At 44.9% G+C, this 60,948-nt stretch overlaps 1 protein-coding gene and 3 pseudogenes across 1 annotated transcript; 2 read left to right on the top strand and 2 right to left on the bottom strand.

The window, feature by feature from the left end:
* Positions 1 to 1,532: 1,532 nt before the first annotated feature.
* Positions 1,533 to 3,239, bottom strand: LOC130888436 (sperm motility kinase X-like). The gene has a single exon (XM_057791323.1). The coding sequence runs from the start codon at positions 3,237 to 3,239 to the stop codon at positions 1,533 to 1,535; it is 1,707 nt and encodes a 568-aa protein (XP_057647306.1).
* Positions 3,240 to 17,368: 14,129 nt separating this feature from the next.
* LOC130888435 (ribonucleoprotein PTB-binding 1-like) lies at positions 17,369 to 34,815 on the top strand (annotated as a pseudogene).
* An 11,114-nt stretch (positions 34,816 to 45,929) lies between these two features.
* Positions 45,930 to 46,833, bottom strand: LOC130888434 (sperm motility kinase-like; annotated as a pseudogene).
* Positions 46,834 to 49,987: 3,154 nt separating this feature from the next.
* LOC130888433 (ribonucleoprotein PTB-binding 1-like) lies at positions 49,988 to 58,204 on the top strand (annotated as a pseudogene).
* The last annotated feature ends 2,744 nt before the right edge of the window (positions 58,205 to 60,948 follow it).

Below are 60,948 nucleotides of genomic sequence, written 5' to 3'. Positions count from 1 at the left end.
GAACAGAGTGGCACCACAGGCCGGGATACCCGCCGTCACCACCACCTGCGCCGAATGCTCGGGACACATTCTGGAATATAGAAGATACCCAGGATGGTTCTAATTAGGAAGACAGCTGGAGTGATGGACCACCACACCAGTCGCAGTCTTCTCTGGGTCTCTTGCTGTCATAGGTTGACAAAGTCTAGGCAGAAAAAACACCAGATGAGATTTTAACAATGTGACTGTGGCATGGATGAGGCAGCTTTCCAGAAGCACACCCCCCCCCAACCTCCAAAAGAAGTGGAAAAGCCTGCTAACCTTTACAAGGCTGAGAAAAACAGAAGCCTTCTTAAAGAATTTCACTGGCCAGTGCAGACTCAGGCAGACTCAGGCAGGCTGGAGGCAGGAGGCACAGCAGGCTGCTGACCCCTCATTAAGTTTTCGAGGTTCACTCTAAGCTGACACCTACCAGTCCCTCAGGGTGTGGCACATGGTGTAAATGCAGGAGCCAGTGGTCATTGGTGAGAATGGTGGCCTTGAAGGAGCAAGCAGGCAGAGGCAGGAGGTGAGTAGCTGGAAGGCAGAATTGGTGGAGAGGGGCACTCTGCTGCCCTGGGGTCACTCACTCCCCAGCTCAGATTTTCCCAAGCTTTGGGTCTGAGGACTCAAGCAATGGAACTTGCTGGGATGACTTGTGGGGATTCCCTCTAAAGGTTCTTGCAGGAGCCTTCCTTTAGAGGAGTCAGTCCTACTGGGCTGCTTGCAGGACACATTCTCAACGTGGCAACCCAACTTAGGGCAGGCTGACTAGGAATACTCTCCTTGGGGGAGAGAAGTCTCACCCCATGGAGAAGACTGTGTTCTCTGCCAAGAAACAGGGGGCAAAGGACAGTCACTACCCAGAGCACCACTTCTGATGTTTCCGCAGGCAGGGGGAGAGGGCAAGGCGCTATTGTTCCACAAGACAGCCTAGGGCACCTTTGCACCTCAGCCCTAGACACTTAGCTAGACCCTGTGGGAAGCCTACCCTTCCTGCCTGGGATTGTACCTGGAGAGATAGATGTTCTCTGGGGTGGACAGCTCTTCCTCTGCAGGTGGGGGCTCTGGCCAGATGGTGTCCTGGGCATCTAACATGGGTCCCCAAAGGGGCTGTCTGAATCTCATCCAGACCCATCCCCAACCCGTGGCTCAGAAGCCACGGAGCTGGGGCTTGACCTCTTCCGGGCTTCAAAGAGAAAGGCACAGGAAGGAGACTCTTAGTGACTTCAAAACACACAAGACTTAGTGCACTGCCCTCAGCGCCCAAGTGCCCGACTGGTCCTCCAAGGAATCTTTGCCTCCTTTGGCCTTGCCCCCACCTCTCCCTGCTTGGCTCAGCATCTCTTCTCTCCCCCTGTTGCTCAACAAGCCTGAGGTCACATTTCAGGGGACACCTGGTCTTTCTGAAGTGACAGGTTGTTAAGCTCACAGTGTGCTACGAGTGGACACAGGCATCATTTATCACAAAGGACAGGAGGAAAAGTACAAATCAGATGAAGTGAGAAAGGTGCTCACCTGGTTCTGTGGGTGCCTCTAGGATCTGCTGAGTGTGGAGCCTGGTTCTCATGGGAGGCATGATTTCTCTCTGCAGGAGGCAGGCAGCAACATAGGTGTCGGAAAGCATTGACAATGGTTTTCTTGAGCCTCTTCCAGCGGTGACGCCTCTGGTGTCGGGAGGAAGCTGTGCCGGCATCCTGGGGCTGATCATGGCTGATGGCCTCTTCCTGTAAGGTGGTCACTTCTTCTTGCAGTGTTTCCCCAAGGGAGGACTCTTTGGGGGTTACACGCAGAGCCGTCCCCAGCAAGCTCCAGAGTTTCTCTGTGTCGTTTGCAGCCTCATTGTGGTCTGTCCCAAGAGGGTGGTAAAGAGAACATGATGGCTGGGACCTTGCCCTCAGGCTCCCACACAACCCGATCTTTGACTGCAAGAAACTTTTGCTGCTGTCCAGGCTGCAGCTCATGAGGGAAGCAGCCACAGGACAGCGCAGGTGGGACAGGTGGGCAAGGTGGATCCTCCTAGGCTGGCAGCACAGGGCGGCAGGCACGCTATGCCTTCTGCCACCCTGCCTGGAATTCTCATCTTCTTTCTCCTGGGGCTCAGATGGCACGATGTAGGTTAAGGGAGTAGGCTCAGCAGCTCTCCCGAGAGTCCCAGAAAAGATGTGAAGATCAGCCAGGCTGAGGACAAGGCCTGGCTCCATGGGTTTTGTGGGTTTCACCCGGTGATGGCAGCAGTCTCCCCTGGGTGCCTGGTGTTGCAGACTCAGGTATGTGGCCATCACCTGATTAAATTTTTGGTCTTCTGGACACTCAATCATTTCTTCACGTTGGTACCCCATGCCTGCCATGGTGCCGACAATGCTAGGGCTCGGGGTGCCTGGGAGACTCTGGATGGATGCCCGTGCCTGGCTGTCCCTGATCATGGGGCGCGTCAGGATCTGACTGATGGTGGGCCTCCTGTTGGGGCTGATCATGAAGATTTCCACGATGACGTTGAAAATATCAAGTGGGACATGATGAGGAACGCTGAAGTTTGCAGCCAAAATTTGCTGCTTCAAGCCCCTAGAAGAGCTGGCTTGGAACGGAAGGTGCCTGGCCACCATGTAGTAGAGGAGCACGCCTAAGTTCCACACATCGCTGGCATAGCCATCGTATGGCTCCACTCCGAAGAGTTCCGGGGCACAGTAGGCCAGAGTGCCGCAGAAAGTCTTTAGTTTTGTCCCAGGGACAACTCTGACTGCCAGGCCAAAATCACAGAGCTTGGCATTCCCAGAGGCGTCGATCAAGATGTTATTTGGCTTAATGTCCCTGTGGACGATACAGTTGTCGTGGCAGTACTTCACTGCCTGTACTACCTGTGCAAACAGCCTTCGAGCCTCGCACTCCTGTAAGCCTCCCGGTTTGCGAATCTGACGCAACAGGTCCCCCTTTGAGGCGTAATCCATTATGAGATACGTCATCTCCCGTGTCTGCACCTCCTGAAAGAACTTGATTATGTGCGGATGAACGAGGGATCTCATTATATCAACCTCATTGTTGTTCCGGGCAGAGTTCCCCTTCCCATTTGCCAGAATCTTCACAGCCACGTAGCTGACAGTGGGCACGTGAAAGGCCAGTTTGACTGTGGCAAAGGCTCCTCGTCCCAGAGTTGTCATCATTTGATAGACATTGCCAAATGTGTCCTCGTCACAGTAGAAGGTCTCTCTGCCCTGCTCCATCGCCAGGTTCTCGTTGAAACAAACGGGAACTTTAAACAGTTTAAATCACACCAATGAGAATGTTTATCACTATGAATTCCTACATTCCAAAGAGGAAAAGAGTTACAGATACTTCAGGCAACCTAACCAGCTACCTCAGTGCTCAGGAAGGGAAGGAAGTACCCAGAAACTGAGAGAATAAAACAAAGGGTCGCAGAACCTACGAGCCACTGATTGGGAAGGAGAATCATCCTCTTACTTGAGCTGAATGCTCATTGAGAGAGAAGATACTAATAAAATCATATGCATGAGAATTTGATGAGACAACAGAAACCCCCAAAACCCAGAGTGTCTTGGTGGGGAGATGACTCGGGAGATCAGAAGGTTTGCTATTCCGGCAGAGGACCTGCGTTTGGTTCTCAGGACACAGGTCAGGTGGATCACTGACTCCAGTTCTAGGAGATCCCATACCTGTGACCACCGAGGGCATCCAAACACATGCGTGGATGATTGCAAGGGCAAACACAGACACACACAAACACGAGCACACACACACATACACACTTGAGGTCACCTACATGTACACGCACATGTACCATATATAATTTTAAATAGTGATATAAGTCTTTTTGATTAATTATATTTCTATGACCTGGAAGGAAATAAGAGGGCAACTATCCCTTAGGTGCGGCACTTGAGGAAGTTAAGATGTAATGGGATTGCTGCGAGACAGACCTAGGTCTTCTGCGCGAAGAGTACATGCTCCTAACTGCTGGGCCGTCTCTCCAGGCTAACCCAACCATCCCCAAAGAAATCTGTTTTTGAAAACCCTGAGAGTCCTTCTCATGGACTGGAAAATGTGGATGGAATTGAGAAACTTCTTGATATAAATTCAACAAAGAAGATATGATAAAGAACAAGATTGAAATATTTATGAGGAAAGAATCTGCATAGGCAAGCCCAGGAGCAGGCAAAACTACTGATGAATCCTTCCAATCTCTTGAAAACAAATGTCAGTGCTCCTCAATACTCCACAAAATAGAAAGGTATTTAGCAGTTCCAAACTCATTCATGCCCAAACCAGGAAAACACAATGAAGAAAAATAGAGGCTATTTCCATGATGAACACAGATGTAAAAGTGCTTAATAATACTACTTAATACTTTTCACCAAATTCACATAAGTCAGGCCATACTTCATGGTTAAAATATGCTCACACGGATCCTTGCAAGGATAGCTCTACATATTCAGCCTGACAACACAACACTGAAACAGAATTAAGGGCAAGAGTGCCACAGTCTTACAGAAGGACGGCCATAGAGAAGGATGAAACTGTGGGGCTCTCAAGAACATGGTTGTCACTGGAGAAGATCGCTCTACATGGGAAAAGCCAGTCCTTCAAATGTGTCACTTTTCTTCTCTCATATGTGGAACTTGGGAGCAGGAGGAGGTCCTCAACACAAGAGGGGGTCCTAGGAATGTGGAAGAGGTCGTGTGAGTAGAAAGCATAGCAGCATGGGTTAATCATATGATCCAGTGCTCAGAATGCATTAGAGATGTTCCTGCGATTGCCACGACTAAATTGTTCCTATGATATGGTACGCCATAACAAGGAAAGGCTTGAAATGAGAAAAGAGAGATGGACCAAGGAACACATAACAAAAGTAAATGAAGAAGTAAAACTAAAGACAGAGGTTCTGGAGAGAGGAGTTAGTGTTTCCCAGTACTTCCTGCTTTTTGAGAACCCTGGTTCGAGGCTCAACACACATGGTGCTCGCAATCACTTGTTACTCGAGTCCTAGCTAATCTGTCTTCTTCTTGTGACCTCCACAGGTGTGAGGCTCATGGTACACACAGAGACATGAAAACAAAATACTCATACACATAAAATAATAATATTAAAAATTATACCCCAAGAAGCACAACTTAAAAATAAAAACTACCGGGCTGTGGTGGCATTTGCCCTTAATCCCAACACTCAGAAGGTAAAACAGGTAATCTTTTAGTTTGAGGCCAGCAATATCTAAAGATGAGTTCAAGGAAAGCCAGAGCTACACAGAGAATTTCTGTCTTGAATTCTCCTCCCATACATCCAGAAAATAAACAGAGTAAAAACAAAACCAAAAAACAAAAAAACAAAAAAAAAACACGAAAAAGTAAGCTCATAAATCAAGCCAGAAAATGAATAAGTACACAGAAAACAACAACAATCAAAGGCAACGAAGCTGGAGGGACACTCACTATGTTGGAGTCCAGCAGCTCTTGAAAGTCCAAGCAGTCTCTTTCACCAGCACAGAGCTCCAACCATTTCCACCTCACGAACCCGCTTGTACTGTAAGGAGAGGAGGCAGCCTCAGCCAGAGCTGTGAGGGCACAGGGGTCTGTCATTGTGAGGTCAGAGCAAGAAAAGGACAAATGGTGGCTTTTCACAGCTCACTGGTTTTCTTCCCATTCTGTCACCAATACAGGAAGGCTGAGGGAAGAAATGAGAACACGAAGGGACTTGGAAGGGGTGGGCAGGAGGCAGGAGGTTAGGGGAATGTGGCTTTTTCCATCTCTCCTCCCGAAGAAGCAGCTTCTGCCTTGCTCCATTCTCCCCACTACTCCTCTTCCCCTTCTGTTTCTGTCTCTCTCTGCCTCTCTGCTCTTCTCCTCATTCCCCTTCCCTCCATAACCACTAAATAAATATCCAACCTCACTCTGCAAGGCGTGCCTATCCATCTGTCTCAACAAGCTGAAATAAGAAAAGAAAAGAAAAACAAAGAAACTCAGGGAGTGGAGTGAGCAACTAGTTGATAAGAATTAGCGAAGGGAGAACAAAGTAGCCAGCAATGTAGGTAGAGAGGGATGCAGGAAGGTGTAGGAAGGCACTTAGCAATTCGGGGTCTTTTTAGTTTGGGATGAGTGAAAAATGCTTCTCTTGCTGGGTCTCTGTCCAAATAGGAAAGTAGATTGGTTGCTTCTTGGCCTCGCTGAGCTAACAGGTTATCACCCCAACATCTGATTCCCAAGTCTTTATTGGTAAATAGAACTAAAGAGGCTTAGTTAAAACTTACGTTTGGTGACTGTGGCCAAGCTGGTACCAGCGGGACCAGAAATCCCACGAGGCCTCAGCCTGTGTGGTGAGGTGTTGACTGTCAGGCCCTGGGGAGAAGATAGTAATTAAAATACAGGTAGATTCAGGTTAGGCCATGAAACTGACAGAAAAACAAGAAAAGACTCATAAAGGTGAGCTCTTGGCTTCTTTTTTATTGGTTTGTCAGGACGGGATTCTCTGTTTAAACAATCATGACTGTCCTGGAACTTGCTCTGTAGACCAGGCTGGCCTCAAAGTCACAGAGGTTCAGCTGCCTCTGCCTACCGATTGCTGGGATTAAAGGCATGCACCACTGTGGCCCGGCACATGGCAATTGTTAAAGCTAGGAAAGTTGAGGCAGGAGGACCAGCAGTTCAGGTCATCTTTGGCTACACAGTGGTCTTGAGGCCAGCCTGTGCTACAGGAGACCCTCTCTCACCAAATCAAAAAGCAAAAGCAAACAGAAGAGCAAGGACTGCTTTTGTCTTGTACATGAATGAGGTTCCCAGTATTTCAAAAGTAACTTGGCTGTAGGGACATAGCCCCACCCATTGGGGGCGTGTTCGCCTCGGGCTAATGTTTACGGATAAATAAATCTGCCGGGCGGGAGCCCAGCAGCCCTTTTCTTTTGCTCCGCTTTTCCAGTGCTCCGCTGGAACCTGTGGTCCTGTAAGTCTATTTCCTTATTAAAGCTGTATATATCTATATAATCTGTCTGCATTCATTTGCGCCACCACATTTTGGTGTCCCAACGTCGGGCTATTTTGCCCCCGACCTGGCACAGGGGGGGCGCAAGCTCCACCTTTCCCAGCTAGTTGCCTGAGCTCAGGAAGGCGATTTACAGTGTGCTCCCTGCTCGCTTTCCCTTCCCCCACTCCAGGCCACTACAGTCGCAGAGCAGCGACCCCCCACAGAGCAGTTAATAGCTCCCTGCTTCTTCCAAACCCTCACTGCCTGATTTAAGGGAAGCACCTGCGGTTTTGAAGCAAAAGCCGCCAACCCCTTCCCTTAACAGGCAGTACAATAATTTTTGTTTTGAGTTCATTGTTTCAGACCGGCTCTGGCTTAGACCACGTGGACTCAGGTGCATTTCTTTAGCCACCACTGGCAGGAAAACTTCATTACAGGTACATAATTTTCTTTTATAAATAAGAAAAATGTCTGAAAACATTACCATTCAAGACTTTAACAGCCTTTTCAGTTGTACCATGTGGGAGATTTTACAAGAAGTGTCTGTCAGCCCACAGATATGGATCTTTCTGGGATTCGTAGTTTTCCTTGGTACTGTATGGTATGATAATAGAAAGATGATAAAGTCTTTACGAGATGAGGTTGAACGCTTAAAAACAATTGAGAATGACAACAATCTTCTCAAAAATCAGTTTGAAGTTCTCCAGGCAGAGAACAGATCTTTGTTTAACACAACTCGACAAACTGAAAAAAATTTAGAAGAGGTACAGGCTGATGTTAAGGAGAAATTCATTACTATGGAAGAAGGAACAGCTGATTTGAGTCATAAGCTTCAGTCCCTTTCGGTAGGAACTGAAACATTAACGGCTGATATTAAGGAGAAATTCATTACTATGGAAGAGGGAACAGCTGATTTGAGTCATAAGCTTCAGTCCCTTTCAGTAGGAACTGAAACATTAATGGCTGATATTAAGGAGAAATTCATTACTATGGAAGAAGGAACAGCTGATTTGGATCGTAAGCTTCAGTCCCTTTCAGTAGGAACTGAAACATTAACTGAGAGAATCAAAACTGCTGAATGTGACAATCGGATTTTGTCTAAAGCTTATGACAGATTGACAGAAAGATTATCTATACAAGAAGGCACGATATATGCTATAAAAATTATGTCCAAAGATGAGACGTTATCTCTAATGGACAAACTTCATACTTTAGAATCCTCAATGAAGGCTTTAGAACATAATTCTGGACAGGAGATTCAGACATTAAAGAAGGCAATGGTGAATAGAATTGAAAAGATTGAGGAATTTCTAAATTCTGAGGAAGAAGAGCAAGAGGTAGAAAGGCAAATTTTAACTAAATCTGTGGGTAAATCCCTCCGGGACAATTCCCACAAAGCTCTACCTACAGTTCTACCTGCCTTTCCAGTTGTAACAACAGAGAAAGTAGTTGGTTCCAGAAACCCTAGGGTCATCAAGGAAGATACATGGGAACCTGTCCGTATGAATGATCTCAAAGAAATTAAACAGGCTGTAATGACTTTTGGAATGAATGCCTCTTTTGTTAAAGAGATGCTAAGATCTTGGGCCACAACGAATAAGGTCACGCCCTCAGACTGGTTTCAACTGAGCTCTGCTGTCCTTGAGAGTGGAATGCAATTGAAATGGAAATGCTTATTCAGGCAAGAGGCTAGACTTTTAGAACAGCAGGAAAGAGCAAAGGGAATTGAGATTTCCATAGATCAAATTTTGGGAGAGGGGCTATTTTCTGAGCCTCAGGAACAAGCTAATTTGGATGAAAACATACTCTCCGTGTGTACTACAGCAGCCTTAAGGGCTTGGGACAGGGTGCAATACCCAGGACAGAGGATGGAATCATTTGTCAGAGTTAAACAGGGTCAGAGAGAACCCTTTACTGACTTTTTACAAAGAATAACTAAAGCTGTACAAATAGGGATATCTGACCCAGAAGCAAGACGTATAATGATCGAGACTTTGGCTTATGAAAATGCAAATGTGGAATGCAAAAGGATTTTGGGACCTTTAAAGCTCAGATCAGCGCCATTAGAAGAATGGGTCTTGCATACACTAGATGTTGATACATTTGACTATGGCACTGAAGCATGGGTAGAAGAAGCAATTTCCAATGGTAAAAGGAGACATCAGAATACCAAATGTTTTAATTGTGGCAAAATGGGTCATATGAAAAGGAATTGTAGACAACAGATTTTCAGAAATAATAATAATGCATCTTCTAGAAATAACAGAAATAGGAGGACTCAGCCTTCAGGTTTATGTAGAAGATGTGGAAAGGGCAGACACTGGACGAATGAGTGCAGTCTACAAGAGATAGACAAGGCAACCTGATACAGACAGGAAACGCGAGAGGGGGGGCCTCACAGGCCCCCATGGCAAACATGGTTAAGTCATTTCCAGTTACCTCAGAGAACGTGACTCGTCAGGACAATTAGAAAGCCCCATGCCTACTGTTACAAGCAATAATGATCAGAAAGATGAGTTCCGTGTGTTTTGGCAAACTTCTATAAATGACCAAAGACCAAAGCTGAGAGTGTGTGTAAATGGCATTTTTATTACTGGCCTGCTGGACACAGGTGCGGATGTAAGTATCATTACCCCAGAATCTTGGCATCCATATTGGCCTCTTCAGAATGTAAATGTTCAGCTCCTGGGAATTGGAACTCTATCTCGAGTAAGGCAGAGCACGAGATGGGTTGAATGTATAGGACCAGAGGGACAAATAGGAAAATTAAGGCCATATGTAGCCAATATTGCAATGAATTTATGGGGTCGTGACCTATTACAACAATGGAATACCCAAATTAACATTCCTGCTACTTCTAGAGCCTATATTTCTGGGGATAATATTAAAAGATATTACAAACGGAGAAAACCGGCCATTCGGGCTGTACAAGAACAAGCAATTGATGTCCCTTCAGAGATACCAACAGCCTTGCCTTTAAAATGGTTGACTGAGAAACCAATATGGACAAAGCAATGGCCTTTAGCTGAGGAAAAGTTACAGGCTTTAGAACAGTTGGTACAAGAGCAATTAGATGCTGGACATATAGAAGAATCTACCAGCCCTTGGAATTCTCCTGTATTTGTGGTTAAGAAAAAATCAGGTAAATGGAGAATGGTGACAGATCTCAGGGCTATCAACAAGGTTATTCAACCTATGGGCCCTCTGCAATCTGGAATTCCTTTGCCCTCTTTATTGTCAAAAGGATGGCCTCTCATAGTTATTGATTTAAAGGATTGTTTTTTCACTATACCTTTACAAAAAGAAGATAGAGAAAAATTTGCCTTCACAGTGCCTACTTATAATAATTCTCAACCTTCGAGGAGGTACCACTGGGCCGTCCTCCCCCAGGGTATGTTAAATAGCCCCTCCCTGTGCCAATATTTTGTGAATCAACCATTGCAAATAATACGCAAGAAATTTCCCAAATCGATAGTATATCATTACATGGACGACATTTTGTTATCCGATTCAAACATGGATACCTTGAGCAGACTGTTTGAAGAAATAAAAATACTTTTACCAAAATGGGGATTGTAAATTGCTCCTGAAAAGATTCAGAAGGGAGATTCTGTTAATTATTTAGGTTATAAAATAGGTTTACAAAAAATTAAGACACAAAAGGCACAAATTCGGAGAGATCACCTACGGACTCTTAATGACTTTCAAAGACTATTAGGGGACATTTCCAGTCTACGGCCAGCTATTGGGATAACACCTGATCTAATAATTCATTTGAACAAAACCTTGGATGGTGACAAAGATTTAAACAGTCCCAGAGAATTAACAGCTGAAGCAGAAAAGGAACTGACGATGATTGAGGAAAAATTACAACAGGCACATGTGGATAGGGTAAATCCAGAGCTCGACTGTATTCTCGTCATACTACCATCAAAAATTTCCCCTACAGGAATTTTAATGCAGAGAGATGATATTATCTTGGAATGGATCTTTTTACCACATAAACCAAGTAAGAAACTGAAAACTTATGTAGAAAAAGTCTCTGAGTTAATTATAAAAGGCAAGTTGAGACTTCGTCAACTAGCAGGCATAGACCCAGCAGAAATTATAGTGCCTTTCACTGCTGATGAACTAAAGAAATTATGGGAAGATAATGAACCATGGCAAAGAGCTTGTGCTAATTTCTTGGGAGACATTAATAACAACTATCCAAAAAGCAAGAGGCTTAACTTCATAAAGAGAACTTCTTGGATCCTTCCTCGAATCGTCCGTGATACTCCAATAACTGGAGCCCGTACGTTCTATACTGATGCCAATAAATCAGGGAAGGCAGGTTACAAATCAGAAGACTTGGGTAAGGTGGAACAAAGTCCTTATGATTCTGTCCAGAAGGCAGAATTATATGCCATTCTTATGGTGCTAAGGGATTTTAAAGAACCTATTAATATAGTTACTGATTCACAATATGCAGAAAGAGTTATTTTACATATTGAAACTGCTGAATTTATACCTGATGATACAGAACTAACCTCTTTGTTTATCCAGGTGCAAGATTTGATTAGGAACAGGCTTTGCCCTATGTACATAACACACATCCGATCCCATACGGGTCTGCCAGGTCCTCTAGCACAAGGTAATGCAGAAATTGATCAATTATTGATTGGTAGTGTGCTACAAGCCTCTGAATTTCATAAAAAACATCATGTTAATAGCAAAGGTTTGAAGAAAGAGTTTTCTATTACATGGCAACAAGCTAGGGAGATTGTAAAGAAATGCCCTACTTGCTCTTTCTATAACCAAACGCCACTGCCTGCAGGGGCTAATCCAAAGGGCACCCAAAGGAATGAAATCTGGCAGATGGATGTGTTCCACTTTGCAGAATTTGGCAAATTAAAATATGTTCATCACACCATTGACACGTATTCAGGCTTTCAGTGGGCAACGGCTTTAAGTTCAGAAAAAGCTGATTCAGTTATCACTCATTTATTAGAAGTCATGGCTATCATGGGTATACCTACACAAATAAAGACAGATAATGGTCCTGCTTATGTCTCTAGGAAAATGAAACGGTTTTTTGATTATTACAATATCAAGCATGTTACAAGTATACCATACAATCCTACAGGTCAAGCAGTCATAGAAAGATCAAATCGAACTATAAAGGATATGTTGAACAAACAGAAAGGGGTGGAAAACACCCCCAGAAATAGGTTACATAATGCTTTGTTAACCTTGAATTTCCTCAACGCTAATGAGAAGGGAACATCGGCTGCAGAAAGACATTGGATAATGGAAAAGTCTACTGAACTAAATCAACCAGTTTATTTCAAGGATGTGCTGACCTCACAATGGAAGCCAGGAGATGTGCTGCGTTGGGGAAGGGGATTTGCTCTTGTCTCCACAGGTGAGGAAAAATTGTGGATTCCATCAAAATTGATAAAGGTTCGTTTTGATGAAGAGAAGCCAGTTGGGAAAGATAAATAACAATTCAATCACATGGATGGCAATCATACTGATGGTAAGTAATACAGATAGGTTGGGGGCAGGGTTCTCTTCTTATCTCCACAGGAAAATACCCATCTTCAAAGAATTTAAGGTACCCCTAATATTTAATTACTGATGGAGGGACTTGTTCTGTAAGTATTAATTTATATATATATATATATATATATATATATATATATATCTTAAACTTTCTTTGCTTTTACTCATATCTGTGTCTTTCTTTATATGTCAGTATATGTCCTTGTTGTTAATGTTTAAATTTCCCATAACAAGCAACAAATTTTCCTACAGTAATCTTTGAAGTTTCCAGGATGAAGATGGGGCCCCACGACATCAACTCCATCTGGTTTTTATGACGTCATGAATTTTTTTTTAAAGCGCTAATATTAGACCTGTTTTTTGGTACCAACTACAAGAGACAATTTCGAATGGTGAACATTTTTGACAACACTCTGGTCGGACCTTCTCAAAACGCTCTGAGACTAGTTACAATTTTCTTAGGTCAAAGGTTAATTTGGGAATTTTACCATCATTTGCTTTCACAGGACCCCCTAAGAAGAACGTCGCCCCCATGTCAGCTAGAAGCAATCTTAGAGGACGACATCCCCTCTCCCAACAGAGTTTGCCCTCAGGGTTGGGGACATCTTTTAGTGGTTGGTTTAGGGTTGAGGGGATGGGGTGATATTTTTTTTGAAAAAAAAAAGAAGAAGAAGAGGAAGAAGAAGGGGGTAACTGGTTTTTTGGGATGATTGGTATTTGTGAATTACTGTTTATAGAAAATTGTACTGGTACTGTTTCTTGTATATTGATATGTTGAATATTGAATTTGAGTGTTCCTACCTCTATTTTTGTATGAGTATGCTTATAACTTTGTCTATATTGTATTGATACATCTACCATATTACATTGTACATTTCTACCTCTGATACTATGACATTGTTTACAGTTGAAGATCATTGTCTTCATATATTGCACAGTTGTTTATTCTTTTAGTATTCAAAGTTAGATAGGTATTGAGAATTATATGTTTGTCATATTCATTTTTAAGTTAATCAGGTCTTTTAGTTACATAGAGATTATATTTAGTATAGATAGTATGATCTTCAGCCTCTTCGAAGAGCTGTAGAAAATGGCCTTTAATCTAACCTAAAATTTCTGTGCCAAAGAGACACAATTACTCCTGGCAACACCACTCTACTCCCGAGAGAACGTTGAGCACCAAAGACACTCCACTGGGAGCTTGTCTTCTTGGCAGAACTGGCCTTTGGGTTAAGAAATGCCCATACCTCAACTTCTGACAAAGATACAGAATATCCTTAAGTGGATGAAACAGGATTGTCTTATCTTGCCAAGACAGGGTAGGATAGTCCTAAGAAAGTTCCTTGCCTTTAATAATGGTATGCCAGTTATGTTAGGCCTTAGCCAAAGTTGGTTGACTCAACATTGCAAACGAGACTTTGGGTGATTGCCCAGGTAGTCAGTTGTCTCTGTCAATTGTTGCACATTTTGGATATCTCTCGATTGTTAAGTAATATTTATTCCCTTCTCAGATCTTTGACGGAGTTGAAGATTATATAATTGTAGTTACTCTCTATGTTATTTAGACTCCTTGAGATAGAATGTTTAGCAAAAGTTTTGTTCTCAATATTGTTTGTTATATTTATTATTTGTTATTATTGTATATAGTTGTATTTGGTTTGGTTCTATCTTATTTAGACAAAAGGGGAAGATGTAGCAAAATAGCCCCACCCATTGGGGGCGTGTTCGCCTCGGGCTAATGTTTACGGATAAATCTGCCAGGCGTGAGCCCAGCAGCCCTTTTCTTTTGCTCTGCTTTTCCAGTGCTCCGCGGGAACCTGTGGTCCTGTAAGTCTATTTCCTTATTAAAGCTGTATATATCTATATAATCTGTCTGCATTCATTTGCGCCACCACACTTGCCTGTGAGACACAGAGCATGGACACAAGTGTGTCCATGAGTGTGACATCAACACCTGAGGCGGAAGGGCAGAGATCAGCCTTTTTGTGTTCTTGAAGCTATGCTGCCTTCACCTCGCCTAAGTAGTCAACAGATTTACCCTTTAAATGGACCTCACAGGACCCGCCAAGAACCAGCTATGGGGCATAAGCCAAAGAAACTGGATGGAAGATAACGAGATTTCAAGCAGGATGTTTGTTTTGTCAATAGACATTCACCCTCCTAAGGCATCGCATGTGCACACATTACACACTTAGTTACTGGCTAGCAGCTCTCTGTAAGGTCGAGGCCAGCCTGGTTTACAAACCAAATTCCATAACAGCCAGAGCCACACTGAGAGGATCCCTGTCTGGAAAAATAAAAGATGAGATGAAAGAATTTTCCTCTAGCCCAGGCTTGTGATAATCAGATAAAGACAGACCTTGTCAACAAAATGTCCCCTTGTTTCTTCCAAAAGGACAGGTATTTGGGGTGGGTCTCTGGAGTGCTGGGCAGAACATCCCAGCACTAGGTAGTTTTGTTCTAGAACGTGTTCCTTGAGGTCTCTGGCAAGCAGAAGTGATCCTTTGCTTCCAAATGATTATTGCCCCCACCCCTGTGCCTGATAACACACGAGCTTTAGTACTGCAATCGCCCTCCCACCTGATAGAAAATGAAAACGTCCCACAAAAGGCCATTTTCAGGCACACAAAGGACAGAAGATGATGGAGGGATCTGGTGTGCTATGTCCCACCAAGGAAACTTCCTCTCTTCTTCAAAGAACAGCTTCTTTTTAGACTTTCACTTTTTCTGTTCTTGAATCCTTTTCAGCTGCCCTGTTCCATCACTAGCATCACAAAATGGTATCTACCTCTTACCTCTGGCCCCCTCCATCCCTGACTTTGAACTGCCAGGAAGATCCTAAGATAACCACTTTGGAGGAGGCTTTAAGCTAGAGCACAGGCAGACATCCATTGGTGCCCTTCCTTAGGACACCATCCAGTGTGCCTGTCAGTCCTCTGGACAGGAGTCCACATGACTTGGCCTGGACTCAGAAAGTACCTAACTGAGTTAATAAGTGAGAACACCAAGGGACTTGGAAAGGGTGGGCGGGAGGCAGTGAGATCAGAAGAATGTGGTCAAAGCTTTCCATGTGCGTGTAGGTAAATGTCACTGTGAGAATACTCATGTTGTAGAGTCAATGTAAACAAATGTTTTAAAATGGTGAACGAAGGAATGACCCAGAGAAAATATTAAAACTAAAGGTTAAAATAGAGTAAACATCTAATTGATGCAGATAGTAAAAATTGCCCCAAATTATACCCCAGACTGAGGAAGAAAGAAAGGAAGAAAGGGTTATTTTCAATCCTGTAAACCCAAACCTCTAAACCCCAAATCTGTGACCTTAGAAGGAAACTCACTGTGTTCAGATTCAACAGTTCATGAATATCCACCAAGTGCGACCAGCTCACTACTATCTAAATCGCTGTTTCAACTGAAGATCAGCCTCTGAACTGTAAGGAGAGGAGGCAGCCTCAGCAAGAGCAGTTAGGCAACAGGGTTCTGTCATTGTGAGGTCAGAGCAAGAAATGGACCAATGACGGCTTGGCTTAGATCACTGGTTTTCTTCACATTCTGTCCCTAAGTACAGGAAGGCTGCCCTGGTCAGTTGGAACGTAGGGGCCTGAGGAGGCTGGTTACACCCAGTTAGCATTCACTATATCTACCTTTTTTGTTCATTGTGACTGTTCTTTTCATTCTTTTGTTCTTTGGGGGACCTGTCACCCAACTCCCAATTAAATTATACACAGTAGCTTCTTACTTACAAGGCCTAGCCTTAGGTTGGCTTGTTCCTTTCCGGTTTTTCTTATCTTTGAATTATCCTGTCCACCTTTGACTCTGGCTCTAGGCTTTTTACTTTTTTTTTAAATCTCTATGTATCTTACTTTGATTCTTTCTCAGTGGCTGGGTAACTGGATAGCTTTCCCAAGCATCCTCCTTTCCTTGTTCTCTTGCTCTTTCTCTGTTCCTTTCTCTATGATTTCTCCTTCCATTTATACTCTCTGTGCGACTGACCAACCTATCCTTTCTCCTGCCTTATGTTTGGCCATTAAAATTTTCATTAGCCCTCCAGGTGTTAGACAGGCACAGCATTAAGCTTCGCAGAGTTCAACAAGTACAACCTAAACAGAAGTCACACACCTTAAAATAATATTCTACAACACCCCATGACCAACCTTTTCCTTCTGGGTTTATTTACCAGGTTTTCTCCAACTTTGAAACATGGCCACATGCTAGGGATCAGAGTCCAAACACAGGATCCTTCCTTTGGGATTACACCTCCAAACCCTAATAGAAACGCTTTCCACTTTAATAATCACAGTAGGTGTAATCATGTGAATTATAACAGGCTATGGATGTTGTCCTTCACTGGGTATGGACACTGTATACTTGTCAGGAGCCATTTTCCCAAAGATGATATCGAGACCATTGTCCTAAGAATGTTTGTAGAAAGCCCCACTACCTTGAGAGCTGTTTGCTAATAGAACCTGCCTCACATCCCAAATATTTTGATAGCAGGGACCATTGTCCTAAGAATATTTGTAGAGAGCCCCCACATCCCAACTACCTTGAGAGCTGGTTATTAAGCGGAGTCACAAAAACAATATTTCCACTTACCAGGTGTGCTGAATAGTGAATTTTGCTACTTTGGCAAAGACCCCCACCCCAACCCATGTTCCTCATCCAGGGGCTATATAAGCCACTGCCATTACACTAATAAACGGAGGCTTTGACAAGAGAATTTTGTTTGGCCTCGTTTCTCTCTCTCTCCCCCATGTTCTTTCAGGTAGCACCTCTTCAGACCCTGGAATAACTGGACCTGTTGCGCGGGTACAGTGGCGCCCGAACAGGTACCTGAAGAATGGCCAACTGTTGGACGGAAGCGCAGTCCTGGGACGACGACAAGAAAGAAAAGAAGGTTCTGCCGGCTGCAGGACTCGGACAGATCTGTAGGACGAGGCAGGCGCAGGTTCACTGTCGCCCAATAGACATGGGACAGACAATTTCAAAGGAAGAGAAATTCATACAAGAATTTAAATAGTCACTCAGAGAGAGAGGAGTAAGAGCTAAAAAGAAAGATTTATAGACTTCTTTTTATTTTATTGATAAAAAATGCCCTTGGTTGGTGTTGACAGGGTCAGAAATTCACCCCTAGACATGGGGCAGGCGTTCGGTAAACAGGATGTGTTTGCTTGTGGACTCAAAAAGGAGTCCCTCGAGATGTGAGAAGTAAGGGTACAACCCACACAACTACGTCTGCCAAGCAGACTGACTGCCAGGCCTAGAGAGCCTATGTCTTAAGCCCCTGCCATAGAGAGCCAAAGCTGCCAGGCTGGTTTGCTATAAAGGGAACTAGACTCAGAAAAATACAGCTTCATGACAGTAAAAGGAGGTTAAATATGCTTCTTATCCTTTTTATAATTTTGCTTCTTGGTCAAAAGTCTTTAGTTTGTAGGCGTATAAATTTATATCAAAGGTAGATTAATTTCAGTACTGTGGTTCTTTAGGAAAGTTTTCAAATCAAAGATTGTAATACATTCAGAGGATTTTAACATTGTTTAGGATATCCTGAGTTTTTATTTATTTCTTATAAAGTTGAGGATTGTTCTTTTGAGTTCTATGAGAAATTTTGCTATAATTTTAATGAACTTTTACATTAAATCTGTAGGTAAGTTCTTTGAAGAATGTTGCTATAATTTTAATGGACATTTACACTGAATCTGTAGATTGCTTTCAGTGAGATTGTCATTTTTGCTGTGTTTCTTCTACTTCCCCCAAAAAATAGGAGATCATTTTAGTTTCTAAAGTCTAAATTTCCTTTTCTTAAAAGAGTTGAAGTTCTTATCATACAAAGTTTTCCATTTGTATGGTCCACTCTTGGGTGGGAGTCGAGTTGTCTCAGCTTGTGGTCCTTTCCTGCTGCCAGGTGTTGCTTCAGGGTGGACTGCTGAGACTCAAGCCTCTTAGTAAATTTATCGAGGGCCAGAGTTGTGCTCTAACAAGTGACCATGGTTAAAAATCAAAAACATTTCCCCCTTCACAAGCAGAGATAACAGGACCCAAACTTCAGTCCTACTTGCTTAGAGTTACTCCAAGATATTTTGTCATATTCATGGCTATTTAGAAGGATGATGTCTCATTTATCCTGGTGTGAAAGAGATACATTTGGGTTGTTTTCAGATTCTGGCTATGATAAAGTAATTCTACTGTAAGCATAGCTGAGTGTCAGGAGCCATGTCCCCCCAAATTATTATAGGAAGCACCGCCGTGAGGAGTTTTGCAGAGAGCTCTACTTCTCAATTGTATTGAGAATAGTCTTATTGACAAAGCCTATCCCACACCCAAATTAACAGTTAATAGAGAGCTATCTGTTAGCGGAACCTGCCTCACATTCCAAACTATCTAGAGAACTAGGTGGGTCAACTTGTGACTTCCTGACCAAGGAATCGTGACCTGACCGATCGGAACCTCTTGGCCTATGTACTGGCGTGGACCATGTGGCAAGATCCTGTGCCCTAGCTCCCCAAGCTCCTCATCCAGGGGCTATATAAGCTGTAACCATGACTCTAATAAACGGAGGCTTCGACAAATATGCTTAGCCTCATTGCTCTTATCAGCCCATGTCTTTCAGGTGGTACCTCTCTGTGACCCTGGAATAACTCACCAGCCAGGCGGGTTACAGACCCTAGACAGAGTAACCCATCAAGGCGGTCGATAGCTGAGCACATGTCCTTATGGTATGGTTGAACAACTTTTGTATTTAGGCCCAAAAGGGGTATTGCTGAGTTTTAAAGTAGATATTGGCCTATTAAAAATAAATAGCCATAACGAGGGCTCCCCAGTGCTGGGGAGACTCTCAGTTAGGTCTCGGGATGGCAGGACCCCCAGTGACTCACGGGAGACCGTCCTTGCTGTGGTCACACGGGGCTTTGGTTGATGGGATGGGATGGGGGCCGGTACACCGGGGCCCAGTCTCGTGGCCCACGCAGGGGAGGAGTTCGACCTCGAGTGACCGGGAGAAGGAGTTTTTGAGGGAAGTAGCCACGGCCCAGTAATCCAGAGAATTCATGGAAAGTTCCAAAACTCCAGTGATGGTCACAAGGGGGCAACTCCCTGCCTCTCAGGACCACTCCCAGGGTCCTGATCAGCTAGTTCCTAGAGCAGTAAGGTGATGGTAGCAAGGGGGAGACTCCCTGTTTCTCGGGATTGTTCTAGGGATTGCGGTCTGGCTTTGTCTCAGCTAGTTCCTGAAACACAGTCGCTGAGCTGGCTGGTGCTGGATTTTTGATTCTTCTCTTCCTGCTGGGGCGGGGGTCTGGATTTATCTAGGTCTTTCAATACTATGTATGATCCAAAAGTGGCTGTGCCAATTTGCACTTCCAGCAATGGAGTTTTTTCTTTACCCACATTTTCTTAAGTATAAACTGTTAGTAGTAATTTTTAACCTTGGTCATTTTTACAAGGATAAGATGAAATCTCAGAGTTTTGATTTGCATTTCTCTGATGGGTAAAGGATTTTATGTTTGAGCATTTTTTCAGTGTCTCTCAGTCATTTTTAAGTTCATCTGTTGAGAGTTTTCAGTTTAGGCCTGTAACATATATTTTTATTGGATTAATTTTTGATAAGTAATTTCCTGAGTTCTTCATATGCTTTTGGAGTGGGTTTATGATAAGTAAAGATCTTTTCCCACTCTATAGTCTTGTTATACAGAAGTTTCTCAATTCAGGAGATCTAATTTATTATTTCTCTCAGTGTTTGTGCCACTGAGGCTGTGTTTGAGATGTGGCAAAGTATACTTCTAATTTTTTCTCTGTTAGGTTCAATGTAACTTTTATATGTTGAGGCCTTTGACTCATTTAAACTTGAATCTTATACATGGAGATGGATGTGGATCTATTTTTATTCTTCTACATGTTGATGTTTAATGAGGCTCAAATCATTACTTAAAATGCTTCCTTTCCCCATTTTCCTTTCTGCAGGCAGACTGAAGAGGAGGATAGCTTATAAACTTTTAATTAGATGTTCAATGGTTAAAGCACGGGTTATAATATTCTTATGGGAGACCTTGAGCCACTAGGTAAAATTCTTACAAAAAACAATGAGCCTGTTTCCAGTAGAGAGCTTATAAAAGCTGCCTAACAGGTACTCAACAAGTACAGTATAAATCACAGGTAAAGTATACAACAATCAACAAGTACAGTATATTATAGCTATGGCAAGTGTGTGTATTAAATGTAAAACTTTTTCTACAACAGTTTTATGAAAAGGCAAAATGCTTTTTATGACTCAACCTTTCCAGTTATGACAGTTAAGATATTAAACTCTTAATTTAGAACAGTAGCCTGTCTGGTACAAAAGGGCAGAGAAAAATATGGAAGATGGTTTGACAGAATATTGACTATGTTCAATGTTTCTTATACTAAACAATAAATTCATTGATAATTTTAAGATGGATTCCAGGACAGTTGTGTTTGCTCAATTCAAAGGCCAGAACAATAATCTTTTCCCAGATGATCATTGCTACAATTCACACAACTGTATTTTGCTGTTATAGCTAAAAAATCCCTTAAAAGATTTTATACTAAATTTTACAAATGGCTCTTCCAATGGAAGAACTGCATATATGGTTAATAATAAAAAGAAATTATGGAGCATACCAAGGCTCCTTGAAAGCAACATATATAAGTTACGAACAGATCCTGGTGCAAACAGGTCTGACATGATGACACCAAGCTGACCTTTACTAAGGCAAGGTAAAAAAGCCTCTGCAATGAATTTTGAAAAGACCCAACCTATATATATTTGGAGTCGAGGATATGTTTATGCTGTTTTTCACAGAAAGAAAATAAAAGCTGGCCCCGATGATGTCGTAGCTGCAAACACCCCATAAAGGATTCCAGAAACAAGTTGAAAGGGAATCCTTGATCCAGCCTTCCCTGCCCCCATGGAGAGGAGTGCCTGATAACAGGATCCAGTACACCTCTCTACAGGGTGTCATTCTGCATCCAGAGAGTCCAAACAAAGCTTGAGATAATTGCCAAGATGTGCTTCAGGTAGCTGAATCCAGTTCATCTCACCCAGGAATCCCACCTGCCCTGAAGCACAAATGCTGAGCTGCTTCCAAACCTGGGAGCAGACACAGATACCCCGCTGAGATGACCTGACCATGGAGACTACAATTTTCTGCAGTTTAAATTCTATTTGTTTTGGAGCTAAGATGCAGACTAAACATCTGACTGTTTTAATCTTTGAGACACAGAACTCATTTGGATTAAAATATTAACCCCTCTTCACATAGAAGGGGGAAGATTGGGGTTTTAACTGTTGCTCAGAGACTGGAACTGGTGGTGTTTAACAACAATGTCTGTCATTGTGCTCTTACTGGAATTGACCTAATGATATTTGGTGTTTTTTTATTTTATTTTATTTATTGATTGATTGATTTCTTAAAGATTTCTGCCTCTTCCCTGCCACCGCCTCCCATTTCTTTCCCCCTCCCCGGATCAAGTCTCCCTCCCTCATCACCCCAAAGAGCAATCAGGCTTCCCTGTCCTGTCAGAAGTCAAGGACCACCGACCTCCATCCAGGTCTAGTAAGGTGAGCATCCAAACTGCCTAATCTCCCACAAAGCCAGTACGTGTAGTGGGATCAAAAACCCATTGCCATTGTTCTTGAGTGCTCAGTAGTCCTCATTATCCACTATGTTCAGCGAGTCCGGTTTTATCCCATGCTTTTTCAGACTCAGGCCACCTGGCCTTGGTGAGTTCCTGATAGAACATCCCCATTGTCTCAGTGTGTGGGTGCACCCCTCACAGTCCTGAATTCCTTGCTCGTACTCTCTCTCCTTCTGCTCCTGATTTGGACCTTGAGATTTCATTCCGGTGCTCCAATGTGGGTCTCTGTCTCCTTTCATCACCTGATGAAGGTTAATATTCAGGAGGATGCTTATATGTTTTCCTTTGGGTTCACCTTCTTATTTAGTATTTCTAGGATCACGAATTATAGGCTCAATGTCCTTTATTTATGGCTAGAAACCAAATATGAGTGAGTACGTCCCATGTTCCTCTTTTTGGGTTTGGCTTACCTCACTCAGGATAGTGTTTTCTATTTCCATCCATTTGTATGCAAAATTCAAGAAGTCATTGTTTTTTACTGCTGAGTAGTACTCTAATATGTATATATTCCATACTTTCTTCATCCATTCTTCCATTGAAGGGCATCTAGGTTGTTTCCAGGTTCTGGCTATTACAAACAATGCTGCTATGAACATAGTTGAGCATATACTCTTGTTGTATGATAGGGCATCTCTTGGGTATATTCCCAAGAGTGGTATTGCTGGGTCCAGGGGTAGCAAATCCCGAATTTCCTGAGAAACCCCCATACTGCTTTCCAAAGTGGTTGTACATGTTTGCATTCCCACCAGCAATGGAAGAGTGTACCCCTTTCTCCACAACCTTTCCAGCAGAGGCTATCATTGGTGTTTTTTATTTTAGCCATTCTGACAGGTGTAAGATGGTATCTTAATGTTGTCTTGATTTGCATTTCCCTGATCGGAAATTGAGCACGATCTTAAGTGTCCTTTGGCCATTTGAACTTCTTCTGTTGAGAATTCTCTGTTTAGCTCAGTACCCCATTTTATAATTGGATTGATTAGCCTTTTACGGTCTAGTTTCTTGAGTTCTTTATATATTTTGGAGATCAGACCTTTGTCAGTTGCGGCGTTGGTGAAGATCTTCTCCCAGTCAGTGGGTTACCTTTCTGTCTTAGTGACAGTGTCCTTTGCTTTACAGAAGCTTCTCAGTCTCAGGAGGTCCCATTTATTCAATGATGCCCTTAGTGTCTGTGCTGCTGGGGTTATATGTAGGAAATGGTCTCCTGTGCCCATGTGTTGTAGAGTACTTGCCACTTTCTCTTCTATCAGGTTCAGTGTGTTTGGACTGATATTGAGGTCTTTAATCCATTTGAACTTGAGTTTCATGCATGGTGATAGATATGGATCTATTTTCATTCTTCTACAGATTGACATCCAGTTTTGCCAGCACAATTTGTTGAAGATGCTCTCTTTTTTCCATTGTATACTTTTAGCTCCTTTATCGAAAATCAGGTGTTCATAGGTTTGTAGGCTAAAGTCAGGGTCTTCTATCAATTCCACTGGTTGACTTCTCTGTTTTTATGCCAATACCAAGCTGTTTTCAATACTGTAGCTCTGTAATAGAGTTTGAAATCAGGGATGGTAATGCCTCCAGAAGATCCTTTATTGTATAAGATTGTTTTGGCTATCCTGGGTTTTTTGTTTTTCCATATAAAGTTGATTATTGTCTTCTCCAGATCTTTGAAGAATTTTGATGGGATTTTGATGGGGATTGCATTGAATCTATAGATTGCTTTTGGTAGAATTGCCATTTTTATTATGTTGATCCTCCCAATCCAAGAGCAAGGGAGATCCTTCCATTTTCTGGTATCCTCTTCAATTTCTTTCTTCAAAGACTTAAAGTTCTTGTCAAATAGATCTTTCACTTCCTTGGTCAGAGTTACCCCAAGATATTTTATGCTATTTGTGGCTATCGTGAAAGGTGATGCTTCTCTGATTTCCCTCTCTGCTTCCTTATCCTTAGTGTATAGGAAGGCAACTGATTTTTTGGAGTTGATCTTGTATCCTGCCACATTACCAAAGGTGTTTATCAGCTGTAGGAATTCTTTGGTAGAGTTTTTGGGGTCACTTATGTGTACTATCATATCATCTGCAAATAACAAAAGCTTAACTTCTTCCTTTCCAATACGAATCCACTTGATCCCCTTATATTGTCTTATTGCTATTGCTAGAACTTCAAGCACTATATTGAAGAGGTATGGAGAGAGTGGACAGCCTTGTCGTGTTCCTGATTTTGGTGGGATGGCTTTGAGTTTTTCTCCGTTTAATTTAATGTTAGCTATTGGCTTGTTGTAAATAGCTTTTATTATATTTAGGTATGCCCCTTGTATCCCTAATCTCTCCAAGACCTTTATCATAAAGGGGTGTTGAATTTTGTCTAATGCTTTTTCAGCATCTAATGAAATGATCATATGGGTTTTTTTCTTTCAGTTTATTTATATGATGGATTACATTGATAGATTTGCGTATGTTGAACCAGCCCTGCATCTCTGGGATGAAGTCTACTTGATCATAACGGATAATTTTTCTAATATGTTTTTGGATTTGGTTTGCCAGTATTTTATTGAGAATTTTTGCATCGATGTTCATGAGTGATATAGGCCTGTAATTCTCTTTCTTGGTTGGGTCTTTGTGTGGTTTTGGTATTAGGGTAACTGTAGCTTCATAAAAGGAGTTTGGCAATGACTCTTCTGTTTCTATATTGTGGAATATATTAAGGAGTATAGGTATTAGCTCTTCTTGGAAGTTCTGGTAGAATTCTGCATTGAAACCATCTGGTCCTGGGCTTTTTTTTTTTATTGAAAAAAAATTTTCTGCCTCCTCCCCACCTCCCATTTCCCTCCCCCTCCTCCCAGCCCTCTCCCCCTCCCCCCACTCCTCTTCTCCTCCCTCTCCAGCCCCAAGAGCAGTCAGGGTTCCCTGCCCTGTGGAAAATCCAAGGTCCTCCCCACTCCATCCAGGTCTAGAAAGGTGAACATCCAAACTGTCTAGGCTCCCAGAAAGCCAGAACATGAAGTAGGATCAAAACCCCGTGCCATTGTCCTTGGCCTCTCATCAGCTCTCATTGTCCGCCGTGTTCAGAGAGTCCGGTTTTATCCCATGCTTTTTCAGTCACAGTCCAGCTGGCCTTGGTGAGCTCTCAATAGATCAGACCCACTGTCTCAGTGGGTGGGTGCACCCCTCATGGTCCTGCCTTCCTTGCTCATGTTCTCCCTCCTTCTGTTCCTCATTAGGACCTTGGGAGCTCAGTCCGGTGCTCCAGTGTTGGCCTCTGTCTCTATCTCCATCCATCGCTAGATGAAGGTTCTATGGTGATATGCAAGATATTCATCAGTATGGCTATAGGATAGGTTCCCTATCCTCAGCTGCCCAAGGAAATAACTTGGGACATTGCCCTGGCACCAGTTAGCCACTCCAGGTTCAAGTTTCTTGCCAACCCTTAGGTGGCTCCCTTAACTAAGATATGTGCTTCCCTGCTCACCTATCCAACCTTCCTTTATCTCAAATCATCCCATTTCCCCAAGTTCCCCACATCCTCTCCTTCACACTTTTCTCTCCCCATCTCCCCTTACCCCCATCCCACCCCACCCCCAAGATTCCAATTTTTTGCCCGGCAATCTTGTCTACTTCCCATAGCCAGGAGGATAACTATATGTTTTTCCTTGGGCTCACCCTCTTATTTAGCTTCTTTAGGATCACAAATTATAGACTCAGTGGCCCCTATCCACGGCTAGAAACCAATTATGAGTGAGTACATCCCATGATCTTCTTTTTGGGTCTGGGTTACCTCACTCAGGTTAGTATTTTCTATTTCCATCCATTTGCATGCAAAATTCGAGAAGTCATTGTTTTGTACCGCAGAGTAGTACTCTAATGTATATATATCCCACACTTTCTTCATCCATTCTTCCATTGAAGGACATCTAGGTTGCTTCCAGGTTCTGCCTATTACAAATAATGCTGCTATGAACATAGTTGAACAAATGCTTTTGTCATATGATAGGGCATATCTTGGGTATATTCCCAAGAGTGGTATTGCTGGGTCCAGGGGTAGGTTGATCCCAAATTTCCTGAGAAACCACCACACTGATTTCCAAAGTGGTTGCACAAGTTTGCATTCCCACCAGCAATGGATGAGAGTACTCCTTTCTCCACAACCTCTCCAGCAAAGGCTATCCTTGGTGTTTTTGATTTTAGCCATTCTGACAGGTGTAAGATGATATCTCAAAGTTGTTTTGATTTGCATTTCTCTGACCGTTAAGGAGGTTGAGCATGACCTTAAGTGTCTTTTGGCCATTTGAACTTCTTCTGTTGAGAATTCTCTGTTCAAATCAGTCCTGGGCTTTTTTTGGGGGGGAGATTTTTGATAACAGTTTCTAATTCTTCGCAACTAACAGGTCTATTTAGATCGTTCACCTGGTCTTGGTTTAGCTTTGGTATATGGTACTTATCTAAAAAAATGTCCATTTCTTTTGCATTTTCCAGTTTTGTGGCATACAGGCTTTTGTAGTAAGATCTAATGATTCTCTGAATTTCCTCTGTGTCTGTGGTTATGTCCCCCTTTTCATTTCTGATCTAATTTATTTGAGTGTTCTCTCTCTGTTGTTTAATTAGTTTGAATAGGGGTTTTTAGATCTTGTTGATTTTCTCCAAGAACCAACTTTTTGTTTCATTGATTCTTTGGACTGTTTTCTGTGTTTCTATTTTGTTGATTTCTGCCCTCAGTTTGATTATTTCCAGTCTTCTACTCCTCCTGGGCGCGTCTGCTTCTTTTTTTCCTAGGGCTCTCAGGTGTGCTGTTAAGTCCCCAATGTATGCTTTCTCCGTTTTCTTTAAATGGGCACTTAGTGCTATGAACTTTCCTCTTAGCACTGCTTTCATCGTGTCTCATAGGTTTGAGTATGTTGTCTCTTTGTTTTCATTAAAATCATGGAAGACTTTAATTTCTTTCTTAATTTCTTCCTTGACCCAGGTGTGGTTCAGTAGTTGACTGTTCAGTTTCCATGAGTTTATCAGCTTTCTGGGGGCAGCATTGTTGTTGCCTTCTAACTTTAATCCGTGGTGATCTGATAAGACACAGGTGGACACTGATATTTTTTTGTATCTGTGGAGGTTTCCTTTGTTTCCAAGTATGTGGTCAATTTTTGAGAAGGTTCCATGAGCTGCAGAGAAGAAGGTGTATTCTTTCCTATTTGGGTGGAGTGTTCTATAGATGTCTGTTAAGTCCATTTGCTTCATGACCTCCAATAATTCTCTTAATTCTCTATTAGGTTTCTGTCTGATTGACCTGTCCATTGGTGAGAGAGGTGTGTTGAAGTCTCCTACTACTAGTGTGTGTGGTCTGATGTCTGCCTTGAGTTTTAGTAATATTTCTTTTTCATAAGTGGGTGCTTTTATATTAGGGGCGTAGATAATCAGGATTGAGACTTCATCCTGCTGAATTGTTCCTGTTATGAATATAAAGTATCCATCTCGATCTCTTCTGATTGATTTTAGTTTGAAGTTAGTTTTGTTAGAAATTAATATGGCCACACCTGCTTTTTTCTTAGGACCATTTGCTTGAAAAACCTTTTCCCAACCCTCTACTCTGAGTAGATGCCTGTCTTTATGGTTGAGACGTGTTTCTTGCAAACAGCAGAATGTTGGATTCTGTTTTCATATCCAATCTCTTAGCCTGTGCCTTTTTATAGGTGAATTGAGACCATTAATATTAAGTGATATTAATGACCAGTGGTTGTTTACTCCGGTTATTCCTATTGCTTTTGGTAGCAGAGTTTGTGTGTCTCCCTTCTTTGAGTTGTGCTGTTGAAGGGTCGCTAGATGCCTGAGTTATTGTAGGCAGTGTTGGCAATGTTGGATTCCTTGGGTTGTGATTTTCCTTCTATTACTTTCTGTAGGGCTGGATTTGTGGCTATGTATTGTTTAAATTTGTTCTTATCCTGGAGTGTCTTGTTTTCTCCATTGATAATGAATGATAGCTTGGCTGGGTATAGTAGTTTGGGTTTGCTTCCATGGTCTCTTAGTTGCTGCAGTACCTCTATCCAGGACCTTCTGGCTTTCATGGTTTCCATAGAGAAGTCAGGTGTAAGTCTGATCGGTTTACCTTTATAAGTTACTTGGCCTTTTTCCTTTGCAGCTCTTAATATTCTTTCTTTAATCTGTATATTTTGTGTTTTGATTATTATATGGCTAGGGAATGGTTTTTTTGATCCAGTCTATTTGGTGTTCTGTATGCTTCTTGGATATTCAAAGGAATATCTTTCTTTATGTTGGGAAAGTTTTCTTCCATACTTTTGTTAAAAATATTTTCTGGGCCTTTGAGCTGTGACTCTTCTCCTTTTTCTATCCCCATTATTCTTATGTTTGGTCTTTTTATTGTGTCCCATATCTCCTGAATGTTTTGTGATGAGAATTTGTTGGTTTTGCTGTTTTCTTTGATCAGTGCATTTATTTTCTCTATGGTGTCTTCAGAATCTGAGATTCTTTCTTCTATCTCTTGTATTCTATTGATTATGCTTGTTTCTGTAGTCTCTGCTCGTTGACCTAGATTTTTCATATCCAGCTGGTCCTCAGTTTGTGTTTTCTTCCTTGCTTCCATTTCAGTTTTCAATTCTTGAACTGCTTCCATTACCTGTTTGATCGTTTTTTTCTTGGTTTCCCAGGGTATCATTTACGTATTTGCTCATTTCTTCAAACTTTTTATTATACTTTTCATCCATTTCTATGAGGACGTTTTTTACATGTTGTTTAAGGGACTCTATTGCTTTCATAAAGTCTATTTTTTCCTCTTCTTCTGTGTTAGGGTGTTCAAGTCCTTGTGTTGTAAGATCATTGAGTTCTAGTGTTTTCATGTTGTTTTTCAGATTGTTGGGTGAATTCTTGCTTTGGCATCTGCCCATCTCCTCCTATCGATGCTATCTAATGGGTTTATTTAATTGTAGTGGGGCAATCTGCTCTCAGCGTGGGCTTCACTATTTCATGCTTGGACTATCCCACCCCCGCCGGGTCTGCTTGCCGGAATTCCCCCCCCCCACGCTGTTGTCTCCACTGCCTGTGCCTGCCTGCACGCCGGTGTCTCTGCTGCCTGTGCCTGCCTGCGCCTACCTGCGCGCTGGTGTCTCCGCCGCCTGGGCCTGCCTGGGCCTGCCTGCACGCCGGTGTCTCCGCCGCCGGTCACCTAATGATATTTGTAACTGCTTATAGATGTTGGGAAATGTTTGACACACACTGTAAAAAGTTTGGGTTTAATGCATATGTTAAGAATTTTAGATTTTGATATCTTTACACTGCCCTAATTTTTGGCAGGCAGCACTCGTAATTTTATGTTGGAGTAGGTACTTAGGAAGGAGTATATACCATAGGCCAGACTAAAAGGTGTATACTGGGTTTGGAAAGTGCCTTTCTTCTGGTCCGAAGATCAAGTCATTGGTGTCCAAATTATACCTTTACTCAACCTATACGAGATACCTTTTATTTGAGGAGCTCCTCACAGTTTTTCATTAATGATACATACAGAGGCCAACAGGAATATTGTGGAGCCCTCCCCTGAACAGCACATCATACAGAGGCCGTACAGGCCGGCTCAACATGGCATGATGTCAGGTGAACGAGGATTGCCCTCCACATAGCCTAAGACAGGGACCCTGCGGTCAAAGACCTGCTTATTTGAGGAGCTCCAAGGAACTAATGCTACCCATGAGACACCCCTCTGTACCCAGGAGAGGAAAAAATGCTCCACCACTCAAGAGGAGGGTCTCTCCTTGTCCCAGTCCTTTAGGTCTGATGACGTGGTTAGACTCTGACCTGGTGCCCTCCACTTAATAGCTGCCTGCATAATACAAGGAAGGGGGATTTGTGAGGAGCCATTTTCCCAAAGATGATAGCAGGGACCATTGTCCTAAGAATGTTTGCAGAAAGCCCCACTACCTTGAGAGCTCTTTGCCAACGGAACCTGCTCCATATCCCAACTATCTTGAGAGCTGTTTGTTAAGCGGACCCACAATAAGAATGTTTCTGCTTACCAGATGTGTGCTGACTAGTGACCTTTGTTTCCCCAGAAAAGCCCTCAAACGAACCCAGGTTCCTCATCCAGTGGCTATATAATCCACTGCCATTACACTAATAAACGGAGGCTTTGACAAGAGAATGTTACTTGGCCTCATTCCTCTCTCTCGCCCATGTTCTTTCAGGTAGCGCCTCATCAGACCCTGGAATAACTGGACCTGCTGGGCGGGTACATACACTTGCTTTCTCTTCCTGTGAAGAAACATCATGGCCAAAAACAACTTGAGGAAGGAAGGTTTACTTCCCTTTCACTTTCCTATCAGAAGCTACCATCAGAAGTCAGGGCAGGAAGTCAAGACCAGACCTAGAGGCAGGAATCAAAGCAGATACCATGGAGTAAAGCCACTTACTGACTTGCTCTCCTTGACTCTCTAAGCCAGCTTATTTTATATATACAGCCATGACCTCCAGCCCAGGGACATCAGTCACTGATTGAAATTCCCCATAGACTTACCTATTACATAGTTAAGTTCCTTCTTCCTCAGATTACTCCAGCGTGTGTCAAATTGACAAAATCCAACTGGCACACACTGACACCCATCTATTAGTGGGTGGGGAGCATGGTCCACTTCTCACAGACCCTAACATGCTGTCATGACTTTTGGCTCATGGAGCCCATCACATCCATCCTCAAAGCAGTTCCTTTTTTAGTAGACTCAGATTGATCAGAGTAACATGGTAGCCTCTGACTCACTCTGGGATACTGTGGCAATGCTCTGTTTCCCAGGACACTCCAGGGCAAGTGACTAACTTCTATCTTACGGGGCTGAGAGGAATAGACTTTGTCACATTTTCTCCATAAACTCTTCATCCAATTCCCCACCAGACAGAAAACTAGGACCCCCAGTGGGCAGTGGGTTGATATGTTCAAAGTGATAAGAGGAAAAAACTCCATCAGTGGTCCTGGAATCCGCAGCCCTGAAGGAGGAGGCACATGTGGTTTCTTCAATGAAACCTGATGTTCTGGGCCAACATTTTAGGGAAAGTAGAGGGGGAAATCCTCTCAAAATAAACCAAATAAACACCAAAATAGTTGAGAATGCAAATGAAAAATTCAGAGCAGACCTCGGTGCTAGGGCAACTCCCAAGTAGCTTTTCTGAGTGTGTTTAGACTCCTTTAGCTCTCATGGCCCCTTAGATGATGTTAGTTCTGGTTTGTGTCTCTGTCCATGTGGATTCTAAACCTGGTACAGTTGGTGCTGTCCTAGTTCCAGGCCTTTAAGATCTCATGTCTCAGAAATACCAGCCATTGCCACTGCGTTGAACCATCTCCTACGGCTAAGGCTCTCATTGTTGTCACCGTCTGACCTCCAGTCCCTCAGAGCCACACCCCACCTTCTCCAAATGTCTCCACTGCCTGCTTGTCCTGCCAGTCGAACCCAAGACCGAACCTCAAGATCAGCTATCCACTCCCAGCTCTACGTTTTTAAATCATTTATCGTTTTTAGTGAGATATAATTTTCTTCCCTCCCCTCCCTGCCTCCCCATCCCCTCTACCCTCTCCCATGACCCCATGCTCACAATTTACTCAGGAGTTGTCTTTTCCTACTTGCCATGTCCATTAGATCCCTGTGTGTCACTCTTAGGGTCCTCTTTGTTGTCTAGGTTCTCAGGGTTATGAATGATCAGCTGGGTTTTGATGCTTTCTGCATTCATCATTTTGCCTACAAATTTCAAGATGTCATTATTTTTTCTGCTGTGTATTACTCCATTGTGTAAATGTACCACATTTTATTTATCCATTTTTCAGTCGAGGGTCATTTAGGTTGTTTCCAGGTTCTGGCTATGGCAAACAATACTGCTATGAACATGTTTGAGCACATGCCCTTGTGGTATGATTGATCATCCTTTGGAGATATATATATATCCCAAAAGTGGTATTGCTGGTTCTTGAGGAAGGTTGTTTCCTAATTTTTGGAGAAATCACCATACTGATGCTCAAAGTGGCTGTATCAGCTTGCACTCCCACCGGCAATGCAGGAGTGTTCCCTTTACCCTACCATTTATCCACTCCAGAATATGCTGTCATCGGTGTTTGGATCTTGGCCATTCTGACAGGTGTAAGACGTTATATCAGAGTTATTTTCATTTGCATTTCTCTGAAGGCTAAGGATGGTGAGCATTTCCTTAAGTGTCTTCCAGCCATTTTTGATTCATCTGTTGAGAGTTCTCTGTTTAGGTCCATACCACATTTTTTACTGGAATATTTGTTCTGTCGATGACCAATTTCTTGAGTTCTCTGTATATTTTGGAGAACAGTCCTCTGTCTGATGGGGGTGGGGTGGGGTTGGTGAAGATCTTTTCCAAGTCTGTAACTTGCCATTTTGTCTTGTTGACCATGAATGTTCTCTGCTTTACAGAAGCTTCTCAGTTTCAGGACGCCCCATTTATTAACTATTGCTCTCAGTGTTTGAGTTACTGGGGTTCTATTTAGGAAGTGGTCTCCTGTGTCAGTCTGTTCAAGTGAATTTCCCACATCTCCTCCATGAGGTTCAGTGTGGTTGGTGTCATGTTGAGGTCTTTGATCCTTCTGGATTTGAGCTTTGTGATTGGTGATAGATATGGATCTATTTTCATTCCTCTACATATTGATATTCAATTATGCAAGCACCACTTGTTGAATATGCTTTCTTTTTTCTATTTTCTATTTTATTTCTTTGTCAAAAATCAGGTGTTTGTAGGTGTGTGGATTGATATCCATGTCTTTGATTCACTTCCATTGGTCCTCCTGTGTGTTCTTATGCCAGTACCAGGCTGTTTTCAGTATTGTAGCTCTGTAGTAGAGTTTGAAGTCAGGGATTGTGAGGCCTTCAGAAGTTCCTTTATTGTACAGGATTCTTTTGGTTATCCTGGATTTTTTGCTTTTCCATATGAGGTTGAGTATTGTTCTTTTGAGGTCTGTGAAGAATTTTGCTGGGATTTTGATAGACATTGCTTTGAATCTGTAGATTGCTTTTGGTAAGATTGCCATTTTGACTATGTTAATTCTGCCTACCCAAGAGCATGGGACATCTTCCATCTTCTAGTGTCTACTTCAAATTCTTTCTTCAAAGATTTCAAGTTCTTGACTCACTGGCTGCCACTCAACCTGAAGGCAGAGGCCAAAGGGGAAACTTTGTGGACGGCATATCGATGAGCACCTGAACAGGAGCTGCTGTCCTTGGATCCTGAAGAGATCCGGAAGCGCCTGGAACTTACTGAGTGCCGGTTCCATATCCGCTGCCATGATACTGATCCGGGGTTTTCCGGGGGACTTGACCAACCCGGAAGTACACAATCGTCTGAGCGACAATGAACTCAAGGACTGTTGGTGAACGAATACAGTGAAGCTTTCGTGATCCTGCTGAATGGGGAGCAGGCTGAAGCTGCCGTCAAGGCCTTCCACCAGAGCCGCCTTCGAGAGCGGGAGCTGTCAGTTCAGCTGCAGCCTACAGATGCTCTCTTGTGTGTGGCCAAGCTGCCGCCCAGCCTAACCCAGGCAGTGTGAGGAGCTGGTGCGGCCCTTTGGCAGCCGGGAGCGCTGCTTCGTAGTGTACAGCGAGCGCACATGCCACTCTAAGGGCTATGGCTTTGCAGAGTACATGAAGAAAGACTCGGCTGCCAGGGCCAAGTCTGATTTGCTGGGCAAGCCACTGGGGCCCCCACACACTGTATGTGCATTGCACAGATGCTGGGCAGCTGCCCCCTGCCTTGTTGCACTCCCGGTGCCTCTGTGTGGACCACCTGCCACCTGGCTTCAATGATGTGGAAGCCAATGCCCACCTTCTGTCAGCTGCCGTGTGGTCAGGGTGGGCAGCTGAAGGGCTTTGCAGTACTGGCGGATGAGACAGCAGAGACGGCAGAGGCTGCACAACAGCAGTCAGACGGCCTGGCCCTGGGTGGCAGTCACCTTCGTGTGTCCTTCTGTGCTCCAGGTCCTCCTGCCCGCAGCATGCTGGCAGCAGAAATTGCTACCCAGGACACGACTCTCAATCGGGGCAAGGGACTCCCGCCTGAGCCAAACATCCTGCAGCTGTTGGACAATCTGGGCCCATCTACCTCCCTCCAGCTGCTGCTCAATCCTCTGCTGCATGAGGTGCCAGTGGCCAGCAGAGTCTTTTGGGTGCGCCTCCTCCATGCCACGGCTGAACAGACCTGCCCTGTCCACTGCACTGCTCCAGTTAGCCCTGCACCCCCATAGCCAGAAGAAACCTGGGATCCTGGGAGACTCCCCTCTTCGTCCCTCCAGGCTGGGGGCCAACCTGTCAATTCCCTCCTTGGGGAGCTGTCTGCAGGTGGTGGTGCTGGCTCTGGAACTGCAACCCGCTGAGGGAAGGAAGCCACAACCCTTACTACCACCACTGCTGGGCCCTTCTGGGGTGACCGGGAGCCCATGAGTCTGCATCCCCCAGCAACCCAGCTCACTATACACCCAGTCTCTGTGGGGCTCTGAGGCCTCCTGAAGGACAATGTGTCCCTGCCAATGACCCCTGGGGTGTCACTGTTGGAGGAGCCCCCAAAGGACTACTGCATCTCCCTGAACCCCTACCTGAATCTACATAGCCTGCTTTCATCCAGTAACTTGGCAGGCAAGGAGTCCTGGGGCTGGTGAGCATTGTTTAATTTCCATGTGTTTGTGGGCTCTAGAATTAGCATTGCTGTTGAATTCTAATTTTAAGTCATGGAGATCTGATAAGATGCATGGGGTATGACAAATTTTTCGTATCTATTGTGGTTTGCTTTGCTACCTAGTATGTGCTCAATTTTTGAGAAGCTTCCATGAGGTGCTGAGAAGAAGGTATTTTCTTTTCTGTTTGGATGGAATTTTCTTTAGATGTCTGTTAAGTCCATTTGAGTTATCTCGTCTGTTAGAGCCACTCCCAGCTTAAATCTGCTCGAGGAGGTGACCTTTGACTCTTGTCAGTGCTCTGACCCTGCTCATCTGTCAGGGGTGACGTGGACAGCCTTCTGGGATGGATGGCTGGGAACAAGCCTGCTTTGGTCTCAAGGTAGAGTGGCCTCAGTCAGGACCAGAAGGGGTTAATCTTATCAAGCCCTGTCTGGAATCTTCTAGGGTGGTTGTACCACTGTAGAGAATTAGACCCTCAGGAAATCCTGGTCTTTATTGTGATAGTCAATGGGAGGCTCCCTCAAGGGACTGAAATGGCTGAGAGGTCTAGTCTCATTCTGGGTCTTTCCTAGTAAGGTTTCCACTGCTGTGATAAACGCCATGACTGATACCAACTCGGGGAGACTGGGGTTTGTTTTCTACTACACCTCACCATCCATCAATGAGGAAAGCTGAGGTTCAAAGCTGGAGGCAGGAACTGAGGCAGAGACCAGGGATGAAGTCTGCTTACTGGCTTTGTCTCTGCCTTTCTGCCTTCCTTGTACCACAAAACCACCTGTCCCAGGATCACATTCTCCACCATAATGAGACTAGGCTCCCCTGCAGGAGTTAACAATTAAGAACACACCCTGCAGTCATGTCTGCAGGCCAATCTGGTGGAGGAAACTCTTTGAGGTTCTGTGTTCCCAGGTGTGTCTACTTAATAACTGGGGCTATTACTGCAAGGTTTTATTCGTTTTTGAGAGGTTTCTTGAGGCCCAAAATGGCCTCAAATTCAATATTTAACTGAGGATGACCTTGAACTTCTGATCTTCCTGTCTCTGCCTTTCTAGTATTGGAGTTACAGGCATGTGCCACCAAGCCCGGCTTAGAAATTTTGATTCATCTTTCCAGATACATATTATTCCATAATGTAGGGGATCCCATGGTGCATTTAACTGTCCCTACTTTAAATCTTTTCTTTTATTTACTTATCTATTTATTTTTGCAGTGGGGACATCATATGTACAGGACCTTGGGAAGAACTCAAGGATAGGCATGTGCCACCACCCAAGCTTGTGTGTGTGTGTATGTATGTATGTGTGTACATGTGTGGTCATGTGTGTGTACATGCGTGGTCATGTGTGTGTACATGTGTGTTCATGTGTGTGAACATGTACTCAACTAGTGTGTGATGTCTTTACCTCCTTCTCCCTTTTCTTCCTTCAATCAATCCTTGATTTTGTTTTTTGTCATTGCTTTGAGACAGGGTCTTTCTGTAGTCCGGAAACTCCACATATAGACTGATTTTGAACGCACAAAGATCTCTTGCTTCTGAGTGCTGGGATTAAAGGCATGTGCTGCCACATTCAACTAATCCTTGTTGTTTTGTTTTGTGGAGCCAGAATCTTACTATACAGTCCAGGCTGGCCTGGAACTTGGGCTGGCTTTGAATTTATGATCCTTCTGTCGTCTCCCAGCTGGAGAGATTACAGGCATAAGGGCATCACATGGGTTCTAGGTCCACTTGTTTATTACTTACGACCATGTCTCATATAACCCAGGCTAGCCTCCAACTGGGAAATGTTGAGCCATGGTTAGCCTGAGAGTTCTGATCCTTCTCCTTCAACTTAGAAGAATCAGAAGTTCAAGGTCTAAGTAGTATAAGGATCATGTCTAAGTGCTGGCATTACACCTAAGTGTCGCCATGCCCAGCTTGGTACTGTTTTCTTTTATCGTCATTTTTATTATGTGCTTATTTATTTATGAGTGAATATTCGTGGCATGGAGCATATGTGGAAGCTAGAGGACAACCCGAGGGAGTCTGTTCTCACCCCCCACAACGGAGGTCTAGGGGACTGAACTCATCAGGCTTGGTAGCAAGTGCCTTCCCCCACTGAGCCCTTCAAAATTTCTGTATACAGCTGGATGTGGTAGCACATGTGTGCAATCCTACCACTCAAGAGACAATGTGTCACTATCTAGTTTGGTCGAAATTTGGAGCTTTTTTTATTTTATTTTATCTATCTACGTATTTTTGCTTTTTCAAAACGTGGTATCTAAGTAGTGATGGAAGCAGTTAGGACTCACTCTGTAGACCAGCCTGGCCTTGAACTCACAGAAATCTGCCTGCCTCGGCCTGCCTCCCAAGTCCTTGTACCACCACCGCCCAGTTATACAGTTCAGTTTTAAAACACTTTCTTATTTAGAAGCAACTTCAGACTTTGCAAAGGTTGGAAAGAGGGTCGAGGGAGAAGTCTCAGTCAGTAAAATGCCTGCTGTTTAAGCGTGAAGACTGGAGTCCAGATTCCTTCCACCATATAAAAGCTGGGGACGGTGGGGACAGGCTGATCCCTGAAGCTCCTCGCCGGCAGCCTAGCCAGTCTGTGAGCTCCAGGTTCAGTGAGAGTCATTGTCTCAAAATGTAAGCTGGGGAGAGAAGATGAAGACACCCAAAAGATTCCCTCACTTTCACACACGCATGACCACCCATGCACACACACATACACACAAGCTAGGCAGCTGCCACATGTCTGAACTCAAAATACTGAGGAAATGGATGCAAGAAAATCAAGACCAGCCTCATTCCATAGTGAGTTCAAGGCCAGCCTTGACAACATGAAAATCCAAAAAACAGAAAACAAAACCAAAACCAAAAGAAAAAAAAGAAATAAAAAAGAAAGGAATAAAAAACTGAAAGGCAGAATAAAGAAGCCCTGTATGGCCGGCCTGTCGGGAGGCCGAAGCAGGTGGATCTCTGTGAGTTCAAGACCAGCCTGGTCTACAACAGCTAGTTCCAGGACTGCCATCAAAGCTACAGAGAAACCTTATCTTAAAATATCCTGAAGAAGAAGAAGAAGAAGAGGAGGAGGAGGAGGAGGAGGAGGAGGAGTAGGAGAAGGAGGAGGAGGAGGAGGACGAGAAGGGGGAGCAGAAGAGGGAGGAGGAGGAGAAGCCCTGTATGTACAAAAGTCATTTACATTTCCCTAAACATTTACATTTCTAATCACTTATTTTATATTCCCTGAAACATTCAAATATACATTATAGACATGGTTCTTCATGACAGGAATGTTGTCTGCAGAGCACTTTATCAGCCCAATGGGCACAAAAGCCGCTATTATCCGTAGTTTCTGCTCTGTTGGGGCTCAAACCCAGGGCTGTGGGCATGCAAGACAAGCATTCTGCTGTTGAATTCCACCTCCGGCTTTTGTTTTGAGACGAGCTCTTAGGCTGTCATTGAGTTTGTGATCCTCCTGCTTGGGCTCCACGGAGCTGGGGTTATAGGCACGTACACCTGGCTAGTGCTTTCCTGTTGCTCTGAGAGTCCAAGGGATCATCAGGAAAGGCATGAAAAGGTCTTTCTTCCTAGACCTCCTCTCCAAATCACAGAGATCCACCTGCCTCTGCCTCTCCAGTGCTGGGATTAAAGACGTGCATCACCCCCACCCGGCTCTTTCTTTTATATGGAGACAGAAAAATCTCACAAATTTTAGACATGTTGAGCTTACAAATTAGCCAAGGATAACGTCCAATAAATCTCCCTCCCTCCACTTCCCAAGTAGAAGGACTAGAGCACACACCATCTCACTTGGCAAAAATCTCTCTCTCTTTTCAATTTATAGACGGTAACTGTCAGCTTTATTTATTTATTTATTTATTTACTTGGAGACTGAGTCTCACTATGTAGACCTGGCACTCACAGAGAGCTATCTGCTACTGCCTCCTGAATGCTGGGATTAAAGGGATGCAACCCCATGCCCCGCCCTCCTTTTGGATATTTTTTTGAGACTTAATTTTTTAGCGAAGGGTGCCTTAGAACTAAAGATTACCCTGGGGCCTGTGGATTGGCTCAGTGGGCATGAAGTTTGAAAGAGAAATGTCTTCTATAAATTCATGAATGTAAGTGCTTGGTCCCCAGTTGGTGGTGCAGTTTGTGGAGATTCTGGAACTTGTAGCACAGGAGCCTGTTAGGGGAAGTCTGTCACTGTGGGTGGGCTTAGAGAACTTAAAGCCTTGCCCTCTCTACTTACAGATAACTCTCCCTCTCTACTTCCTGTGTGTGATGGAGATGTGATTTCTCAGACAACAGGCCCTGTATCAAAACAACCAAAAGCTAGCTCATTTAACAATGCCAATTTATTTCCAACATCGAAAACATATATTGTCATGATTGGGGAACATCAGGGGTTAGCACCAGTAGAATCGATCAAGGTGGCCTTCTTTTCTCCCTAGTGCAGGGCCTTGGCTTCTGAGAGGCGTGTAGTCCCGTGCTGCAGAGAGTTGAGACATCCAGGTGACCCACAGTGCTAACAAAGCTGGGATCACCTTGTCAGCCCACCAACTAAATTCTACTTAACAGTAAGAAGATTCCTCGGGGCTTGGCTTGCTGGGCACTGCCAACCATCTAGCACCAGAGAGGACCACCCAGTGTTCTCAGCAGCAGCATCCTGTCTCATTCTCCTAGGTCTGGCCGGCAGGATGCTCCTGCAGAGGAGGTCAGGTCTTCTACCTGCTTCTTTAACTAACTCTGTGCTGCTTCCTCGTTTCCCTTCTCCTTGTTTGTTTCTTTATAGACAGGCTTCTGTGGGTAGCCCAGGATTCCTGGGACAGCAAGTTCTGCAATTGTAGATCAAGCTGACGTCACAGCGATCTGCCTGCCTCTGCCTCCCGAGTGCTGGGACTAAAGGTCCACAGCACCCCAGGCTGAGCTTGTGCTCCCTTACACTATTTTGACTTAAGTGTGTGCAGATGCACTCACACACTATATGCTTACACTGTGTACGTGTTCAGCGGTGTCCGTAGACACACACTTGCAGCTCAAGGTATGTGTGTGTAGCACAGGTGTTCGGTGTCAAATGTAAATTCATGGGTGCTGGACACCTTGTGTTTCAACACAGGCTTTCTCAAGGCCACTGTGGTGGAGATGCATCTGCCTCAAAAGGTGGCACACACCTACAATCTTGGCATTCAGGAGTCAGAAGCGGGCAGATCTCTGTGAGTTCAAGGCCAGCCTGGTCTAGAGAGGAAGGGACAAACAGAGAAACCCTGTCTCCAAAAGAAAAAAAAAACAAAAAAAAAAAACAACAGAACAAAAACGGAGACTCACCTGTCTCCATCTCCAGGTGCCGGGGTGGCCAGCTTCAGCAACCCTGCCGTTCCTTTTCCTTGGATTCTGCACATGAACACATACCAAACAAGGTAACTACACACAGAACAGACAGTCACTGTCAGGCTTCTTGTGCTTCTGAATCTCACCCAGGGCATCGATTTCACATTCTTGCTTAGTGCCAATCGTTTCTCATTATGGACAGCGGGGCCAGGAAGAACCAGCAATGTGGTTTATGAAGTTTCTTCAGTGACATCCCCTGGGCAGAACATCTATGAAAGCTATTTTCTTCTTTTATTAGGATACTGTAGAAATGGAATGAAGTAAAGAAGGATAAAATCACGTCAGATGGGTACAGAGCAGTGGAAGCCTCCCTCCCCCATCTCTGAGGACACCAAGTCACCCTAGTTTGTGGCAGGAATTGAAGCAGGGACCCCAGGAAACCAGGCTCACAAACACGGAACTGGTACAGAAGTGCCACAAGGGGGCAGCACAACATCAGATTTTCTGAGGGGTGGCAGGGCCAGCAGCATTTCTGCCTTTCTTATTGGCACAGGTGGGGGTCTCCATGGTCCCCAAATCTTCCTGTCAGTGCCTCCCACAGGGCCAGCAGGGAGTTCTTACCCAACAGCTCCTCTGTGCTGTGCACAAGGATGAACTCAATTGGCTCAGGCCAATTCCAGATGTGAGTCACTGGAAATAGCCCTGCACATCTGGATGTTTGATTTTCTTCTCTCTGTCAGAAAGATCTTTTGATTCACGAGGAAAATGTGGTTGGAATGGGCTGATATGTCACTGTTTTCTCAGATTGGGGCATTAAGATTTGGGGGTAGGTGCTGTTTGTTTTTAAAATAGAGTGGCATTCCTCCTAGACAGGCCTCCAACCTTCTGTGTTGGAAGATGGCCTTGACTCTCTGATCCTGTTTCTCTGCCCCCCAATACGGGTATTCATGGCACACTCCACCTGGTTTTATTTTATGCTAAAGAAGCCAGGCCCAGAGCCAGTGTGGATGCTAGGCACACTGAGCATTAGTCCTGTCGTTCACTTTCTGTGTTTTAGAGAGAGAGCCACCAGAGCCTAGACTACTGTTCCTCGTGGAGGCCCGGCTGGCCTTGAATTTATGGCTAGTCTCTAGTCTAAGCCTCAGAGTGCTGGGATTATAGGCATACACCTTCACCCTAACTCTAGCATCTAGTTTTAAGACAAATCCACAAACTCCCTAGAACTGTCTAAATGTGAGGGATAGGAGATTGCCCCAAGGGGTGAGGTGACTAAACCTTCAAGCAGTGGGGGTGAGGTTCCATCTTCCTAGTTTCATCAGCCTGAGGTTGGGACATGGGCTGGTTAGGGCTGGTGACTTCCATTTTGTCGCACGGAGGTGCCTAGGGAGTTAACTGTGGGCGTCTCGAGGGCTTCTGGTCAGAACACACCTTCAACGCTGCCTGGATACACAGGGGAGAGTCTGTGTCACTGAGATGACACAGGACTGGGACAGCCTCCTCTTCCTCCCTCCCACCCAGAACACAGCTCACTAGCTTCAGAAGAAGAGTGGCGTCCACCTACCCCCCTTGTGTGTGCAACTTCTAAAGCCTCTCAGTCAGAAAAACAGGTCATCTAGATAGGCTAAAAGAAAAGAGAGAGAGAGAGAAAGAAAGCAAGAGAAAAATCAGGGTCAATGGGTAAGATCTGCAGTTCCATCATGAGGTATTCTCACTAAAAGAGAGAAATACCTAGTCTGAAGCTAGCCTGCCTGAGCTCCAGGTGTGACTCAGTTGGGGTAGCTCTTGCCCACCATGCAGAAACTTGGGTTTGGTTTCCAGAACCAAACAAACCAGGCTTGGTGTGGAATTCCTGTACTCCCTACATTTGTATGCGGAGACAGAAGGATTAAAAGATCAAGGATATCCACCCCTACATAGATGATTTTAAAAGTAAAACTTCAGAAACCCCCTAAGACAAGTTACATACCTATACTACCTACACTCAGTTGGCTTAGGGCAGGAGGATCAACAGTCCTTGGCAGGCGGGACTACATACAGTAAACCGGAGTCAAAACAAGAGGAGAGAAAAAGAAAGGATTCTTCATTAGAAGGAACCAATAGATATGCCACTGTGGGGTTTAAGAGTCATATGCTTTCGCAAAGAAAAAAGACGACCATGAGTACAAGGTACAAACAGTCAGCACTGAAAGGGAAGAGACAAGGACGGGGTTGAAGAACTCTACAAAAGGCAAGTGAGTCTTCCTCCCACCTCTGTTGACGATGCCAGCAAGGTGGCTTCTCCAGCCTGAGGGCTGTCGGTAAGAACTCGGCATTGTCACCTCCTGTCATCCAGTTTGCCCTTAACAGTCTTTGAGCCAGAGAGAGGCACACACCGCCCATTGAGGCTGAGGAAAGAAAGGGAGAAGGCAGAGGCTGGCTAGATCCTTTGCAAAGCGGGAGGCCGGGGCTAGATCAGCTTTTCTAGGATAGGGTGCTAAAGCCCTGAGTTTTGTTTCAACTAACTAACTTATGTTGTGTGGGGTTTGTGTGAGGCCAAGAACTCCTGATCAGCATGCATCACCTCCCAGCTACTTCAATCAGACTTGTCCCACCGTTTCTGGATGGCTTGCTTTGTTTATATTTTTTGGTTTTCAAGATAGGGTTTCTCTGTGTAGCCCTGGCTGTCCTGGAACTCACTCTGTAGACCAGGCTGGCAGGGAACTCAGAGATCCACCAAACTTTGCTTCACAAGTGCTGCACCATCACGACCCGGCTCCACCCGGCTGCTAGCTGTTTCTTGAGACAGACCCTCTGTGTGTGAGGCTAGCTTGGTACTCCCTATCTCATGCTGGCCGCGAAGCCTATCATCTTCCTGCCTCAGTCTCCTGAGTGCTGAGATGAAATCTAATCCCCATCATTAATGGCTAAGTAATGTTTAAGGCATGCAGGCAAGGGACAAGGCTCAGATATGGAGCTGGTGCCTAGTATGAATGGGCCCTGGATTTGATCACCAGCATTGTATGAAATTGGGCTCGGTAGATGCACTTGGGAGGTAGAAGCAGAAAGATCTGAGTTTAAATACAAACAAAAAAAGATTCTCAAAAACAAAAGAATATGTGAAACCGAGTTGTAGTTCCAGAACACAAGAAACTGAGGCTAGACGATGCTCGAACTTAAGAAACCAGCCTGGGCTAGACAGAATGGGGCTGGTTCTCCGGGATGTAAAAAAGGCTGTCTACAGTTCAAGGTTCACAGTTTGGGGTGGGTTCAGTTTCCAGGGTGTGTGTGTGTGAGGGCGGGATACTCCAAGCAGAAAGGGTGGGAGTGACCACTCACCACTGTGGGGCAAGGTCTGGAGGGGCTCGAATAAGCCCCACTTCTGTATCTGGAAATGGCAGCTCCTCCAAGGAGAAATGGGGGGATCCGTGTCTGGAGACATCGCCATAAAATTGGGGACTCGGGGCCGGAGAACAGAGTGGCACCACAGGCCGGGATACCCGCCATCACCACGACCTGCGCCGAATGCTCGGGACACATTCTGGAATATAGAAGATACCCAGGATGGTTCTAATTAGGAAGACAGCTGGAGAGATGGACCACCACACCAGTCGCAGTCTTCTTTGGGTCTCTTGCTGTCATAGGTTGACAAGGTCTAGGCAGAAAAAACACCAGATGAGATTTTACCAATGTGACTGTGGCATGGACGAGGCAGCTTCCCGGAAGCACACCCCCCCCCCCCAACCTCCAAATGAAGTAGAAAAGCCTGCTTACCTTTACAAGGCTGAGAAAAACAGAAGCCTACTTAAAGAATTTCACTGGCCAGTGAAGACTCAGGCAGACTCAGGCAGGCTGGAGGCAGGAGGCACAGCAGGCTGCTGACCCCTCATTAAGTTCTCGGGGTTCACTCTAAGCTGACACCTACCAGTCCCTCAGGGTGTGGCACATGGTGTAAATGCAGGAGCCAGTTGTCATTGGTGAGAATGGTGGCCTTAAAGGAGCAAGCAGGCAGAGGCAGGAGGTGAGTAGCTTTAAGGCAGAATTGGTGGAGAGGGGGACTCTGCTGCCCTGGGGTCATTCACTCCCCAGCTCAGATTTTACCAAGCTTTGGGTCTGAGGACTCAAGCAATGGAACTTGCTGGGATGACTTGTGGGGATTCCCTCTAAAGGTTCTTGCAGGAGCCTTCCTTTAGAGGAGTCGGTCCTACTGGGCTGCTTGCAGGACACATTCTCAACCTGGCAACCCAACTTAGGGCAGGCTGACTAGGAATACTCTCCTTGGGGGAGAGAAGTCTCACCCCATGGAGAAGACTGTGTTCTCTGCCAAGAAACAGGGGGCAAAGGACAGTCACTACCCAGAGCACCACTTCTGATGTATCCACAGGCAGGGGGAGAGGGCAAGGCGCTATTGTTCCACAAGACAGCCTAGGGCACCTTTGCACCTCAGCCCTAGACACTTAGCTAGACCCTGTGGGAAGCCTACCCTTCCTGCCTGGGATTGTACCTGGAGAGATAGATGTTCTCTTGGGTGGACAGCTCTTCCTCTGCAGGAGGGGCCTGTGGCCAGATGGTGTCCTGGGCATCTAACATGGGTCCCCAAAGGGGCTGTCTGAATCTCATCCAGACCCATCCCCAACCCGTGGCTCAGAAGCCACGGAGCTGGGGCTTGACCTCTTCCGGGCTTCAAAGAGAAAGGCACAGGAAGGAGACTCTTAGTGACTTCAAAACACACAAGACTTAGTGCACTGCCCTCAGCGCCCAAGTGCCCGACTGGTCCTCCAAGGAATCTTTGCCTCCTTTGGTCTTGCCCCCACCTCTCCCTGCTTGGCTCAGCATCTCTTCTCTCCCCCTGTTGCTCAACAAGCCTGAGGTCACATTTCAGGGGACACCTAGTCTTTCTGAAGTGACAGGTTGTTAAGCTCACAGTGTGCTACGAGTGGACACAGGCATCATTTATCACAAAGGACAGGAGGAAAAGTACAAATCAGATGAAGTGAGAAAGGTGCTCACCTGGTTCTGTGGGTGCCTCTAGGATCTGCTGAGTGTGGAGCCTGGTTCTCATGGGAGGCATGATTTCTCTCTGCAGGAGGCAGGCAGCAACATAGGTGTCGGAAAGCATTGACAATGGTGTTCTTGAGCCTCTTCCAGCGGTGACGCCTCTGGTGTCGGGAGGAAGCTGTGCCGGCATCCTGGGGCTGATCATGGCTGATGGCCTCTTCCTGTAAGGTGGTCACTTCTTCTTGCAGTGTTTCCCCAAGGGAGGAGCCTTTGGGGGTTACACGCAGAGCCGTCCCCAGCAAGCTCCAGAGTTTCTCTGTGTCGTTTGCAGCCTCATTGTGGTCTGTCCCAAGAGGGTGGTAAAGAGAACATGATGGCTGGGCACTTGCCCTCAGGCTCCCACACAACCCGATCTTTGACTGCGAGAAACTCTTGCTGCTGTCCAGGCTGCAGCTCATGAGGGAACCAGCCACAGGACAGTGCAGGTGGGACAGGTGGGCAAGGTGGATCCTCCTAGGCTGGCAGCACAGGGCGGCGGGCACGCTATGCCTTCTGCCACCCTGCCTGGAATTCTTAACTTCTTTCTCCTGGGGCTCAGATTGCACGATGAAGGTTAGGGGAGTAGGCTCAGCAGCTCTCCTGAGAGTCCCAGAAAAGGTGTGAAGATCGGCCAGGTTGAGGACAAGGCCTGGCTCCATGGGTTTTGTGGGTTTCACCCGGTGATGGCAGCAGTCTCCCCTGGGTGCCTGGCGTTGAAGACACAGGTATGTGGCCATCACCTGATTAAATTTTTGGTCTTCTGGACACTCAATCATTTCTTCACGTTGGTACCCCTTGCCTGCCATGGTGCCGACAATGCTAGGCCTCGGGGTGCCTGGGAGTCTCTGGATGGGTGCCCGTGCCTGGCTGTCCCTGATCATGGGGCGCGTCAGGATCTGACTGATGGTGGGCCTCCTGTTGGGGCTGATCATGAAGATTTCCACGATGACGTTGAAAATATCAAGTGGGACATGATGAGGAACGCTGAAGTTTGCAGCCAAAATTTGCTGCTTCAAGCCCCTAGAAGAGCTGGCTTGGAACGGAAGGTGCCTGGCCACCATGTAGTAGAGGAGCACGCCTAAGTTCCACACATCGCTGGCATAGCCATTGTATGGCTCCACTCCGAAGAGTTCCGGGGCACAGTAGGCCAGAGTGCCGCAGAAAGTCTTTAGTTTTGTCCCAGGGACAACTCTGACTGCCAGGCCAAAATCACAGAGCTTGGCATTCCCAGAGGCGTCGATCAAGATGTTATTTGGCTTAATGTCCCTGTGGACGATACAGTTGTCGTGGCAGTACTTCACTGCCTGTACTACCTGTGCAAACAGCCTTCGAGCCTCGCACTCCTGTAAGCCTCCCGGTTTGCGAATCTGACGCAACAGGTCCCCCTTTGAGGCGTAATCCATTATGAGATACGTCATCTCCCGTGTCTGCACCTCCTGAAAGAACTTGATTATGTGCGGATGAACGAGGGATCTCATTATATCGACCTCATTGTTGTTCCGGGCACAGTTCCCCTTCCCATTTGCCAGAATCTTCACAGCCACGTAGCTGACAGTGGGCATGTGAAAGGCCAGTTTGACTGTGGCAAAGGCTCCTCGTCCCAGAGTTGTCATCATTTGATAGACATTGCCAAATGTGTCCTCGTCACAGTAGAAGGTCTCTCTGCCCTGCTCCATCGCCAGGTTCTCGTTGAAACAAACGGGAACTTTAAACAGTTTAAATCACACCAATGAGAATGTTTATCACTATGAATTCCTACATTCCAAAGAGAAAAAGAGTTACAGATACTTCAGGCCACCTAACCAGCTACCTCAGTGCTCAGGAAGGGAAGGAAGTACCCAGAAACTGAGAGAATAAAACAAAGGGTCGCAGAAGCTACGAGCCACTGATTGGGAAGGAGAATCATCCTCTTACTTGAGCTGAATGCTCATTGAGAGAGAAGATACTAATAAAATCATATGCATGAGAATTTGATGAGACAACAGAAACCCCCAAAACCCAGAGTGTCTTGGTGGGGAGATGACTCGGGAGATCAGAAGTTTTGCTATTCCGTCAGAGGACCTGTGTTTGGTTCTCAGGACACAGGTCAGGTGGATCACTGACTCCAGTTCTAGGAGATCCCATACCTGTGACCACCGAGGGCATCCAAACACATGCGTGGATGATTGCAAGGGTAAACACAGACACACACACACACACACACACTTGAGGTCACCTACATGTCCACGCACATGTACCATATATAATTTTAAATAGTGTATAAGTCTTTTTGATTAATTATATTTCTATGACCTGGAAGGAAATAAGAGGACAACTATCCCTAAGGTGCGGCACTTGAGAAAATTAAGATGTAATGGGATTGCTGTGAGACAGACCTAGGTCTTCTGCGCGAAGAGTACATGCTCCTAACTGCTGGGCCGTCTCTCCAGGTTAACCCACCCATCCCCATGAAATCTGTTTTTGAAAACCCTGAGAGTCCTTCTCGTGGACTGGAAAATGTGGATGGAATTGAGAAACTTCTTGATATAAATTCAACAAAGAAGATACGATAAAGAACAAGATTGAAATATTTATGAGGAAAGAATCTGCATAGGCAAGCCCAGGAGCAGGCAAAACTACTGATGAATCCTTCCAATCTCTTGAAAACAAATGTCAGTACTCCTCAATACTCCACAAAATAGGAAGGTATTTAGCAGTTCCAAACTCATTGATGCCAAAACAAGGAAAACACAATGAAGAAAAATAGAGGCTATTTCCATGATGAACACAGATGTAAACGTGCTTAATAATACTACTTAATACTTTTCACCAAATTCACATAAGTCAGGCCATACTTCATGGTTAAAATATGCTCACACGGATCCTTGCAATGATAGCTCTACATATTCAGCCTGACAACACAACATTTAAACAGAATTAAGGGCAAGAATGCCACAGTCATACAGAAGGACGGCCATAGAGAAGGATGAAACTGTGCGGCTCTCAAGAACATGGTTGTCACTGGAGAAGATCGCTCTACATGGGAAAAGCCAGTCCTTCAAATGTGTCACTTTTCTTCTCTCATATGTGGAACGTGGGAGCAGGAGGAGGTCCTCAACATAAGAGGGGGTCCTAGGAATGTGGAGGAGGTCGTGTGAGAAGAAAGCATAGCAGCGTGGGTTAATCACATGAACCAGTGCTCAGAATGCATTAGAGATGTCCCTGCGATTGCCAGGACTAAATTGTTCCTATGATATGGTACGCCATAACAAGGAAAGGCTTGAAATGAGAAAAGAGAGATGGACCAAGGAACACATAACAAAAGTAAATGAAGAAGTAAAACTAAAGACAGAGGTTCTGGAGAGAGGAGTTAGTGTTTCACAGCAGTTCCTGCTCTTTCAGAGAACCCTGGTTCGAGGCCCAACACACATGGTGCTCGCAATGAATTGTTACTCGAGTTCTAGCTAATCTGTCTTCTTCTTGTGACCTCCACAGGTGTGAGGCTCATGGTACACACAGAGACATGAAAACAAAATACTCATACACATAAAATAATAATATTAAAAATTATACCCCAAGAAGCACAACTTAAGAATAAAAACTCCCGGGCTGTGGTGGCATTTGCCCTTAATCCCAACACTCAGAAGGCAAAGCAGGTGATCTTTTAGTTTGAGGCCAGCAATATCTAAAGATGGGTTCCAGGAAAGCCAGAGCTACACAGAGAATTTCTGTCTTGAATTCTCCTCCCATACATCCAGAAAATAAGCAGAGTAAATAAAAAACAAAAAACAAAAAAAAAACCCACGAAAATGTAAGCTCATAAATCAAGCCAGAAAATGAATAAATACACAGAAAACAACAACAACAATCAAAGGCATCAAAGCTGGAGGGACACTCACTATGTTGGAGTCCAGCAGCTCTTGAAAGTCCAAGCAGTCTCTTTCACCAGCACAGAGCTCCAACCATTTCCACCTCACGAACCCGCTTGTACTGTAAGGAGAGGAGGCAGCCTGAGCCAGAGCTGTGAGGGCACAGGGTTCTGTCATTGTGAGGTCAGAGCAAGAAAAGGACAAATGGTGGCTTTTCACAGCTCACTGGTTTTCTTCCCATTCTGTCACCAATACAGGAAGGCAGAGGGAAGAAATGAGAACACGAAGGGACTTGGAAGGGTGGGCAGGAGGCAGTGAGGATAGGGGAATGTGGCTTTTTCTATCACTCCTCCCGAAGAAGCAGCTTCTGCCTTGCTCCATTCTCCCCACTACTCCTCTTCCCCTTCTGTTTCTGTCTCTCTCTGCCTCTCTGCTCTTCTCCTTATTCCCCTTCCCTCCATAACCACTAAATAAATATCCAACCTCACTCTGCCAGGCGTGCCTATCCATCTGTCTCAACAAGCTGAAATAAGAAAAGAAAAGAAAAACAAAGAAACTCAGGGAGCGGAGTGAGCAACTAGTTGATAAGAATTAGCGAAGGGAGAACAAAGTAGCCAGCAATGTAGGAAGAGAGGGATGCAGGAAGGTGTAGGAAGGCACTTATGCAATTCGGGGTCTTTTTAGTTTGGGATGAGTGAAGAGATGCTTCTCTTGCTGGGTCTCTGTCCAAATAGGAAAGTAGATTGGTTGCTTCCTGGCCTCACTGAGCTAACAGGTTATCACCCCAACATCTGACTCCCAAGTCTTTATTGGTAAATAGAACTAAAGAGGCTTAGTTAAAACTTACGTTTGGTGACTGTGGCCAAGCTGGTACCAGCGGGACCAGAAATCCCACTAGGCCTCAGCCTGTGTGGTGAGGTGTTGACTGTCGGGCCCTGGGGAGAAGATAGTAATTAAAATACAGGTAGATTCAGGTTAGGCCATGAAACTGACAGAAAAACAAGAAAAGACTCATAAAGGTGAGCTCTTGGCTTTTTTTTTTATTAGTTTGTCAGGACGGGATTCTCTGTTTAAACAATCATGACTGTCCTGGAACTCGCTCTGTAGACCAGGCTGGCCTCAAAGTCACAGAGGTTCAGCTGCCTCTGCCTACCGATTGCTGGGATTGAAGGCATGCACCACTGTGGCCCGGCACATGGCAATTGTTAAAGCTAGGAAAGTTGAGGCAGGAGGACCAGCAGTTCAGGTCATCTTTGGCTACACAGTGGTCTTGAGGCCAGCCTGTGCTACAGGAGACCCTCTCTCACCAAATCAAAAAGCAAAAGCAAACAGAAGAGCAAGGACTGCTTTGGCGTGTACATGAATGAAGTTCCCAGTATTTCAAAAGTAACCTTGCCTGTGAGACACAGGGCATGGACACAAGGGTGTCCATGAGTGTTACATCAACACCTGAAGCAGGATGATGGCACTCAGCCTTTTTGTGTTCTTGAAGCTATGCTGCCTTCACCTCGCCTAAGTAGTCAACAGATTTAACCTTTAAAAGGACCTCACAGGACCCGCCAAGAACCAGCAATGGGGCCTAAGCCAAAGAAACTGGATGGAAGTTAATGAGATTTCAAGCAGGATGTTCGTTCTGTCAATAGAAAGTTCACACCCCTAAGGCATCGCATGTGCACACATTACACACTTATACTGGCTAGCAGCTCTCTGTGAGGTCGAGGCCAGCCTGTTCTACAAACCAAATTCCATAACAGCCAGAGCTACACTGAGATGATCCCTGTCTGGAAAAATAAAAGATGAGATGAAAGAGTTTTCCTCTAGGCCAGGCTTGTAATAATCAGATAAAGACAGACCTTGTCAACAAAATGTCCCCTTGTTTCTTCCAAAAGGACAGGTATTTGGGGTGGGTCTCTGGAGTGCTGGGCAGAACATCCCAGCACTAGGTAGTTTGGATCCTTGAGGTCTCTGGCAAGCAGAACTGATCCTTTGCTTCCAAATGATTATTGCCCCCAACCCAGTGCCTGATAACACACTAGCTTTAGTACTGCAATCTCCCTCCCCCCTGATAGAAAATGAAAACGTCCCACAAGAGGCCATTTTCAGGCACACAGAAAGCCAGAAGATGATGGAGGGATCTGGTGTGCTATGTCCCACCATGGAAACTTCCTCTCTTCCTCAAAGAACAGCTTCTTTTTAGACTTTCACTTTTTCTGTTCTTGAATCCTTTTCAGGTGCCCGGTTCCATCACTAGCATCACAAAATTGTATCTACCTCTTACTCTGGCCCCCTCCATCCCTGACTTTGAACTGCCAGGAAGATCCTAAGATAACCACTTTGGAGGAGGCTTTCTGCTAGAGCACAGGCAGACATCCATTGGTGCCCTTCCTTAGGACACCATCCAGTGTGCCTGTCAGTTCTCTGGACAGGAGTCCACATGACTTGTCCTGGACTCGGAAAGTACCTGACTGAGTTAATAAGTGAGAACACCAAGGGACTTGGAAAGGGTGGGCGGGAGGCAGTGAGATCAGGGGAACATGGTCAAAGCTTTTCATGTGCGTGTAGGTAAATGTCACTGTGAGAATACTCATGTTGTAGAGTCAATGTAAACAAATGTTTTAAAATGGTGAACGAAGGAATGAACCCAGAGAAAATATTAAAACTAAAGGTTAAAATAGAGTAAACATTTAATTGATGCAGATAATAAAAATTGCCGCAAATTATACCCCAGACTGAGGAAGAAAGAAGGGAAGAAAGGGTTATTTTCAATCCTGTAAACACAAACCTCTAAACCCCAAATCTGTGACCTTAGAAGGAAACTCACTGTGTTCAGATTCAACAGTTCATGAATATCCACCAAGTGCGACCAGCTCACTTCTATCTAAATCACTGTTTCAACTGAAGATCAGCCTCTGAACTGTAAGGAGAGGAGGCAGCCTCAGCAAGAGCAGTTAGGCAACAGGGTTCTGTCATTGTGAGGTCAGAGCAAGAAATGGACCAATGACGGCTTGGCTTAGATCACTGGTTTTCTTCACATTCTGTCCCTAAGTACAGGAAGGCTGCCCTGGTCAGTTGGAACGTAGGGGCTGGTTACACCCAGTTAGCATTCACATATCTACCTTTTTTGTTCATTATGTCTGTTCTTTTCATTCTTTTGTTCTTTGGGGGACCTGTCACCCAGCTCCCAATTAAATTATACACAGTAGCTTCTTACTTACAATGCCTAGCCTTAGCTTGGCTTGTTCCTTTCCAGTTTTTCTTACCTTTGAATTATCCTGTCCACCTTTGACTCTGGCTCTAGGCTTTTTACTTTTTTTTTTTTTTAATCTCTATGTATCTTACTTTGATTCTTTCTCAGTGGCTGGGTAACTGGATAGCTTTCCCAAGCATGCTCCTCTCCTTGTTCTCTTGCTCTTTCTCTGTTCCTTCCTCTACGATTTCTCCTTCCATTTATACTCTCTGTGCGACTGACCAACCTATCCTTTCTCCTGCCTTATTTTTGGCCATTAAAATTTTCATTAGCCCACCAGGTGTTAGACAGGCACAGCATCACAGCTTCACAGAGTTCAACAAGTACAACCTAAACAGAATTCACACACCTTATAATATTCTACAACACCCCATGACCTACCTTTTCCTTCTGGGTTTATTTACCAGGTTTTCTCCAACTTTGAAACATGGCCACATGCTAGGGATCAGAGTCCAAACACAGGATCCTTCCTTTGGATTACACATCCAAACCCTAATAGAAACCCTTCCCACTTTAATAATCACAGTAGGTGGAATCATGTGAATTATAACAGGCTCTGGATGTTGTCTTTCACCCGGTATGGAAACTGTATATTAGTCAGGAGCCATTTTCCCAAATATGATATCGGGACCATTGTTCTAAGAATATTTGTAGAAAGCCCCACTACCTTGAGAGCTGTTTGCTTATGGAACCTGCCTCACATCCCAAATATCTTGATAGCAGGGACCATTGTCCTAAGAATATTTGTAGAGAGCCCCCACATCCCAACTACCTTGAGAGCTGGTTATTAAGCGGAGTCACAAAAAGAATATTTCCACTTACCAGGTGTGCTGAATAGTGAATTTTGCTACTTTGGCAAAGACCCCCACCCCAACCCAGGTTCCTCATCCAGAGGCTATATAAGCCACTGCCATTACACTAATAAACGGAGGCTTTGACAAGAGAATTTTGCTTGTCCTCGTTTCTCTCTCTCTCCCCCATGTTCTTTCAGGTAGCACCTCTTCAGACCCTGGAATAACTGGACCTGTGGCGCGGGTACAGTGGCACCCGAACAGGGACCTGAAGAACGGCCAACTGTTGGATGGAAGCGCAGTCCTGGGACGATGACAAGAAAGAAAACAAGGTTCTGCTGGCTGTAGGACTCGGACAGATCTGCAGGACGAGGCAGGCGCAGGTTCACTGTCGCCCAATAGACATGGGACAGTCAATTTCAAAGGAAGAGAAATTCATACAAGAATTTAAATAGTCACTCAGAGAGAGAGGAGTAAGAGCTAAAAAGAAAGATTTAGTAGACTTCTTTTTATTTTATTGATAAAAAATGCCCTTGGTTGGTGTTGACAGGGCCAGAAATTCACCCCCAGACATGGGGCAGGCATTCGGTAAACAGGATGTGTTTGCTTGTGGACTCAAAAGGGAGTCCCTTGAGATGTGAGAAGTAAGGGTACAATCCACACAACTACGTCTGCCAAGCAGGCTGGCTGCCAGGCCTAGAGAGCCTATGTCTTAACCCCCTGCCATAGAGAGCCAAAGCTGCCAGGCTGGTTTGCTATAAAGGGAACTAGACTCAGAAAACTACAGCTTCAGGACAGTAAAAGGAGGCTAAATATGCTTCTTATCCATTTCATAATTTTGCTTCTTGGTCAAAAGTCTTTAGTTTGTAGGCGTATAAATTTATATCCAAGGTAGATTAATTTCAGTACTGTGGTTCTTTAAGAAAGTTTTCAAATCAAAGATTGTAATACATTCATAGGATTTTAACATTGCTTAGGATATCCTGAGTTTTTATTTATTTCTTATAAAGTTGAGGATTGTTCTTTTGAGTTCTATGAGAAATTTTGCTATAATTTTAATGAACTTTTACATTAAATCTGTAGGTGAGTTCTTTGAAGAATGTTGCTATAATTTTAATGGACATTTACACTGAATCTGTAGATTGCTTTCAGTGAGATTGTCATTTTTGCTGTGTTTCTTCTACTTTCCCAAAAAAATAGGAGATCTTTTTAGTTTCTAAAGTCTAACACTTTTCTTAAAAGAGTTGAAATTCTTATCATACAAAATTTTCCATTTGTATGGTCGGCTCTTGGGTGTGAGTCGAGTTGTCTCAGCTTGTGGTCCTTTCCTGCTGCCAGGTGTTGCTTCAGGGTAAACTGCTGAGACTCAAGCCTCTTACTAAATTTATCGAGGGCCAGAGTTATGCTATAACAAGTGACAATGGTTAAAAATCAAAAACATTGCCCCTTCACAAGCAGAGATAACAGGACCCAAGCTTCAGTCCTACTTGCTTAGAGTTACTCCAAGATATTTTGTCGTATTCATGGCTATTTAGAAGGACGATGTCTCAAATATCCTGGGGTGAAAGAGATACATTTGGCTTGTTTTCAGATTCTGGCTATGGTAAAGTAATTCTACTGTAAGCATAGCTGAGTGTCAGAAGCCATGTCCCCCCAAATTATTATAGGAAGCACCGCAGTGAGGAGTTTTGCAGAGAGCTCTACTTCTCATTTGTATTGAGAATAGTCTTATTGACCAAGCCTATCTCACACCCAAATTAACTGTTAATAGAGAGCTACCTGTTAGCGGAACCGGCCTAACATTCCAAACTATCTAGAGAACTAGGTGGGTCAACTTGTGACTTCCTGACCAAGGAATCGTGACCTGACCGATCGTAACCTCTTGGCCTATGTGACCTGCATGGACCACGTGGCATATCCTGTGCCCTAGCCCCCCAAGCTCCTCATCCAGGGGCTATATAAGCTGTAACCATGACTCTAATAAATGGAGGCTTCGACAAATATGCTTAGCCTCATTCCTCTTATCAGCCCATGTCTTTCAGGTGGTACCTCTCCTTGACCCTGGAATAACTCACCAGCCAGGCGGGTTACAGACCCTAGACAGAGTAACCTGTCAAGGCGGTCGACAGCTGAGCACATGTCCTTATGGTATGTTTGAACAATTTTTGTATTTAGGCCCAAAAGGGGTATTGCTGAGTTTTAAGGTAGATATTGGCCTATTAAAAATAAATAGCCATAATGAGGGCCCCCAGTGCTGGGGAGACTCTCAGTCAGGTCTCGGGATGGCAGGACCCCCAGTGACTCACGGGAGACTGTCCTTGCTGTGGTCACACGGGGCTTTGGTTGATGGGATGTGATGGGGACCGCTACACTGGGGTCCAGTCTCGTGGCCCACGCAGGGGAGGAGTTCGACCCCGAGTGACCCGGAGAAGGACTTTTTGAGGGAGAAGCCGCGGCCCAGTAATCCAGAGAAGTCATGGAAAGTTCCAAAAATCCAGTGATGGTCACAAGGGGGCAACTCTCTGCCTCTCAGGACCACTCCCAGGGTACTGATCAGCTAGTTCCTAGAACAGTATGGTGATGGTGGCAAGGGGGAGACTCCCTGTTTCTCGGGATTGTTCTAGGGATTGCGGTCTGGCTTTGTCTTCAGCAAAGACAAAGGAACTATCCTGAAACACAGTCGCTGAGCTGGCTGGTGCTGGATTTTTGATTCTTCTCTTCCTGCTGGGGCGGGGGTCTGGATTTATCTAGGTCTTTCAATACTATGTATGATCCAAAAGTGGCTGTGCCAATTTGCACTTCCAGCAATAGAGTTTTTTCTTTACCCACATTTTCTTAAGTATAAACTGTTAGTAGTAATTTTTAACCTTGGTCATTTTTACAAGGATCAGATGAAATCTCAGAGTTTTGATTTGCATTTCTCTGATGGGTAAAGGATTTTATGTTTGAGCATTTTTTAAGTGTCTCTCAGTCATTTTTAAGTTCGTCTGTTGAGAGTTTTCAGTTTAGGTCTGTAACATATATTTTTATTGGTTTAATTTTTGATAAGTAATTTCCTGAGTACTTCATATGCTTTTGGAGTGGGTTTATGATTGGTAAAGATCTTTTCCCACTCTATAGTCTTGTTATACAGAAGTTTCTCAATTCAGGAGATCTAATTTATTATTTCTCTCAGTGTTTGTGCCACTGAGGCTGTGTTTGAGATGTGGCAAAGCGTACTTCTATTTTTTTCTCTGTGAGGTTCAATGTAACTTTTATATGTTGAGGCCTTTGACTCATTTAAACTTGAATTTTATACACGGAGATGGATGTGGATCTATTTTTATTCTTCTACACGTTGATGTCTATTGAGGCCCAAATCATTAGTTAAAATGCTTCCTTTCCCCGTTTTCCTATCTGCAGGCAGACTTACAACTGAAGAGGAGGATAGCTTATAAACTTTCAATTAGATATTCAATGGTTAAAGCCCTGGTTATATTATTTTTATGGGAGACCTTGAGCAATTTTGACTACGTTAATTCTGCCTACCCAAGAGCATGGGACATCTTCCATCTTCTAGTGTCTACTTCAAATTCTTTCTTCAAAGATTTAAAGTTCTTGACTCACTGGCTGCCACTCAACCTGGAGGCAGAGGTCAAAGGGGAACTTTGTGGACCGCATATCGATGAGCACCTGAACAGGAGCTGCTGTCCTTGGATCCGGAAGAGATCCGGAAGCGCCTGGAACTTACTGAGTGCTGGTTCTGTGTAACCGCCGCCATGATACTGATCCGGGGTTTTCCGGGGCTCTTGACCAACCAGGAGGTACGCGATCGCGATCTCTGAGCGACTATGAACTCAAGGACTGTTGGTGGACAAATCAAAAGGCACAGCTTTCGTGACCCTGCTGAATGGGGAGCAGGCCTTTCACCAGAGCCGTCTTAGAGATCGGGAGCTGTCAGTTCTGCTGCAGACTGCAGAGGCTCTGTTTTGTGTTGCCAAGCTGTCGCCCAGCCTGACCCAGGCAGTGTGAGGAGCTGGTGTGGCCCTTTGGCGGCCTGGAGCGCTGCTTCGTTGTGTACAGCGAGCGCACAGGCCACTTTTAGGGCTATGGCTTTGCAGAGTACGTGAATAAAGACTAGGCTGCCAGGGCCAAGTCTGATTTGCTTGGGCAAGCCACTGGGGCCCTCGCACAATGTACGTGCATAGCACAGATGCTGGGCAGCAGCCCCCTGCCTTGTCGCACTCCCGGTGCCTCTGTGTGGACCACCTGCCACCTGGCTTCAATGATGTGGATGCCCTGCGCCAGGCACTGTCCGCGGTCTATATGCCCACCTTCTGTCAGCTGCCGTGTGGCCAGGGTGGGCAGCTGAAGGGCTTTGCAGTACTGGAGGATGAGACAGCAGAGACGGCAGAGTCTGAACAACAGCAGGCAGACGGCCTGGCCCTGAGTGGCATTCACCTTCGTGTGTCCTTCTGTGCTCCAGGTCCTCCTGCCCGCAGCATGCTGGCAGCAGAAATTGCTGCTCAGGCAATGGTTCTCAATCGGGGCAAGGGACTCCCGCCTGAGCCAAACATCCTGCAGCTGTTGGACAATCTGGGCCCATCTACCTCCCTCCAGCTGCTGCTCAATCCTCTGCTGTATGAGGTGCCAGTGGCCAGCAGAGCCTTTTGGGTGCGCCTCCTCCATGCCACGGCTGAACAGACATGCCCTGTCCACTGCACTGCTCCAGTTAGCCCTGCACCCCCAGATCCAGAAGAAACCTGGGATCCTGGGAGACTCCCCCTGGGTACCCTCCAGGCTGGGGCCCAACCTGTCAATTCCCTTTTTGGGGAGCTGTCTGCAGGTGGTGGTGCTGGCTCTGGAACTGCAACCTGCTGAGGGAAGGAAGCCATAACCCTTACTACCACCACTGCTGGGCCCTTCTGGGGTGACCGGGAGCCCATGAGTCTGCATCCCCCAGCAACCCAGCTCACTATACACCCAGTCTCTGTGGGGCTCTGAGGCTCCAGTCTTAGTTAGAGTCCTCCTGAAGGACAGTGTGCCCCTGCCAACGACCCCTGGGGTGTCACTGTTGGAGGAGCCCCCAAAGGACTATCGCATCTCCCTGAACCCTTACCTGAATCTACATAGCCTGCTTTCATCCAGCAACCTGGCAGGCAAGGAGTCCCGGGGCTGGTGAGCATTGTTTAATTTCCATGTGTTTGTGGATTCCATGTGCATTGCTGTTGAATTCTAATTTTAAGCCATGGAGATCTGATAAGATGCATGGGGTATGACAAATTTTTTGTATCTATTGTGGTTTGCTTTGCTACCTAGTATGTGCTCAATTTTTGAGAAGGTTCCATGAGGTGCTGAGAAGAAGGTATTTTTTTTTCTGTTTGGATGGAATTTCCATTAGATGTCTGTTAAGTCCATTTGAGTTATCTCGTCTGTTAGAGCCGCTCCCAGCTCTAAATCTGCTCGAGGAGGTGACCTTTGACTCTTGTCAGTGCTCTGACCCTGCTCATCTGTCAGGGCTGACGTGGACAGCCTTCTGGGATGGATGGCTGGGAACAAGCCTGCTTTGGTCTCAAGGTAGAGTGGCCTCAGTCAGGACCAGCAGGGGTTAATCTTAACAAGCCCTGGCTGGAATCTTCTAGGGTGGTTGCACCACTCTAGAGAATTAGACCCTCAGGAAATACTGCTCTTTATTGTGATAGTCAATGGGAGGCTCCCTCAAGGGACTGAAATGGCTGAGAGGTCTAGTCTCATTCTGGGTCTTTCCTAGTTAGGTTTCCACTGCTGTGATAAACGCCATGACTGATACCAACTCGGGGAGACTGGGGTTTGTTTTCTACTACACCTCACCATCCATCAATGAGGAAAGCTGAGGTTCAAAGCTGAAGGCAGGAACTGAGGCAGAGACCATGGATGAAGTCTGCTTACTGGCTTTGTCTCTCTGCCTTTCTGCCTTCCTTGTACCACAAAACCACCTGTCCCAGGATCACATTATCCACCATAATGAGACTAGGCTCCCCTGCAGGAGTTAACAATTAAGAACACACCCTGTAGTCATGTCTGCAGGCCAATCTGGTGGAGGCAACTCTTTGAGGTTCTGTCTTCCCAGGTGTGTCTACTTAATAACTGGGGCTTTAACTGCAAGGTTTTATTCGTTTTTGAGAGGTTTCTTGAGGCCCAAAATGGCCTCAAATTCAATATTTAACTGAGGATGACCTTGAACTTCTGATCTTCCTGTCTCTGCCTTTCTAGTATTGGAGTTACAGGCATGTGCCACCAAGCCTGGCTTAGAAATTTTGATTCATCTTTCCAGATACATATTATTCCATAATGTAGGGGATCCCATGGTGCATTTAACTGTCCCTACTTTAAATCTTTTCTTTTATTTACTTATCTATTTATTTTTGCAGTGGGGAGATCATATGTACAGGACCTTGGGAAGAACTCAAGGATAGACATGTGCCACCACCCAAGCATGTGTGTGTGTGTATGTATGTGTGTACATGTGTGGTCATGTGTGTGTACATGCGTGGTCATGCGTGTGTACATGTGTGTTCATGTGTGTGAACATGTACTCAACTAGTGTGTGATGTCTTTACCTCCTTCTCCCTTTTCTTCCCTCAATCAATCCTTGATTTTGTTTTTTGTCATTGCTTTGAGACAGGGTCTTTCTGTAGTCCGGAAACTCCACATATAGACTGATTTTGAACGCACAAAGAACTCTTGCTTCTGAGTGCTGGGATTAAAGGCATGTGCTGCCATATTCAACTAATCCTTGTTGTTTTGTTTTGTGGAGCCAGAATCTTACTATACAGTCCAGGCTGGCCTGGAACTTGGGCTGGCTTTGAATTTATGATCTTTCTGTCGTCTCCCAGCTGGAGAGATTACAGGCATAAGGGCATCACATGGGTTCTAGGTCCACTTGTTTATTACTTACGACCATGTCTCATATAACCCAGGCTAGCCTCCAACTGGGAAATGTTGAGCCAAGGTTAGCCTGAGAGTTCTGATCCTTCTCCTTCAACTTAGAAGAATCAGAAGTTCAAGGTCTAAGTAGTGTAAGGATCATGGCTAAGTGCTGGCATTACAGCTAAGTGTCGCCATGCCCAGCTTGGTACTGTTTTCTTTTATTGTCATTTTATTATGTGCTTATTTATTTATGAGTGAATATTCGTGGCATGGAGCATATGTGGAAGCCAGAGGACAACCCGAGGGAGTCTGTTCTCACCCCCCACAACGGAGGTCTAAAGGACTGAACTCATCAGGCTTGGTAGCAAGTGCCTTCCCCCACTGAGCCCTTCAAAATTTCTGTATACAGCTGGATGTGGTAGCACATGTGTGCAATCCTACCACTCAGAGACAATGTGTCACTATCTAGTTTGGTCGAAATTTGGAGCTTTTTTTATTTTATTTTATCTATCTACGTATTTTTGCTTTATCAAGACGTGGTATCTAAGTAGTGATGGAAGCAGTTAGGACTCACTCTGTAGACCAGGCTGGCCTTGAACTCACAGAAATCTTACTGCCTCTGCCTGCCTCCCAAGTCCTTGTACCACCACCGCCCAGTTATACAGTTCAGTTTTAAAACACTTTCTTATTTAGAAGCAACTTCAGACTTTGCAAAGGTTGGAAAGAGGGTCGAGGGAGAAGTCTCAGTCAGTAAAATGCCTGCTGTTTAAGCGTGAAGACTGGAGTCCAGATTCCTTCCACCATATAAAAGCTGGGGACGGTGGGGACAGGCTGATCCCTGAAGCTCCTCGCCGGCAGCCTAGCCAGTCTGTGAGCTCCAGGTTCAGTGAGAGTCATTGTCTCAAAATGTAAGCTGGGGAGAGAAGATGAAGACACCCAAAAGATTCCCTCACTTTCACACACGCATGACCACCCGTGCACACACACATACACACAAGCTAGGCAGCTGCCACATGT

This window comes from Chionomys nivalis, chromosome 17, assembly GCF_950005125.1.
Source record: "Chionomys nivalis chromosome 17, mChiNiv1.1, whole genome shotgun sequence".
In the NCBI taxonomy this organism is placed as follows: domain Eukaryota; kingdom Metazoa; phylum Chordata; class Mammalia; order Rodentia; family Cricetidae; genus Chionomys; species Chionomys nivalis.
Note: the sequence above shows the minus strand (reverse complement) of the source record. Positions and strands in the feature narration are given on the sequence as shown.

Coding starts and splice junctions, on each gene's coding strand:
- LOC130888436 (XM_057791323.1), bottom strand. CDS start 3,239: ATGGAGCAGGGCAGAGAGACCTTCTACTGTGACGAGGACACATTTGGC.